The 72,089-nt window shown below is 44.3% G+C and overlaps 1 protein-coding gene across 3 annotated transcripts; it reads left to right on the forward strand.

The window, feature by feature from the left end:
- The first annotated feature begins 18,667 nt into the window (after window positions 1–18,667).
- LOC139227843 (cysteine and glycine-rich protein 1-like) lies at window positions 18,668–45,544 on the forward strand. Of its 3 annotated transcripts, none has more exons than XM_070858919.1 (6): window positions 18,668–18,774; window positions 28,175–28,287; window positions 38,625–38,793; window positions 41,554–41,683; window positions 42,741–42,834; window positions 44,756–45,544. In XM_070858919.1, the coding sequence occupies exons 2-6, from the start codon at window positions 28,176–28,178 to the stop codon at window positions 44,830–44,832; spliced, it is 582 nt and encodes a 193-aa protein (XP_070715020.1). In that variant the 5' UTR covers window positions 18,668–18,774; window position 28,175; the 3' UTR covers window positions 44,833–45,544. The 3 variants fall into 3 exon arrangements, with proteins under 3 accessions (XP_070715020.1, XP_070715022.1, XP_070715021.1); XM_070858921.1 differs by having other exon boundaries at window positions 18,680–18,820; XM_070858920.1 differs by lacking the exon at window positions 18,668–18,774 and adding an exon at window positions 22,060–22,176.
- The last annotated feature ends 26,545 nt before the right edge of the window (window positions 45,545–72,089 follow it).

A 72,089-nucleotide genomic window follows, 5' to 3' on the forward strand; every position in this document is an offset into this window, starting at 1 on the left:
CAACTGCAAGTCTAGACATTACTTTGGTGTATTATTTGACTAACATACAGACATTAACTTAGTTGTTTAAAATGGGATAATGTATCTGCTAAAAAAGCAGTCATAGGAACGTCTGACAAGGCAGTAAAGGGGTGAAATTGCCCTGTGCCCCAATTAGGGGCGGTAACTTCCTCGGGGCGGTACATCCTGCACCTGGCGGGGATGTCCCACCCCGGCCGCGGAATTGGCCTTACCACCCCTCAGAGGAAGTGGAACGCAATCTCGCGTGGGCAGTCTTGGTGCTCTAATGCAGACAATGGTTGATGCCATCGAGTCACAGACTCCTCTCATGCAGTCTCAGCTCGAGACCACATGTGCTCTGACTGCTGGATCCACACTGTAAACTGGGGATCTCACGGTGTCGCAGCAGTTCACTAATCTTTGCTCCAGCGGATTGGTGGGGATGCTGATGTGCTGCCCTGGGGGAGTTGCAGTGGATCAGTTGAGCAGGAACCTGCTGTCCTCTCTCAGGATGAAAGCATTTCTGATCCCACCACTGCCATTCCGCCATTGCACTTGTCATTGCCTGGCCCCCAGCCAGCCCAAACTGCCGCCGTCCAACCTGAGGTGATGCAGTGTATAGCTGGGCCTTCTAGGTCCAGAGCTGGTCGAGGGCACCCTGCAAGGCCATCTGTAGTCTCTGGCCCCGACACACAACAGCCTTCCACCAGCCCTGCTACTGCCACAGGGGACACACTGCAGAGGAGTTGTAGAAGAGTTAAGCCATAGAGCGGAAATAAGGAAATGCACAAGGGTGATTCATAAATATATTTCTTTTTTATAATACTGTTAAGTGTTATTACATAAATTTTAATTGGAATGTTTCATCTTTGCTAGTGTCTCTCATTTCAGTTTTGGGGCTTTGGTATGGAAGGAAAAATCGAAAGTTGATTGGGACGTCCAGAGGAACCGGGAGGTGGGATGGAATTCACGGGAACCGAAGTCTGAATCCCGATTATTTTTCTGGCTCCTCTGTTGCTGGTGTTGCTGCTCCTTCTGCTCCTCCTCCTCCTCGTCCTCCTCAAGCTGCTCCTATTCCTTCTCCTCGTCGTCCTCCTCCTCCTCTTTATCCTCTTCTAGCTTCTCCTATTCCTCTTCATCCTCATCCTCCTCCTCTCCCTGAAGTGGTGGAGTAATGCTTGGTGGCAATGGCTACGCTCTCATGAGCGACAGGTTGTGCAGCATGCAGCAGATGGCGAGGAATAGGGACACTCGCTCAGCCGAGTACTGGAGGACTCTTCCTGAGCGGTCAAGGCAACTGAACCATTGCTTCAGTGCTCTGATGGTCTGCTCAATGATGTTCGTGGTGGCGGCATGGCTCTCATTATATGAAAATGATAGGAAAGGAGGTTGGAGCTGGGCATATTTGCAAAGAACATATCTAATATATTTGGATTAGAGGTAATATATTTGGATTTTACCTAAAGACCTTCGATAAAGTAATGCATAGAAAATTCATGATTAAGGTCAGACCATGTGGAGTCAGGTGACAAGTAGCAGAATGGATAGCACACGGGCTACAAAACATAAAACAGAGAATAATCATTCAGACTGGCAAAAGGCAGGAAGTGATGTGTCACAATGATCAGTGATGGGACCACTGTTGTTCACCATTTACATTATTGATTTGGACTCGAGAATCGGAAGTATGATTTCAAAATTTGTAATGCATCAAATACAAGAAGACATTGGCCCAGAAATTCCTCTGGAGGTCTTCCCGCAGGCAATTGCCTCCCGACCGGAGAATTTTTATGAATTTACCTGATGATCTAGGAGGCGCCCTGGATTCCGGTGGGGAGGCCTTCTCTTCCCACGCTGTGAAGCGTGCTCCCATCCGGAGTGTTCCCACGCAGGAGATGCAGTCATGTGTGACTGCTCAGCCAATCAGGTACTGTATTTCACAGGTTCCCATTAATAGCAATGAGATGCGCGTATCTACGAGTTCTCAGTGTTATTAATGGGGGGAAAACCAAACACATACTAATAGAAAATAAAAAACAGACCACACATATTTAAAATTAATTGAAATTAAAGTTATTACTGCCTTATAAAAATAAAATATTTTTTAGATTTTTTGAAAAGTTCTTTTAATTATAATAATTTAAAAAAAAATAAACTTACCGTAGTGGGGAAGGTTTTTAAAAATACAATATGTTTTATAATTTTATTTTTAACATGTTTTAGTGTGTTTTAAAACACTTGCACCTGTAAAAGTAGGCTATGCGCCTACTTCTATCAGACGCAAGATTTTTGAGAGCATTTGCTGGGCAAGATATGGGTAAATAGTCCAATCTTGCCCATACAAATGTCCTCGCTCCCGATCTGGAGATGATCTCCAGCTTGACAGATCGGAAAAGCTGGTTTTCAGCGCATGCGCATTGCCCGCTGAAAACCGGCTTTTCTGATGCCTTCCCGGGTCCATAGAAACTTCATACGGGCCCGGGACATTGGAATTTCTGGGCCAATAATAAACTTGGAAAATGAGCATGTAATTGGCAAATTGATTTCAATATAGATAAATGTGAGGTGCTGCATTTTGGTAGGAAAAATAAGGAATCCACAAACTCCTTAGAAAGTAGTCTAAATGGGGTAGAGGATCAAGGGGATCTCAGAGTACACATTCACAAATCACTAAAAGTAGTGATGCAGGTTAATAAGGTCATAAAAAAAACAAAGCACTGGATTTCATTTCTTGAGGGATAGAATTGAATAGCAGAGAGGTTATATTAAATTTGTGTAGAATCCTTGGTTAGACCACACTTGGACGAATGTACACAGTTCTGATCTCCATATTATAAAAATAATATGGAGGCACTGGAGAAGGTACAATAAGTATTTACATGGATGATACCAGAACTGAGAGGGTATACCTATTAGGATAGATTGAATATGCTGGGGCTGTTTTACCTAGAAAAAAGAAGGCTGAGGGATGAGCTGAAAGAGGCCTTCAAGATTATGAAAGGGTTGATAGTGTAAATTAGAGAAGATGTTTGGTGAGACCAGAATTCAGGATCATAAATATAAGATAGTCACCAACAACACGAACAAATCCAACAGGATTCAAGGTGAGTGAATGCATCTTCAAAAGCCATCTCCTACCAACTGCATCACGAGCCTCACACACTGCTCAATGCATGACTCCCCCCTCTCCCCAGTCACCAACCGAACAACAATCTGTATCAATCACGAAGAACATCCCACATTCCTAGTCTCACATTACCCCCTTGGAGGAGACGATGCAGGCCATTCTTGGCAGGCTCTTTATACATGGGGTTTCCCTGGCAAGGTGATGACTCCACACCGCTAGGGTTGAAGTTGGCCGTGGGGACATTGCACTGACGTCACCACACCGCCTTTTTTTTTGCAGGGTGCTAATACCAACAGCGCTACAGAGGCAACCAAAATGGAGGACGCCACAGGACCTGCACTAAGAGGTGGCTGCCGCTTTTTCACATTTTTTGCCGGTAACTGGTGGTGTTAAACCCCGAATTTTTAGCCCTGGAACTCGCTAGCACAAGGAATAGTTGAGACGACTAGCATAGCATAGACGTATTTAAGGGAAAGCTAGATAAACATGAGGGAAGAAAGGAATAGAAGGTTATGCTGATAGGATGTGGAGCATAAATACCGTCATAAACCTGTTGGGCCAAATGGCCTGTTTCTGTGCTGTAGATTCTATGTCATTCTATCAGTTATGGGGGCATTTTTAAGAAGGGATTGATGACACTGGTTTGAAAGAGAAAGAGACTTTACCTGAGGAACTAGAAACATTAACAATGTTAGCTAGCATGGGAGTCGGAGGATGGCTACCCTTTAAAGTACAATTATAAAATCGGGTTTTCTGATTATGGGATAAATGAAATGAGATTGAGTTGTCCCAATGGATAGGCTCGCCCCTGACTGCAGCATAGATGGCTGGTATGGCGAACATTTTTATAGGAGTTCTTCCCCCTAATTTGAATAGACTACAGGAACAGTAAAAACCTGGCCAAAGAATGTGATGTATAACACACCTGATTGGGGATCAGGAAGTCCACTGAGACAGCAACTAGACAATAAAGAGGAATTTGTGGTTAGATTGAAATTGATCAGGGTGGCACAATGGAGATGAGGGCAGTACTAAGATCAAGTATGGCATAAACTAAGTTAAGAACTCGCACGCCCTCTGGGAGCAACTATTGCAAACTTTGTGCACAATCATTGTCCTTTTGTATAGAAACATAGAATCATAGAATGGCTACAGCACAGAAGGTGGCCATTCGGCCCGTCGAGCCCGTGCCGGCTCCCTACAAGAGTACTTCAGCCGGTCCCAGTCCCCCGTCCTTTCCCCGTAGTCCTGCAGATTATTTTCCTTCAGGTACTTATCCAATTCCTTTAGTAAAAGCCGCGATTAAATCTGCCTCCACCGTCCTTTCAAGTAATGCATTCCAGATCCGAACCATTCAGATAAAAGATAATTTGTTGCTTTTGACAACTAGGAACTGGATTGAACTACTCAAACTCATTTTGTGTAGGTTTCTTTCAACCTACAGATAATTTTGTCCGACCAGTTGACACTTGATTTGAACCCATGTCCTAGAAGTGAAAGGCTTGTGTCTAACCTGCTGCACCATCTCTTTAAAATTTTAGGGGCTGATAATGCAATACTGCAGTCTGTGTTTGAACAGCACACCAGACAGTCAGTGACCATGTGAAATGGGTGCTTCATACTTTCTTTCATTGTACCAAAACTGGATGTTATACTTTTCTTACAGGTGTTTAACCATTTCCCCTTTCGAACTTAGTCTCTGAACATTATTTTTGAATTTTGATTAATGATTTTACCATTTTTACTGAGTTGTTTGACTTTTGGTGGCTGCAGAACAGCAAGCAGATGTTCAGACTTCCAGCCAATGCCCTCTTGTGCTGTTGGGAGTTGTCTCAGTGGGGTCAGCACTCAGCATCCACAGATGTGGAGGTTAGCCCAGGTATCATAAATCCATCTCCTCCCTCTGAGTATTTCTTCTCCCAAAAGTATAGCCTGGATAAAGACCATTAATGCAATTGATGATATTTCTGTGACCAGATACCAGCTGAATATTAATTCAATACAAATCCTTTCATTCCATGTAGGCCTTAGATATAATGAATATTGATACTCATGTGGATGCCATCTGCAATGCCTTGTACATGAGGGAAGCCTACCAGCCAGTGCAAGTTCTGTGACCCATCCATCTGCCTTTGTTCTGCTTTTGGTTTATTTTTCTTTACGACTCTAGATATTTTTTAGCATCTGTGTTGCAGACTACTCTTGTATATGAGCAGTAGCTCAATATTCCAATGTTTTCAGTTTCTTGGAGGTAACATTTGGAGCATGTCCAGGTAACAAACAGAGAAACCTTTTCTGATTAGTTCAGCAATGTTGTGTCTTCACGGGATCGTCTGTGTCTTCAAAAAGCAGCAGAATAACCCTGCACTAGACTTTGTCTTAAGCTTAATAGCCAAACAAGCTTATTAAACAGTTACAGAACCAGAAAACAGTGGCAGTAACACATTTTATTTGATTGTCGTTCAGTTCAGCTAGTTTTCCATTGTAACAGAAAATAAGAAATAATTCCCGGCTGGTATGCTAAACTATGATATAACTAATTTTCATGCAATGAATCTTTTTCCTGTCCTTGGCCACTAATTCACTTCAAAGGCTGCAGACAGTTTCACTGATTTAAAAAGGACAGGCCAATAAATACCTTCAAAAAAGTCACCAGGACCCAGTGAATTTAAAGAACTGTCTGAAAAGCCCAGTCATATTACTTTCCTCAGACTCTGGCTCTGACTCATTCCCCACGGAGTCCAGCTGAAATTTCTCCAATTTCGATTGGCTCATGATCAGCAATATCTCTGTGATATCCAATGCCTCTCAGATCACTGCTCTCATTTCTTTATGCAATCCATCCTTTCTGCCATGTGTCACCATAGTTGAAAGGTTATAACAGAATATTAATCTATCGTCCTCTTTCGGGTGCTGTAGAGAATTTCCATTTTCTATTAGTTTTATTATTTTGGATATCTTGATGTTTATCTATTTGCTTATCGTTCGTGGTGTACTGTCATCATGGAATTGGAAATAAAAGTTCATAGAAGCAATATTAATCACGAAAATATATTGGCCTAGATTTTGCTGCCAAAATATCAACAAGTTTAATGGTGCTTGCTTTTATTAATGTGTAACTCATCCATAAACGAGGCAAGGAAGAGATACCCCATGAATTGTGAATCGCCACAAGCTGCTGGACAATTTATGGCACTTCGCTGTTAGCGTCATAAAAATAGTAGCTCGCCCTCAACTTCCCCATGAGTTTCATGAAATTGCTGCATTTGTGCATTGTCTATTAACCTCACCACTGGAAGTTAGGGCTGCTATCACAAGATCCTCATGAATAAGGAAAACTAATTGTTTCATGTCCCTCCAGAAACCCTTACAGTCCTCCCATTGTAACATCTAATTGTTTCTTAAATGATTCCAGGGTTTTCGCCTCCACTAATGTATCTGGAAGTTGACTCCAAGTGTTGATCACAAGCTTTGTTTAACTCATGCTTTAATTTCTGTGCTGCCTCCTACGATTTGATTTCTCTTTTTAGTTTGTTATCATCTGCAAATTTTATCATTTTGCGTTGACAGTCTGAATTTAAGTCATTGATATAAATTTGAAACAGTAACGATCCCGACACTGAGCCCTGGAGCAACAAATGCTTCACCCCACCTCACTGCAACAGAACTTTTCAAATCGTTGTTTACTAAGCTTCCGTTAATTTCCCAACTTTTACACTGAATCCCAAAGCTTTTAAAATAACTAGTAGCCTTTTGTGTGGAACTTTATGAAATGCCTTTTGGGAGTTTACCAAGGTCCACTTATTGGGCCCAAGTTTCGGCTGTTCCGCAGAATGGCACACCTCCGAGAGGCCCGCCTATTTTGTAGAATTAAAAGTGCGGCAAAAACTTACCTCGCAATTCTCAGTGTTAGCAGGCCTGTTTATCAGTCAGCGTGGCGCAGCACAAGCATCTGGGGGCAGAGCTACAGCCCTGCACTGAAAAGAGTGCCGGCAGCTGCGCGCATGCGCAGTGGAGTCTGCGCGCATGCACAGTGGAGTCTGCGCGTGTGCGCAGTAGCTCCTGGCCCTCCCAGCGCATCCTGTCTCCGGGCGACCCTATCCCTGATCGAAGGGACATCACGATGTTCACCGCCCTTATCCCAGGCCGCGTGGCCTGCCTGTCTCATCGTCCCTCGCCTCGCCTCATCGCCACTGCCCTTACCTGAAGGCCTACTCCCCGATGGGGCAGCCTGACCAGCTCTTCGCAGGCCCCACCTCACCAACTCCTTGGCAGTGGGGCCTGCCCGACCAGCAGTTCTTCGGTAGCGGGGCCCACCCGAACTCCTCCCCGGTGGCGGGCCCCGCCCAAACTCCTCCCCGGTGGCGGGCCCTGCCCAAACACCTCCTCGCCGGCGGGGCCCACCCGACCAGCAGCTCTTTGGTGGCGGGGCCCGCCTGAACACCTCCTCGGCGGCGCGGCCCGCCCGACTAGCAGCTCTTCGGCAGGCAGGGCTGCGTGTGCTGTTGGAGGGCTCCCGGTGCTCCCGAGTGGATAGGTGCTGCAGTAGGTGCGTAGAAACTTTAATTTTTTTATTTATTGATTGATTTAAAAAATTTTTTTTTAGATTTATTGATTTATTGATTTATTGGTTGATTTATTGATTTATTTATCATTTATTATTGATGATGACTCTTTATTGCTAAAAGTGAAGTGTTTAGTGCTTTGGAAAATCCCATAACTTCCCTCTAACTTCCCTCCCCCCACCCAACCCACCCCCCACCCAAATCTCTGGCTACCTGCGCCTAATTCTAAAGTGTACACAAGGTTTTTCTGAGCATACAAAAGTCGACACTTACTCCGTTCTAAGTTAGTTTGGAGTAACTTTTCGCTGCCTAAACTTGCAAAACAGGCATAAGTGGCTGGTAATGCCCCCTTTTGAAAAAAAAACTGAACTAAAACGAAACTAAACTAACTCACTAGAACTGGAGCAAACTAAATGCCGAGAATTGTGATTTCTAAGATACTCCAAACTAAACTAGTTGCTCAAAAAAATAGGAGCAACTCTAGCCGAAACTTGGGCCCAATCACTATTTTTAAAGTAAAATATTCCATTTCTGAATTATTTTGATGCTGTTTCCAGCACAGCACAAATCCTCTCTGTAGCAATGTAGCTGAAAAAGTATTATTAGCTGCAATGCAGTAGAAGAGAGAAAGAGGGAATATAGTAGCCAAATTGTCAATTGCTAAATTAATGTTACCACCATAAAGTGTAGTGGTAACACTACTTAACAGTTATATTAATGTAAATAATTGTTTACACTTAAATGGAGCACAGCTGTAGAAAGGGTTAAATTGGTAATCTGATGTGCAACAACACAATCACCAGGGAAACCAGTTTTAAACACAAAGAGAATAGCTAGCAATACATGCTTAACATAAGGGAGGGGAAAATGCTTTGAATATTGTGACATAAATCACAAATTACACAGAGATTCTATTGAAAAATGAAATTGTGAAGGAGTATGTAATGTATTCACACTGACAATATAAATGTGCCTTATGACTTGTTTGAGCCAAGTATAAAGGTCAAGCCTACCAGCTCATTACATTTGAAGACTCACGGGCCAAAGTATGTAATGTTGACCTTTATAATACTGTAAATGATAAGCTCCATGTTCAAAATGATATAGGTAATCCAGATTGAAATCAATTGATTTTAATCTATGAAAGTGAACTAATTTGTATTATCCACTACCAATGAAAACTCTTGTTTATCATATTTAAAATTTCTCTCCTGACATTCTGGGATGTAATTAATTTTGTTTGCTCAAGAAGCAATGTAAAGGCTAGGCATACCAAGTTTGAAAAGAGTACAGGAAAGGATGAGATGAATTATTATCAATTGGCCGAGGCCAAGCGTAGGTTTTAAAAGCCTAAAGGTTGTAACAGGAAGGAAAGACTGAGGGAGGTAAGGAGTTCCACGGTTTTGAGGTACTTGGGAAGAAATGAGTCAACTGTAGAATTGGTTTTGATTTCAAAACAGTGAAAATGAAAAGAGAAGGATTGCCATGTGGGATGGTGTTTCCAGAACTTAGAAGCAGCAAGAGGGGAACATTCCTAAAAGCACTGACTACACTAGAATCGATAAAATAGCAAATGGCAAGGAATACTGTGACAGAGAATTGGATGTAGAGATGAGACAGATTGCTTATCAGATGGCAGCATTTCTTTGTATCCTGTCCAAGCGTGAGGGAAAGGTACGAGAAGAACTTCTCTAACTTTGAGAGCATTATTCATTATTCTTGGGAGGAGTTGGCTTTATAGGTGTTGATAGTTGTCAATGGGTAAAATAGTAGTGTTGGGCATGTAAAAGGAAACCAAGCTTCCTGGGTCAGTTGAGCAAAGAAACATTGTTGGTGCTAAGACAAAGAAAATGCTAAAACCATTGGCAAAGTTCGAGCCAAGTGGGAAACTAAAAATGTTTTTCTTTCAATCAAGGTAAGATATGTCAGTGTTGGAAAATGGAACACTTTCTGATCCGGGGCATTCAATGTTAGCATTGAGCACTCAGTTATTGTATCATTGGAAGGAAACTCCTGTGGCTTTTCCTTTCTGCACACCACCCAGACACCGCTAACACCCAGGTGGCAAAGACAAAAATCGACCCCATAGTGTTTAGTTTGTGGACCTTAATGTAGGAATATTACACCCCTATGTAGCTGTCTTAATGCATCCCGAATTCTTAGGCCACACTCTGTGACCTGCTGGTACAAGGTGCGCTCTGGGGAGAGTGGATCAGGGGAGAAGGAGAATTCCTGATCATTTGTAATTAATACAGTATTTCATGTCTGTTAGATGTATCAATGTCATAAATGTCTTGTTCAGTAGCCCAGTCTGCATGTGTAGTATGGAAAATGTAAATTTTGAAAATTAACATTCCAGAATCTGACGAGCATTAAAAATTAGAGAAACTGTATTTTCAGTGGTGGTCGACTTGTTTACTTCACTGGCAGAGCTCTGTTCTTATCCTTCCTCTTTAGACAGTTATAGTAATCTACTTTAAATGAACTGTTCTTTTCAGATTGTACAGCCAAGCTTATTGTTCATTTACAGACTTTGATGTCCCTGGTATAAGGAACACCTTCTCCAGTTATCTTACGCAATGTGTTTTGCTTTCTGAAGTTGTTAAAATGTTGTTTTGAGAACAAGCATAAATAATTTACTGTTGATGACTTTAGTGGAGGAACACTTAAATAATTTGTATGGCTATTTTAATAGAATTTTAACACATCCACTAAAAACACAGACAAAGAAATGTTATTCCAATGTGTTAATCTGCTAATATTGCAGGCATTAATTTATAGCCTATAACCTGTTTTAATTAATAAAATGTTTGGCAAATAAATGTAGTACCTTTTCCCTAAAATATGGTTTGTGAGTAAGAACAAGTTTGGTCAAAACTAAGTTCCGCCCATGTACCGTCGAAAGGAGCGCTAAGATCCAGACGGTACTTTTGGTGGAAGTTTGGTGGAAAAATGTGAAAAAAACAACCGACGGAAAAAAATGGGCTTTACACGCCAATTTTTGGCGGCAGCGGGCGATAGGTTGGATTCTGGTCGGCAAATGCGATCCTCGGCAAAGTTACATTGAGAATAAGGGAGGAGGGAAACGGGAAAAAAAATTTCAACAAACGAAAAAAAATCTATCACAAATCCTTCAGAGGACTCTATCCAACAAAATCGCTCCAAAAGAAATGAAGAAAACCAATGCACTAACCTTTTTTTGCTGTCTTCATAATTACCATTCAGGTAAGATCTGCCTCCACGTGGCGGTCTCTTCTGCTGCTGGAGCAGAGGACCGCCCGGACCAATGTGGGGAGCGAGCAGGTGGGAGGATTTTTGTCGGCGTTACATGCCGGCGCATGCCAGCGGATGCTCCCCAGCGATCTTCTCTCCCCGCCGGCATGAGGACCTCACCAAATTCACTCGGAGGGGAGAGCGCCCAAAAAACAGGGAGACCACCGAGAGAACTCGGCGGTAGCCAGCGGTAAGTTCACCAAATTCGAGCTCATAAGAACAAAGGAAATTGGAGCAGGAGTAGGCCATTCGGCCCCTCGAGCCTACTCCGCCCTTCAATGAGATCATGGCTGATCTTCTACCTCAACTCCACTTGCCTGCACTATCCCCATATCCCTTGATTGCCTTAATATCAAAAGATTTATCGATCTCTGTCTTGAATATACTCAACAATTTGGGGGTTTGAAAGTGATTTTTATTTTGTCACTGCTCCCATGGAATAGATCACACTAATTAACAAAAGCCTAACCCTGGCATAGGTATGTACAACTCCATCCCCTGGGTTTCAGCTCCATTAACAAAGGTAGAGAATATTCCGGTGGGGGAGGGAAAGTCAGGCACTCCTTCTGCCTATGCCAGTTACGTTTTAGTAGCAAGCCTAGGGGGTGCATCTAGCGACATTCCTGTGCTACCTTTGCAATCACATCAAATTCACACCAGATATGCCCAATATTACCTATAGCTGCTGAGAGTAGATACTGATATCATTGGGCAGTAAATCCATCAGTCCAGATTTAGGGCCACTAATGCCCTGTTTCTGCCTATCGGAACGATGTAAAAATCAAACAAATAATAAAACTGGCAGCTTCAGGTGTGCATTCATGAGTCCTGAATTTGATGATAGCCACCAAAGGTTGGGGCCATGGTCTTCTCCTTTATTGTAATAGGACCCCTGTGAATATCTTCATGCTGCTGTGCCATGGCTGCAGGATCTCAAGCAGCAGTTTGTTTGGGTGTCCACTCAGTATGCCTCAGAGGGAGCTGGTGAGTGGACAGCATCATTGTGCCAAGTGGTCGATGGAGGAACAGAGAATGAGCATGAAGAATGATGGTCTAGGAATAGGAGAGTCTTGGATCGGCTGGCTTCTCCTTATTCTTGGAAGCATGGAGTATTTGTGTATTCAGGGAAGGGGTGATTCTTGTGGCAGGGTAAACTGTTGTCTGTGGCTCAGCGAGGGGCCAGGCTAATTTATTCAGCAGCTGTCAAGAGGGATTATAGCTGTATCACCTAATTTATATCTAGATAACCCATATTACAAGAGGGTGCAGAGTGACACTATACTGAATACAGCCTTCATCACGAAGTGTAAAAGAGAAGCAACAAAACCATTTTCAATTCAAAAAGCCAAAGATAAAGTCAATTGGCAATAGCAGCTGGCCCCTTAAGACTGATTTGCTCATGCAATCAGTAGCACCAGGTTTTTCTGGAAGCATTTAGTCCCTGACTGCACGTCGTTGTTATTAGAAGACATTTGAGTGCCGAGCTCTCTGATATTTATCCATTTACGTTTTTGCACCCTCATCAGGTGTAGTCAAATTTAGACACCAGAAAAGCTATGGAAGAAGATAGTCACAAGAACAAATTGGTAAAAAATGATTAACAAACTCCTTTCCTCTGCATGCATTGCACCCAATTTTGGCACTATTTGGAAGCTGGGTAGAGCAAAATCATCCCTGTGATGTTTACCAGAGTGTTGCATGGGTGAAATGTTTCCATCTCTGTAACATTGCCCCAGCTCAACAGCAGCTGAACCCTGCATCCATGCCTTTGTTACCTCTATACTTGACTATTCCAACACACTCCTGGCTGGTCTGCCACATTCTACCCTACGTAAACTAGTCGTGATCCAAAACTCGACTACCGGTGTCCTAATTTGCATTCATCAATCACCCCTGTGTTCGCTGATCAATGTTAGCTCCCAGGTAAGCAATGCCTCAATTTTAAAATTCTCATCTTTGTTTGCAAATCCCTCCATGGCCTTGCCCCTCTCTATCTCTGTAATCTTCAGCCCTGTAAACCCCGAGATGTCTGCCCTCCTCTAATTATGCCCTCTTGAGCACCGCTGATTATAATTGCTCAACCATTGGTGGCCATGCCTTCTGTTGCCTAGGCTCTAAGCTCTGGAATTCCCTGCCTAAACCTCTCTGCCTCTTTACCTCTCTTTCCTTCTTCAAGATGCTCCTTAAAACCTACCTCTTTGACCAAGCTTTTGGGCACTTGCTCTAATTTCTTCTTATGAGGCTCAGTATCAAATGTTTTGTCTCATAATAACTCCTGTGAGGCGCCTTGGGACGTTTCACTACATTAAAGGCGCTATAGAAATACAAGTTGTTGTTGTTGTTGTTGTTAATAGACATTGCTGACTAGCCACATGTGTGGCTATGGTGACACCATTGAGCCACATGCACTAATTTTAGTCAGAAACACCTTGCGTATACTCACACAATACAATAAAGTATACTTCACATGTACATTTACTTAACAAACATTTACCACCATTCAGTAATCAAGGAGGTGAAGCTCTCACAAGGATCAAAAAACACTCACACACTATGCTTTTTGTCTTACATCTTACTAACAAAGTTTAAATTCCACATGTTTACACTTTACAAATATGAATATTGAGATCACATGCCCAATGACAGTGTATATTACACAATTTTATTTACTAATCAGAAATGCAAATTGCCACATCTGGATTCCCAATTAGCCACATATGGCTAGTGACTAATATATTGGGCAACGCTGCTCTATAGCTAGCATTACAATGTTAAGTTACCAAAAGTAATTTAATGAACGATACAAGAAAATAAATGTTAGAGAATAAGTTTGTTAGCAAAGATTTATGGTTAAGAGAACACTGTCCTGACCTTTTCACATGAAGCATAATAAAAGCATTAGTAAACCATCTGGAGGCAACAAAAAAACAAGTAATAATGTTTGAAAATTGCAGTCGAGTATACATTGCTGGATGGGAATAAAAGAGCATCCTAACCTTTTACTATGTTTGATCACCATTGAAGCCAAATTTCAAATGTACTAACTGTCACTTTCCTGGCCCACAGATTCATTTCACTGAATATGTTAAAGCATCATCTCACATATTAAAACTTTCACTTTGATAAGCACCAGTTGTCCAGTAATGTAAACAACAACAACTTACATCAAATAGCACCTCTAATGTAGAACTATGTCCCAAAGCACTTCCCAGAGGCATAATCAAAAAACAGATGCCGAGCCAAGGAAGAAAGTATTATTTGGGAAAGATTTGAGTTTTAAGGAAAGCCTTAAAGGAGGAGAGAGAGGTGGAGAGATTTACAAAGGGATTTCCAGACCTTGGGGCCTGTGTGGCTGAGTGCACAAACACTGGTGGTGGGCAGGGGGTGAGGTTATACAAGGCCAGAGTCAAAGAACTGAGAGTGGCGGGGGGAGTGGGGGGTTTAGTGCTGGAGGAGTGTAAAGAGATAGGGAGAGGTAAGGCCATCAGGGAATCTAAACATGAGAATAACAATTTTTAATTTGAGTTGATGAGGGATTGGGAGCCAATGTAGATCAGCGAGGACAGGGATGATTGCCGTGTGGATTTTCCAGGAGGACAGAAGACAGATAACAAAGTTTTGGATGAGCTGAAGTTTATGGAAAGTAAAGGTTGGGAGACTGGTCAGAAGAGTATTGGAAGTGCCAAATGGATAGATGAGGGATTAACGGCAGATGGGCGGAAGTAGCTACGAAGGTGAGTGCTGTTACGTAAGTGGGAGAAGGTGGTTTTTGTGCTGTTGATGATATGGGATAAGGAGCTCTGCTCAGGATCAAACAGGCAGCAAGGTTTCAAATAACCTGGTTCATCCACAAACTGACTGGGAGGGGCGTTGTAATCAGTAACAAGGGTACTGAGTTTGTGGCAATGACAAGAGGGGATGAATTTGCCCCATGCCCCGATTGGGGCCGATAAACTTCCTGGTCCGGGACTTGTAGCGCCTGCGCAGAGGTCCCACCCCCGGCGCTGAATTGGGCTTATTGCCTCTCAAAGGAAGTGGAGCTCAATCTCCTGCAGCCCATTTCCTTAGGGGGCGGTAACCGGGGTGCTACTGGGGCATGGAGTCGAGCGCTACACAAATGCTGACGTGCTTCAACACTTTTCCCCTTCGTTTAAAGGGGAGGGGCTCTGCACACACTGCACGGCCTCTGATGGACTCCACTGAGCCACAAGGGCAACGTGCGACCAAGCCATGAGCCTGGCACCCAAAATGGAATGCGAGGCTGTAGATGGCAGCCACTCTAGCTTCCTGAGAGTCGGCCAACAAAAAAAAAAGAGGGTGGCCTAGGGTGCTGGCGCCCTCCCGTTTAGGTACGCCCTGAGAGCGGATGTCAGCCAGCTTCGCGACCTACAAAGTTGGCGTTGATATCTGATCATGCCAACCTCATGACATTTTCCCCGCAAGGTGGTGTGGTTGGTGCGGGGCGATGAGGAGTTGCTGCCATGGCAGCACCTCCGCAAATTCCCAGGCAAATTTCCGGGAGGCAGTAGCGCCCCCAACTCCAGGTGAAAACTGTCTTGCGCCTCCCGGAGGCGCTAATGGCACGATAATAAGGGGCAATTTCACCCCCATAGTTTTGGTCTTCCCAATGTTTTATGCAGAAATTGCAGCTCATCCAAGACTGGAAGTCAAACAAGGAGTCTGACAACACAGAGGCAGTGAAGCGGTCAGGAGAGATGGTGGAGAAGTAGAGTTAGGTGTCATTAACATACATGTGGAAGCTAACACCATGTCTGCAGATAATGTCACCAAGGGACAACATATAGATGAGGAGATTCTTTCTTTTCATTCTAAGGAACTGCAGGAACGATGAGCATCAATTTAGAAGATGACAATATGTTCAAGGGTTTGGAGAGGAAAGGAACGTTGGAGAACGGGTGGTAACGCAGGTGAGGGTGGATGTTTTGAGGTGATGGGTGATAATGATAGCTTTGACAGGGATGGGGGCAGTACATGAGGAAAGGGAACAATGTCAGCTAGCATGGTAGCTAGAAAGAGAATTTGAGTGGTCAGAAGTTTATTAGGCAAAAGGATGAAAGGAGCAGGAGCATGGATGAGATGAGCTCAAAGAGGGCATTAGGGAAGATGGTATGAAAGCTAGAGAGAGATGCAGGTTCAGAACTAGGCCAGAGGGGAGCCTGGGGAGAGATTTAGCTTGAAAGAAAAAGTAGAAGTAGCTGAATGTGTGGTCACAATCTTGCTATCCACCACAATCTCAGCAATACCCCAGCCCTGCACGAGGTAGAAAAGGCCATCCATCAGCTCAAGAACAACAAGGCATCGGGAGCGGATGGAATCCCCGCTGAGGCACTAAAATATGGCGGAGAGGCACTTTTGGCACGAATGCATGACCTCATCTCTCTCATTTGGAAGGAGGAGAGCATGCTGGCAAATCTCAGAAATGCAGTAATCGTGAGCATCTTTAAAAAAGAGGAAAGGTTCGACTGTGGCAACTACAGAGGAATCTCCCTGTTATCAGCCACTGGGAAAGTCATCGTTAGAATCCTCCTCAACCGCCTTCTCCCTGTGGCTGAGGAGCTCATCCTGGAGTCACAGTGCGGATTCTGTCTACTACGGGATACAACGGACATGATCTTTATGGCGCGACAAATGCAGGGAACAGCAGCAACCCCTGTACATGACCTTCTTTGACTTTACAAAGGCCTTTGATACTGTTAACCGTGAGGGACTATGGAGCGTCCTCCTCCGTTTCTGCTGCCCCCAAAAGTTTGTCATCATCCTCCGCCTGCTCCATGGCGACATGCAAACCATGATCCTGACCAACAGATCCACCACAGATCCAATCCACGTCCGGACCGGGGTCAAGCAGGGCTGCATCATCGCGCCAACCTTCTTCTCGATCTTCTTCACTGCAATGTTCCACCTCACACTCAACAAGCACCCCCTGGAGTGGAACTAAACTACAGAACCAGTGGGAACCTGTTCAACCTTCGTCAACTCCAGGCCAGATCCAAGAGCGCCAACCTCTGTTGTCGCATTACAGTACACGGACGAGGCTGAACTCCAAGTTATCATCAACATCTTCACCAAGGCATGCGAAAGCATGGTCCTTACGCTAAACATCCATAAGACAAAGGTCGTCCACCAACCTGACCCCGCCGTACAGCACTGCACCCCCAGTCATCAAGATCCATAGTGCGGCAATGGACAATGTAGACCACTTTCCAGAACTCAGGAGCCTATTATCAGCAAGGGCAGACATCGATGGCGAGGTTCAACACCGCCTCCAGTGCGCTAGCACAGTCTTTGGCCACCTGAGGAAGAGAGTTTTCAAAGATCAGGCCCTCAAATCTGGCACCAAGCTTATGGTCTACAGGGCTGTAGTGATACCCACCCTCCTGTATGGCTCAGAGACTTGGACCATATACAGTAGACACCTCAAATCGCTGGAGAAATACCACCAATGATTTCTCTACAAGATCCTGCAAATCCCTTGGGTGGACAGACACACCAATGTTAGTGTTCTCGATCAGGCCAAAATCTCCAGCGTCGAAGCACTGACCACATTCTACCAGCTCTGTTGGGCGGGCCACATTGTTCGCATGCCCGACACAAGACTCCCAAAGCAAGCGCTCTACTCAGAATTCCTACATGGCAAGTGAGCCTCAGCTGGGCAGAGGAAACATTTCAAGGAGACCCTCAAAGCCTCCTTGATAAAGTGCAACATCTCCACCGACACCTGGGAGCCCCTGGCCAAAGACCGCCCTAAGTGGAGGAAGAGCATCCTGGAAGGCGCTGAGCACCTCGAGTCTTGTCACCGAGAGCATGCAGAAATCAAGCGCAGACAGCGGAAAGAGCGTGCGGCAAACCAGAATCCCCACCCATCCTTTCCTCCAAAGACTGCCGCACCTGTGACAGAGACTGTAATTCCAGAATTGGACTATTCAGTCACCTGAGAACTCACTTTTGGAGTAGAAGCAAGTCTTCCACGATTTCGAAGGACCACCTATGATGATGACGTAAAAGTTCACGAAGCACCTGCACTTGTTTTTGGAGGTGAGGATGCAGGGGCAGGGAAGAGGGGATCAAGAGGATGGTGAATTCAGAGCAGGGAAGAGAGTGTGATTGAGAATGAAATCATAGATTTCTGAGGAATTGCTCAGTGCAGAGATGAAGGAGGACTGGCGGGAGAATATCTCGGAAAAACATTGGTTGGACTTGGGTGGGTTGGGGGTGGGGCTGATGCGCAAGAATTTTAAATGATAGGTGAGAGGGCTGGAACAGGGTGAGGTGCTCATAGAAGGGAAAAGTGCCCGAGGAATAGGATGTAAAATCTATTGGGTCTGTCAACAAGTTTGATTTGAGACAGATAATAAATGTATTTTTTAAAAAGCATAATTTTTGTGTGAAAGATACCTGTCCTCACTTATCACAACCTGATTTTGAAGGAATCACAAAAGTCATGGCAAATACTTCTTGTCGTAACAAAATAAACACATTGCTTTTTTTATTCTCCCTCGCCAAACAAAATAGAAGGGTTGGCAAGAGTTTCCTACACCCTTTTAATGAACAGTTACAATTAAAAATATTTGTAAATGTTTAAACTAAGGCTTTAAAAACTGAGGAAAAAAATGTTCTGGCGTGAAAACTTCAGACAGTGATAACGTCATCGTTGGTGCTGAGTGCAAAGGGACGAGGCGTTGTCTTTGGCCACGGTTCCGCCTTAAATTCAGTGCTCAATGCACAGCAGCATTTTCACGGAGCGAGCGAGAGACTGAGTACAGTGAGCAGTTCCAGTTACAACAGCAGGTAAACTTCGAAAGTGGCACACGAGTTGTTTATTGCAAATGTATTGGTAAGATTATGTTCATTTCAGGTGCAAACGGCAGGTGTCTGGAGAGTGGGTTGCGACGTGTTTTCTTTCTCAAAGCCACAAGCGAAAGTTTCCAATGACCAGTTTTCCGGGCGTTTTCTTCACCAGAATTACGTTCAAAGTGATGGGCAGTCGGGCTGCTGCGTGCGGGACTTGTCAGTTTTAGTCCAGTTTCCATATAAGGTAAAACTCACGATACGGAGTTCGAGGTGGCTTTATGCAAACTTGTTTCCACTGGAGGGGAGCAAACCAACTTTTTTGTTAAGAGGTAACAGGAAACTTAATGGTATGGTTGGAACTGGGCTGCCCCCTAACCATGTGAGTTGTTTGTAACGACAGTAACGAAACGGCTGTATTAGAATCGCGTGTCAAAGTTGAAGTGGGTTTGGTGTGGGATTTTTGTGGTTATAGTTATGGCAGTAAATGGAATGTCCCTTTTTATGTACTTTCCTTTTAACTTTATTAAACAACACATACAGGATTTAAAAACATCCCTGCTGTTGCAAAGCCCTGATATTAAGGAGCTTGTGAAAACAAAAGCACTTTATGGATCCAAAGTATAATCGCTCAGTAATTTTCTAACTTTTTTGCAGTTAGAAAAATATAAACTAGAGCTCACTAGATGACTGAAGAAATGGAGATTAAAATGAAACAGAAAAAGGAGGTTTATGATAAATGTCGGGTTCATAATGCAATAGAGAAGCAAGCAGCATGCAGAGAACTGAAAAAGGAACTAAGTGGGGCAAAGAGAGTGTACGAGAAAAGATCAGCAGGTAACATAAAAAGGAACACAGAAGTATTTTGTAAACAGATAGTCAAAGAAAGGGTGGGGCCAATTATGGGCCATAAAGGAAATCTTGTGGAGGCTGAGGGCATGGCTGAGGTAAATGAGTACTTTGCATCAGTCTTCAGTAAAGAGATGCATCCAATGTCACCAGTAAAGTGGATGGGATAAAGCAATTGAAAAGGAGATAAAGAGGAGGTACTTAAACAGCTGGCAGCATTCAGTAGAAAGTCAGCCAGGCCAGATGGGATGCATCCTGTATTGCTGAGGGAAGTAAGGGTGGAGACCACAGTGGCTTTGGCCATGATGTTTTAATTCTCCTTGGATATGGGAGTGGTGCCAGATAACTGGAGGATTGCAAATGTTATATCCCTGTTCCAAAAAAGGATAAATCAGTAACTACTGGCCAGTCAGCCCAATATCGGTAGTGAGGAAACTTCTAGTGATGATAATTCAGGGCAAAATTAATTGTCATTTGGAAGAATAAGAATTAATAAAACAGCCAATGTGGATTTGTTAAAGGCAAATGCTGTCAGTGAAATAATGGAGAGGGATGATGAAAATAGAGCAGTTGATGTGTATATGGATTTTTTTTTTCAAGGTGTTTGATAAAGTGCCATGTAATAGACCTGTCAGCAAAATTTGAAGCACCTGGGATTAATGTGCAGTGTGGAAATGGAATTGGCTAGGAAAGAGAAAGCTGAGAGTAGTGATGAATGGTTGTTTATTAGACTGGAGGAAGTATACAGTGGTATCCCCAGGGGTCATTATTAGGATCATTGCTCTTTTTGCCATATATCTATTAATGACTTGGACTTGGGTATAGGGGGTAGAATTTTAAAGCTTGGAAATGTAGTAAACAGTGATGAGGATGGTGGTAGACTTCAGGAACACAGACAGACTGGTGCAATGGGTAGATACATGGCAGATGCAGGAACAGAGACCTTGGGGTTTCACGTACACCAAACTTGAAGGTAGCAGGACATTTGAGAAGGCTGTTAAAAACATGAGATCCCTGGGTGTATAATTAGAGGCATAGAGGCCAAAATTGCCCCCTTTTTTTTGAGCTGGTAGCAGGGTGGGAATGTGTTCCATCCAGTTGGAGCAGACTCTGACGATTGGACATTGCCCTCTTTATTTTTTTTGAGGTGGAGAAGGTATCCACCTGCTCCTGTGCGAACAGCGGTAATGACGTAATTAGAATTAGTGCATTGCCTGGTCCCTGCCCGGAAGGAAGATTGCCATCAAATAATCGCTTGACTGCTTGTCTGTGCCCCTGATAGCTTTGCATGGCGAGAAGCTGCCAGTGGCTGGTCGATGCGTCCGCCCTTAAAGGGGAGGGTGTACTGCCGGGGTCCCCATTTTATTTTAATTGTCGGCCGACTTGGCAATCGGCCCGACAATGGCAGCCACGGGCTCAGCTGGGCTGCCAACAGACAGCCTGGCACCTGTTCCTGGATGCTGGGCCACTAGCTGGGCCGAAGCCCTCCGTGGTGGCCCAGTGGGTGCCAAGTAGGCCTCACAGCATCCTTCCCCTTTAAGTCAAGGGGATGGATGTTGCTAAGCATCAGCGCGACGCGGCACATCAGTATCGAGCTGAGGTGCTCAGCACTACGTTGATGACCCCTTCCGCCCCGCTCCCGACTTGCTTCCACCCCTCTGTCACCCCAAACACTGCCCCAATGATTTGAGAAGCGGGCAATTCCCCTCTATTCCCCATCCCATCAATTTTGGGGCTGTAATTCACCAGATAATTCTAATTATCGGAGGGCAGTTTCAGAAATAGAAAAGAATTAAGTCTGCTGTAGAAGCCTTGAGCTGCATTTGGTATACTTTTTGTGAAATATTTTGTAGCTAAATATTTACTCATTTATAGGAATATCTATCGTGTGGTAAATAAAGTGGCTGCTTCTTTCTTCCCCTGCTGCCACCGCACACTGCTCCCTTACTGAAGACACTAATGCCTATTGGGGTGTGCAGTTTGTCATTGTCATTACTCCTCTGATAGCTCCCCCTCTCTATCCATGTGTTGTCAGGCTATTGGTCCTTTGGAAGACCTTGCAGTTGAACTTGACCCTGTCCTTGCATTGTATCCACACACATGCACAACTGGTGTCATTGGCTAGTGATCAGGATGGGGGACTTGGGCTGCTTTTTTTCCCACCACACGCAACCTAATTTCCTAATCCAGGGCAGTGTATTGCCCACTGCTATGCTGGCACAGAGCAGGAATTAAATCTTCCACATCTGTATAACTCAATAATGCACCATATTAGGGAGTCAAATCAATGGTAATTACAATGATTTTTACATGTGTCGATGCTTCTGTCCTCCAACTTGTAGATTCTTGCCCAATGCCAAATGATTCTTTGGGTTAGGGTCCCAGTGGCAGTATGGTTTGTGAACCCAGTAACTTTCATCTTTTTCTGGGTTAACTTTATCCCAGTCCTTTGTGGCCACACTCCTCCCTCAAGACCACTGAGGATGGAACAAAGGAAAAGTTTTGGCTGGTGAATTTCTTCCATTCTGTCAGAATTGTGAGAGCAGGTTGGAGGTCAGCTATCCATTTTCTTAATTAAGAAATTATGTGCAGAGATGATGATGATGGTGGTGGTGGGAAGGAATGGAGAGAATGCATCACAGTATGAACTTGTCCTACTATAAAACTATAAGCACAACACAGCTGTAATTTGCCTTTAAACTCCAGTGGTAGCTTCAAACGATATCACTGTGTCTTTTGAAATAAGAATCTACTCACTCATGAATACTGAGGCAGTCCTAACTGCTCAGTCAATTATTTTCATCTTGAAATTAAGTTTTTTTTTTTGTTTTAAATGGAGAGGAATAAAAGCTTTCTTTTTTTTTTAAAACAAATTTCATGTTCAAGTGAAGCCCTTTGTTCTTTTTAAATTGCACCTCCTACACTGAAGCATTCCAATTCATGTTGTTATTACGTCACATAAAGCAGATTGAATATAGGTGGGGGTGACTGAAAAATTCCAGTGTCTTCTATTAAGAGGCAACATTCCACGTCATTCTCATTGTCTCGTCTGACTAACTATATACTATAATTAACTTGTAGCTGAATCGCAGCAATTTGTCCGATATTAATTGTGTAGTTTAAGGGAAACCATGCTGCCCTTGTGGACTAACCCTAGGAATCTTTGGGTATTTTGCTTGGGGTAACCAAGTACAAAGTATTTCTAAATGAAGCTGCTTGCTTTGACTGTGCAGACATTCCTCTTTAACATTTTTTGAATTATGGTGTCATAACTTTAAAATGCTGTGTAGCTTTACTTTTTAAAAAAATTTACAAACTTGCTATTTTACTGGTACAAATTTAAGACACAATGTGCTGGTTTATTGCTGTTAAACTGTATCCTGCTGCCACCACCTAAAACATATTAGTAAAATGTTCTGGTAAAAGATTAACTGACTTGTTGACTCTTTTACTAGATGTTAAACTTTACCACCTTGTTGGACTATGGTTACAGTCAGCACCTGTATTGACCTGAATTTGATTCTTTCTTAATGCAAGGTTAAGGAGCCCAGCTGCAATTCTATTTTGGTTTTGGTGCCTTGGACTAAGGCAGGAAATCAGCAAGGGCTCCCTGTCCGGAATTATATCCAATGACTCGGGACTAAAAAATATGGATCCGGCAAGGGCAGATTGACTTCCAAGATCTCGTAACTTGCATATACAAAGGGCTGCTAGCAGCCACAGAACTGCATTCCAGTAAGAAATACACTAGTTAGGTGAGGAGGGGGAAATGGGCCTTACAAACATGCTTTTTCTTTAAAGGAGTCAGCAGATCCTTGGGTCATATTTAATTTTGACTCTTTGAAGATGATGCATTTGTTGTACTGGAGGCAAAGACGTGTGAGACCTCCCCCTTTTTTAAATAGCAGAACATCAATTAGCAGTTTCATGTTTGTATGTACTCTCATATATTAAAGCAGTTGATCAAAATGTGCCAGTACTTGGTGGAGGAATAGATGATGCCTCAAGCGGCAGCTTCTGTTTTATAAACACTTCACAGATTCAATTTCTAATGGGCAGGTAATAAAGTGCTCACCTGGGTTTTGGATCCATTCTCTTCAATGTAAAATGGTGTGTTAAGTGTTGGTGTCTTTTAAGTGGATAGGGAACCTGAGGACTGTTTATTGTACAGTAGGTACTTTTCATCCAGACTAAGTTAATCTGATTTCTGCAATCTTGTTTAGTTTGAGATTGTATTTCTAATTAAAAAATGTTTTAATATAAAATCCCAATTGGAAAGTTGAGAAATTGCAGTAGACTCCTAATATTGCTGTGCCTTGTCATGGGTTATTTAAAAAACAACCTTGATAAAATGTATTGTCTGTATTCAACCTTCATTACAGTATACATTTTGTTTTTACAGAAAGTATGTATTGAGCAGAACACAATGAGGCCACATAATTTATGAAGTAGTTTTTCTGCAACTTTTGTGTGGGGGGGAGAAATGAGATGGCCAGGTGACTGGCCTGCTTCCACTAATGTAGACAAAGAATTAAGTCAATTCCATAATTAACAGGAAGGTTCTAAAGGCCTTCGAGAGAACGCAGAAAAAATAAACAAGAATGGTTCCAGGGATGAGGGACTTCAGTTACGTGGATAGACTGGAAAAGCTGGGGTTGTTCTCAGAGCAGAGAAGATGAGAGGAGATTTGATAAAGGTGCTCAAAATCATGAGGGGTCTGGACAGAGTAGATGGAAAGAAACTGTACCTGTTGGGAGAAGGGTTGAGAACCAGATTTAAGGTGATTGGCAGAAGAACCATGGACGATTTACGAGGAAAAATGTTTGTATGCAGCGAGTGGTTAAGATCTGGAATGAACTGCCTGAAAGGGTGGTGGAGGCAGACTCAATTGTGGCTTTCAAAAGGGAATTGGATAAGTACCTGAAGGAAAACACTTGCTGGGCTTTGAGGAAAGGGCAGCGGAGTGAGATGAGCTGAAGTCCTCCTGCAGAGATCCGGCATAGGCTTGACGGGACAAATGGCCTCCTTCTGTGCTATACCCATTCCATGATTCTATACAGAGACTTTGGCCCATATATTGACTGGAAGGATGTGGGGAAGCCCGGTAGCAGTTGAAGAACCCAGTAAGGCCGGGGTTGTGGCGGCCCTGTTGATCTTAACGGCAGGGCCTCATTTAAATAATTCTGTACAGGCTGTTGCCCGACAGCCTGCCTGGTGCGTGGGAGCGGAAATTTAGCGGCAGCAGGCTGGGGCCTCATGGTGGGGGATTTGGGGTCGGGGGGAGTGGGGGTAAAATCGAGGCCTATAAGTACAGTTTATTCTCGACAGCCCACCTACCATGTTTGTCAAGGACTCTCTATATTTGCAAAGTAAATCCAGCAAAACTATACAATACCCTCTAGCTTCTTTCCCCTGATTCAGTGCATGACTTGATGTACTTCTGTGGTATATAAAGACCGCAAGGCCCCAGGTTTGACCACTGCAGAGTGCGAAAGTATTCAGTGAGATGAGGTTAAAATATGTGGCCATTTATATAAGGTCTGTGGAAGGAACAGATTTGTTGGGGGGAATATATTTTTAGTTTTTAATAAATGTGCATTTAGGAGAGCTAATACTTGTCCACTGAAAATTGATCTGTTCTTACATGTTTAAGATGAATTCAATTGACCTATAGATAAGGCCACCGTACCATTAAAGGGACTTGTTGCTGATGCAGAAGCAATGTAAAAACAACAGCTCAACATTTTTTTTTGTCGCAAATTACACTGAGGTACCTTTTTTTAATTAAGAAAATCCAGTATATCTTTTAGCTTTGGGCTGCACACAAAGATAATTGCACGTCATGCACGAGTAACTGTAATGTTCAAGTTGAACTCGTCCTCCATAAGGGGAAACTCGCCGGTGTTTATAACCAAAGCACAATTGGCAATGGTGCAGGGTGTTGACATTGTTTGCCCTGCACTTGACCTGGTAAGTTAATGATTTATGGTGGCTCAAATAATTGAGCAAAAAGTAGGGAATTAGTCATACCAAGTCACTGTCATTTGCATAATATCGGAACCCTGATTTTAACCTAACTAGTTTGGCAGGAACAGAGAGTTTACATCACACACCTGTTTTACACCCCATCTGATTTTACTCTTCTTTGACGTCAGTGGTGCAAAATCGGGCAGGATGTAAAACTGGCATCTGACTCTAGTCCGCCCCGTTTTAAGTTGGGGCAGAATGAAAAGCCAAATCCTTTTGGGTGTTTTTTTTTTCTTTTTTCTTTACAGTGGAAAGATTGATCTCAGTCGCATCCCTTCATGTCATTATGACGCTCTGCTCTAATTTGTATTACATTGGAGCCCTGATTCTGAAAATGCTAACCAACATGGCTATTGTTTGTGTCCTGTGCTTTATTGTCTAATTGGCAAATTGGGTTCAGTTGGAAATGGTTTATCTGTTCTAGTTTTGTTCTGTTTTTCTATCCCTATTCAAAGTTACAAGTATCACAGAAGATGAAATGAGAATACTCTTCAGGCCAAACATTCAGCTTGCATTCTTGTTATAACAAGCTTTGGAGCTGCAATTAGACATTTGGGTTTTAAACACTTTCAGTCATATGTACTAACTGTCTCTCCTTCAAAAATTGCATCAAAGGCTGTGAATCGCATACCCTCTTTTTTTTTAATGGAGTTGACTTCATTTTTCCCTTTTGAGAATCAGATCAAAGTATTTGTGTAATACCATTAAAATGCTTTTGCCTGAAGCAACTTCTGTTCAGACATGATTGCGTCAGTCTTGCCTTGCATTGCATGTTGCGTCATCTGTTTTGTGAATCTTTCAACAATTCTAGAGTAGCGCAGGATATTTTTTTCCAATGCTTGGAGTTGAGATTTGTATTTTATTGAAGTTTGGGTTGTTGCTGCGAAATTGATCAGGTCCCATATTTAAAGCTATAGTTCTCTTGCCCCACCCTCAACAATTTGCAGCTGAATGAACTATTGCCTGCAAAGGCAACTGTTTGTTTAATGTGGTTTATTCTTTATGACTTTTAAAAAAATTTTTATTAACCATATTGTAAAATAACACATTTATTTGAGTCTTCAAGTTAAGATCATTAGTGCCCTGTGGATAACCACATGAACCATTTCCCCATTCCAAGAAAGAGTTGCTCCCAGTCTTGCAAACATTGGATGAAGAGTGTTTACTCATCCTTATTTGGCAACACTAAAATCCCTAAAAAGTAATAAAGCTATTTGATAAATGTACAACTCTGACAAAGTGGAACTGGTCCCAGAACTCGAGTTCTCTGTGGATGACCTGGTTCATTAACTTAAGCATTGCTCTTATTTTAAACTTTAAATCGTATCTCCATTCATGCAGCTTTCATTGTGCAATATGTAAGGGCAAGTTTTGCACCAGAGAAAGCAATCGCCTCAGAAAATGTTCTTTAGTACCTCGCACATCTGTGAGCTTGGCAAATGGGTCAGAATTAGCTTTAAATATCAGTGCCTTTAAATGCGCTCACCGTTATTAAAGTGCAAATCATCCAGCAACATGTGGCGAAGAGATACCCAGTGAGTTGCAAATCACCACAAGATGCTGGATGATTTGCACTGCTCTGCCATTAGCTGATAAACAGTTGCTTGCCATCCACCTTCCCAAGAGGTTCAAGAAATTGTTGCCTTTGTATGCTAATTACCAATTAAACTTGCTGCAGCAAGTTAGGGCTAGTACGTAACAGTGTAAGGAACCTTTTTTAATATTTATGTTCCTGCAATACCACTCAACTGCTCTGGATCAGATAGGGAGCAGTTGAATCTGTGGAGTCTCATTCTTTTCGGTAGTAAATTGCTCTTAGTGATTTAAAAAAATATATATACATAATTTAAAAAAAAAATGTTCTTGGTTTTCCTTAATCCAATCTTTACTGTACCTAATTTGATGATTCACCCTATTTTCTTTCTCAATCCTTAAATCTCATTGGTTAATCTAGAGTGTTGGTCCTGTTCACTAAGGTCCCAGATACCCTGTTGCCCTTGCGGTTCTGCTATCAGATCGCACTGCCAGAAATTTGCAGTGCAAACATTTTTCAAGCTGAAAGTTGAGGGCAAATCTTAACACATGGGGCATGCCATGAGATGCCCCGCTCCATCAAATTCTGAGTCAATGTATTGTCCAACTCTTTTTTGACTGAGGGAAGTAATCATAGTCAAATCTGATCTCATCCAAACCCAAGACCAACACGCTTACACTTTACAGTAAGGAGTGACGGGATTACCAATTCCCCCTCCCACCAACTACTGTAGTTACCCTCCCCCATAGTTTTGGCTTAAAGCAGCTAACTCAACACCAACCTTCCTGGCATGGACGATGCAGTATTACACCGTGAGGTGCAATTTACTCACTAAACTATTTAAGCAACAAATCCATCCTTTAATTTTTTTTTAAACGGAATAGTGCAGTAGCCGATAAATACATTTTGTTTTTAACTGAGCTTCAAATGTTGCACATGTCCAATGTCTTGTTAAGATGTTCAAGAAGAGTTGTTTGTTTTTTCTTGTAGAATGCCAAACTTTGGTGGTGGAAATAAATGTGGCGTCTGCCAGAAGATTGTATATTTTGCTGAGGAGGTGCAATGTGATGGGAAATACTTTCACAAGTCCTGTTTCTGCTGCAGTGAGTATTTTACGGAATTTGAACTATTTCTACTGTATTGATAACCAATTGTTAAATGGTAGGTTCTTGCGAATCCCTAATGAAAGGTTGACTATGTTGGAAGTGTTTCCATTCTCCTTTTATTACAGAATAAGATTTTGAGCAGCAATAATCAATTATCTTCTCGTGGTCGCTCGGTCGCGCTCCTTTCTTTCTTCCCCCCCCCCCCCCCCCCCCCCCCAGGGGTCTATATGGATGGACCACACCTAGGCCGTGACTTTTTTTCTTTCCCCTGTCCCCCCGAAACTCATTGCAGTCTTGTGCCTAGTGCAGCAGCCTTCCGATCGCCACCTCCCCCACCCAGGCTTCTCTTCCAGCCAAACCTGTGTCCGGGCACGGGGCTGATTTTAACGGCCAATGCTACGACCCTCCAGTCCTGCTTGAAGACGTTCAGAATTAAAACTTCAGAAATCCAAGAAACTTCCATGTACTAAATTGAAGGGTACAAAAATTTGAACTTTATTATGGATATTCTTGACTCTTTCCCAAAACTTCGATGAAAAACAATGGTGTCTTTCAGTGCCGATTTCTCAATGTGCACTGCTTTCTGTTAACTCACCAGAAGGTCTTTCAGGGGTGGCCAGATACACTGACCGAGGATTAAACATTTGGGGGCAAACTGCAAAAAATGAAGAGAACTGGCACAGACATGAGGGAAACTAACCTAGAAAAATCATAACCAAAACAGTTGCGCTGGCGCAAATTCCAGGGGGAAACTTTGAATTAAATACCTACACCAGAAAAAACAGCATAAATGACCCTGGAAAATTGAGCCCACTGAAACCTCAAGTCAGTATTTGCAAGTGAGACTAAAAGCAGCAAAAATACAACCATTTAAATCCATGTTAATGAGTGGAAAGAGATTAGGCTTAAAGATTGAGGTGAGTCATTGGTTTGAAATGAGAATTTCAGATCTGCATATAAATGTAGACACACTGTGTTGCACATCAGCAGTGCAGTAATTCTCTACCTCAGATCTGCCTGTTTGTTGTTCCTCCTCCCTGTAAGTTTATCATTTTAAATCCCCCCCCCCCCCCCCCCCCCACATAGGCCATGACTGATGTCTGATGCTGTAACTCCCAAGAGCGGTCACAAGAAATGCTGCAGATTACCAGTGTATTCAAGCCAAGAAAATCAAATGGTAGCTTAGGTGGTGGGAGGGCTGAAATAGTATTTACGCTTTCTCTCTCTCTCTCTCTCTCTCTCTCTCTCTCTCTCTCTCTCTCTCTCTCTCTCTCTCTCTCTCTCTCTCTCTCTCTCTCTCTCTCTCCCCCACCCCCACGATCCTCTCATCCTTTGCCTAGATAGTGATGATATTGTGTCTAGTAATTAAACATTTTCCAGACAGATTTCTAAAATATAACCAATTAAAGGTTTGGCCTTAATTGAACGGTTAAAGGCATTAACCAATATATTATAAAATGGAGTAATTGGGGATCTGTGGTATCAAACCAAGTATGAACGGAGCATGGTGACTCCCAGCTGCTATTGGGAAACTTGCAAGATGTTCACCCGGACTTAATATTTTGTGGTACAGAGATTAGTAATGCAGAGAGCCAGTTCCTTCCAAGCACGAAGAGGAGGACAGGAAATTGATATGCGCTGTTCAGCCAGTTAGTTGCGATGCGGCAAAAACAACAGCGCCTCATAACATCAGTAGATCAGAATGCTTTGGTGAGCAATATATCAGTTTACACCACAATTCCTCCATCATCATCATAGGCAGTCCCTCAGAATCGAGGAAGACTTGATTCCACTCCTGAAGTGAGTTCTTTAGCTGAACAGTCCAATACGAGAGCCACAGTCTCTGTCACAGGTGGGACAGACAGTCATTGAGGGAGTCTGGTTTGCCGCACGCTCTTTCCGCTGTCTGCGCTTGATTTCTGCATGCTCTTGGCGTTGAGACGCAAGGTGCTCAGTGCCCTCTCGGATGCGCTTCCTCTACCTAGGGTGGTCTTGGGCCAGGGACTCCCAGGTGTCAGTGGGGATGTTGCACTTTATCATCAGGGAGGCTTTGAGGGTGGTGTTGTAGTGTTTCGGCTGCCCACCTTTGGTTCGTTTGCCGTGAAGGAGCTCCACATAGGCCACATAGTCCGTGTCTGGCATGCGGACTATGTGACCTGCCCAGCGGAGTTGATCGAGTGTTCAATGCTGGCCTGAATGAGGACGCTGATGTAGGTGCGAAACAATTCCTATTAAGTGATCAGGACACTACCAAATATGGGAAAAATGCTGGAGTAGATATTTCTTAAAAAAAAAGATAAATGAATGGGGTGAACTTTATGCTCATCAAGCCAAAAGATGGCAATGATGGGTAATGGCATATTTTTCCCCAGTTGCTCTGGTGACCATAGATCAAACATAAACATAGTGGTTTCCTCATGTTACCCCAACAGCATGGGTTAACCAAATAAAAAAACAGGACTACACCCTACTCTGCCATTTCTAATGAGATACAGTAGAAATTGTGTCCGGAGTCCAAGAACCAAAAGTAATGGTCCCAGCATGAAATTAGTGCTGGGAAAAGAGCTCCTGGGGTGCCAATGCGTGGCGGGAGAAGCAAGGCTGGACCTCTGGAGGCTCAAGGGCCTGGTGGGAGCACACCCGTTCCTCCTGACCCACATGTTTTAAGGTATCAATGGGTCATTAACATGGGGGGGGGGGGGGGGGGGAGAGAAGGAAAGAGAAAGGAGAAAGGAGAATAATTCAGGCATGCCAGTGCCACTAATGGTTTTGAGTGCAGGATCAATCTACAAAATGAGAGAAAATTCACTAATTAAATATATAGGAGACATTGCAGACTACTATATTACCAGCAAGTTCTGTCTATTAAAGTTTGAGGTGCACAAAATACTGGGGGGGAGTGGGAGGAAAGGAGACCGACCGAGACTTTCCTGCCATTTTGAGCTTCTTGCAAAGGTAACATTTAACGATGGGGGCAATACTGACTATGACATACCCACATCATCATCATAGGCAGTCCCTCAGAATTGAGGAAGACTTGCTTCCGCTCTTAGACTGTTCAGTCACCTAAGGACTCCTGCTAATACGGGAACCACAGTCCCTGTCACAGGTGGGACAGACAGTGGTTGAGGGTAAGGGAGGGTGGGATAGGTTTGCCGCACGCTCCTTCTGCTGCCTGCGCTTGATTTCTGCATGCTCTCGGCGATGAGACTCGAGGTGCTCAGCGCTCTCCCGGATGCACTTCCTCCACTTAGGGCGGTCTTTGGCCAGGGACTCTCAGGTGTCGGTGGGGATGTTGCACTTTATCAGGGAGGCTTTGAGGGTGTCCTTGTAACGTTTCCTCTGCCCACCTTTGGCTCGCTTGCCATGAAGGAGTTCCGAGTAGAGCGCTTGCTTTGGGAGTCTGGACGGGTATGGAGTGAAAGCAGGAAAGGGGTATTGAGGGAATGATCAGCCATGATTTTATTGAATGGTGGTGCAGGCTCGAAGGGCCAAATGGCCTACTCCTGCACCTATTTTCTATGTTCCTGCATCATGGTGCTACGTAGGAGACAATTGATTCGATGTCATTGCATGAGGCACATCAGAGCCCGTAGGGTGCTGGGCAGGAGGCCTTGCCCACGTCTGGTATATCGAGTCAGGTGTTCGTACTTGCAGCTGAGTAATGCAGACTGTGTCAAAAGGCTGCGTTTCCGCAAAGAGGTTGTAACTGAGATCTGTGTTGGTGAAAGCAGACCTACAACCTAGAAGCATCAGGAGGACTGCTTTCAGTTGAAGTGACGGTTACAGCTGCACATTCATTCTATGCCTTTGGATCATTTCAAGGTACAACAGGGGATGTATGCGCCATTTCTCAACATGCAACACATGTCTGCATTTTCCAGGTTTGCTGGCTGTCCAATGTACAGGGCTGCATTGATTGTACATGTCACCTCGAGCACCTTTTTTGGAGGATTCAGAGATGTACAGGAACAGAAAAGGCTGTCACTCCATCGATGTACAGGTCGTGTGTGATGACCTGCATCGCATCATGGCAATCGATGCAAGATACCCTGGGAGCACCCATGATGCAGTCATCCTATGCAAGAGCGTTATATCTGCCATGTTTCAACAGCAGACAGAAGGGCAGGGCTGGCTACTGGGAGACAAAGGGTATGTCCTCGCCACCTGGCTCGTGACGCCCCTAAGCGTAACCCAGACAGAAGCTGAGTGGGGATACAACATGTCGCACATTGTGACGCGCAGCATCATGGAGAGGACCATTGGCATCTTGAAACTGCATTTCCGATGCCTGAACCAGTCCGGAGGCTACTTGCTATACTCCGCTGAGATTGTCGTTCAGTTCACTGTTATGTGCTGGCAGGCTGCAATGTGGAGGGCCTGGCTTGGGGTTTTTCAGAGGCTGGTGGTGTGGGGATTGGAGTGGGAGTGGCAGTTGATTCTGTCAATGGCACAGGGTCTGGGTGTGTTCCCTTATTGCAGCAGCTAACTCCAACATGCTGCCCCTCATGTGCCCAACGACCAGCAACATTCCCTCCCTCATGTTCAGTGATAGTGTCTGTGCCATCTCTGACATTCCCTCCCTGATGTTCATTGTCAGCGCATCAGCTACCTGTGACATTCCCTCACTCATGGTCCCAGACATCGTTCCCATTCCTCGTGAGATTGTTGTTACTACTTCTGACAGTCCCGCTACCTCATTACCCACCCCACTGATGGTGTCCAGGAGTGAGCACGTAAGGTCACTGCTCTCCCCACTCATTGCCATCATCTGAACCATATCTGTTCGATCCTGCACCTCAGGAGAGTGCAGTCGAGCTCTCCTTCCCCCTCCTCCCCACGGGTGTGGCTCACATCCCACCACTAGGACCCGCAGCCTCAGAAGGTGGGGCTCTGGCTTGCATCGCTGCACCCTGCTGGAATCCCCAGCCTCGGACAGTGGGAAACTATGGAATGTCCCATCAACACTCAAACCACTAGTCAGGGAAGGGGCTAGCAACTCGAAGGGTGGCACCTGCACTTCCCAAATGTGTACAAGAGATGGGGCTTCATCCATCCCCTCACACCCATGCTCTTGGTTTGGAAGATGTTCTCCTCAGACTCATCCTCGTCTAAATAGTCTTCTGCATCGTCAGGGGTGGTGTCAAGTGCTGCAAAATATAACACAGACAAATGGTTAGCAGCAGAGGAGGGGGCAGGGTGGGTGGCATGAGTAGGCTCTCACAGCGCAGGCAGCAGGCTGATTTTGAAGGACCATGATAATTGATAGCACATTGCATCAACCAAAGCGAAGCTGACAGACATCCCCAGGAACCGAAGCATGGCTAGCCATGCAGCACTTAACATTTAGCTAAGCCATACTGTAGAATTTGCAGGACTTGCCCCCTCCCTCGAGTGTGGGCCCAGCTTGTGCAGTATTGATTGCTTTTTTCCAGGCAGGACCCATCCAAGCAGTAACCCTCTCTTCCAAGGGTGTCAGTGGGTGAAGATATGTTGGGCCTCCTCCTGTTCGAGTTCTTATTTGTTGTGTGCCACTTTCCTCTGCAAAGATGAAAATATAACTTTTTAGAGAGGGTGTCTTTCTACTGGATGGGACATATCCAGCTCGTCACATTGCAATTGCATTGAATAAATGAAAATATTACTTGCACTAACTACTTGACCAAGGTCCTGCCATTTTTTACACTGGCCTCCAGATCTCATGGTCACCATTGCGCAGTAATCTTCTGCAACTTGGTTCCAGCATTTCTTTTCTTTGGGTGGAACTTTTATGTGACGTGGTGTCCAGCTCCTGCCATCTGATCTCAATCACAGTAACTAGTGCCTCCACTTCTTCCTGCAAGAAATTCTTGGTCGTTGCGTTGCACTGCATTGCATCTTCTATTGTTGTAATTCCAATTTTTTTTTCTCCATCCAATGCTCTTACACAGCACTCGATGTTGTCTCACACCCAACTGGCTCTTTAAAAATGGTCGATTGCCAACCCGGCGCTGTACTGCGCATGCATATCCATTGGGGAAAAAAACACACTTTTTTCCCCCGGGCATGTGCAGTAAGTGTGGCATTGTTTTTTTTTCGGCGCAGACAGCAGATTCCACCCTCTGAGGCAACGGGACATGCTGCATGGTGATAAATTTAAATTACACATCGGGAAACTTTGGCAACATATTTCGGGCTTCGAAAAACATGGTAACTCTGGCAATACACTAGAGAAAGGGCTTGGGCAAAATTGAGCTCAGTGTACTGTATAAGCCCATATATTTATTTATTTGAAACTGCCCTAATGTTTCACAAGTATTAAATGGCATTGTTTGATTTCTTTTTGTGATCTAGCATCATCACTGCCAAGATTTTGTATGCAATTTTTAAATGTTAAGTATGTTATGGGGTCGTTTTTAACTGAGGGATTGCTGCATGGTTGTAGATCTGTCTTCGGATGAGACGTTAAACCGAGGTCCTGTCTGCCTTCACAGGTGGACATAAAAAAATCCCGTGGCACTAATTCGAAGGAGTTTCCCTCCCCCGCCCCCCCCCCCCCCCCCCCGCCTGGAGTGTCCTGGCCAGTAGTTATCCTTTTAAACACAGCAACCTGGCTAGAACAGGCTGCCCAGGAGAACCCTCCAGAGAAGCATCCAGCAGCTCTTCTGTCAGATGCCAGCTGCCATGTGACCAGGGTTACCACCATCCCATGGCTCTTGCACAGCATGAAGAGCCAACCACTTGACACAACCTAGCCCTTGGGTTGCCAGGAACTCTACTTTCACCCTTAACAATCAATCCTGACAACTGCTGAGCAAAATGAAGACTGGTATTCACTACTATATGCATTAGCAGGTTAAGTCCTGGAAATTCCCATCCTTGGAGACAGTGGCTAACTGACAGCCACGTGTAAATGAGGCCAGTGGTGACGAGCTGGCAGCTTGTGGAATGGCTCCAGAATCATAAGGAAGCTTGAGGGAAGCCATTTAAAGATGTGCATGCTCCAGAAACCGCTTCCCTGCCAGGCTCCTGGCTGTAGAATTTCCATCGCTATTCCAGGATGGCCCAAACCCTGGAAATGACAAGGAAATTTACTCCGATAGTGTTCTTTGTTTGTTTTAGATTGTATTGTTCTAGCAATCCAAGTGAAGACACTCTTCCCAGTCACACTGCTGATGGGCATTTAATTTTTTCATGAACCTCCAGCTTCACTCTTTGCCTAGTTCCAGGTTCACTCTTTTGGTTTCCCAAAACCAAATGCATAAAATTGCACTTGTCTACATTTGCCACACATGGCCCAATCCCCTAACTTTGGTAAATTGCACTGCAAATTATTGATTTTGATCTAAATTCCCAACCCATTCGCATATTTTTATGCGAACTTCTGACTGGTTCCATTAATGGCCTCATCCAAATCATCATTCATAAGGTGATGAACCGCAACCATCCCAATACAGAGCCCTACAAGACCCCACTTGTGGGCTCCATGCAGATTAACTCCCATTCATAATGGCTCTCTGGCTACATGATTACAGCCAGTTACCTGTCAACCATAATGGTTAACTGCCAATGCCATATGATGTAATTTCTTCCAATAACAGCAGTTATCAAAGATTTCCTGGAAATGAAGCTATATAACATCTGCTAGACTGTCACCATCCACTAATTTGGTCATTTCCTCAATTATGAATTTCCAGTTCCACATTCTGTCAATTATGTTAAGGTATTAATGGGCTACAATGCATACATGTCTTTGGGTGCAATTTCGATTAATTGCACATTTTACACTACTCTTAAACCTAACCCAAGCCTCCGCTGGCACAAACCTTAAACTAGCCTCTAATGTTAACCTATGTCTCGGACTCTGGAAATTCAATGAAGTGCCTGCGATTTTTAACTAGCATGCCATTAGTTGCTAGCTACAAACTCCGGCAGTTGAATCAGTTTAGCAAAATCTGTTCCACCACATTTACTGAATTGAAGGAACAACATTTGCTAGCCATCGTGGATTGGTTCATGTACCAAATGTGGCTACTTAATAGCACCACAGTACTAAATGTATATCTGACTGAAATAGGAGATATTGTTAGCAACTAAAGACTTCGACAACTTTTCTATGGCTACCAAATTGTTATTTATGATCATTAATTGTTCAAGTCAGGCAAATAAATACTTCTGTTTATTACCCATGTAGCAGCTTTGCTTGGTGAGGATGGAATGTGGCTTTCATGAGGTAGGGCAGACACTTGGCCACTGTAGGAACCCAAATAACCATGAACACATTTGTAAAGTTAAATATTGTTGAAACAAACTGAGTGTAAATTTAAATATTGAGACAAGAGCATGGCATTTCCCATTAAATGCAGAGTACTTTCTTTCCTGCATATCCAGCTGTTGGGAACCCTTCCAACTGATGCTTTCAGTGTTAAAGCCTTTGCCAAGTTAATGTCTAAGACTAACCATAATTGGTAACAATTCAGCCTGTCTCACTGCCATGTATGGATTGAAAGGTGAGCCAAGATAATTGAATGCTTCAGGGAGCAAAGGCTGTCTGGGTTGAATATTCTAGATTTTTCACATAAGCAGCTCATTAAAAAGGATGGGTTTTTGGAAGGCACGACGGCGAAACTAATCTAGTTCCAAATTATAGTTTATCCCCTCCTTCAGTAATATTTCCTTCATTTACTAGTAATGTTTGTAGGAGCATGGTATTTGAACGCTATCACTGCCTAATTTAATTTTGCATGAAGGATGAGAACTACATTCCAGCTGATGCTGTCCGCTCCATTTTGTTATCCATTGAAATTGCCCTTTCAGGGGAAAATGAAAATTAATTGAACGGAACTTCAAGCTGGTTTTTTTTCTTTTTCAAAATATTTCTCTCGTGACTCAACTTTGGCATTTAAAGAATTTGTGGAGAAAAGGGGCTGGACTCCATGCAGTCCTCGATGCGTGTGTAAAGATGAATTTTGTCTGAATAACTGCATTATTATTTTTGCAGACATGAAAGTCAATAGCTCAGAGCTCCAATATAAATGTGCTAATGAGTACTAAAAGCTTAGTTTGCTCACCATATTCCTCTAAATGTATAATACCATTCAAGTAGCTGTATAATGAAGTCATTTTTTTGCAAATGTGCTGTCTGCATTTAACTAAATTAGGAAATAAATTAACTGCATTGGAGGCATCTCTCCACTGAAGTTTTAACATTTTTGTTTAAGCACTAGAACATTGCCTCTGGAATGTAGGATGAAGATTTTGAGCAGTGGTGCAGTTCTTTTTGTTTTTTTTGTAGTGTAAATGTTTTTTTAAAACATAAACATGAAACTTTCCAAATATCTACTGCACTGGCAGAGACTTGTGGTTTACAGCCAAAACACATTTGAACAGCAAGGTCTGAACCATACAAGTTCGTCCAAAAATGTCACTTTATTAATCAAGGTTATTGGAGGTTGAAATAAGCTTGTGAAATAATATCTACTTCCTGTCTGGGTTTTGCTGCTAGTGTATCTTTTTAAAGTTACTGGCCCCTATAGGGGTGGTGAGAGGCAATGTGATTGTGTCAGTGCACAAAGTCCTAAGCTATGACCGGGATAATGGCATTTTATGCTTGCCAACTAAAAGGGATAAATCTGATGGCGTCCGTGACAAAAATGGGCTTTAACTTTGACTCGAAACAGAATATATTACAGACAGTATGACAAAATAAATTTGGCATAAAATAAGGCTTGTATCAATATTGGGGAAAGGGGCTGGTTGGTGCCAAATTCTCGATCACTGGTAGATCTATAATTTGGAACTTGTAGATTATAAGCTTGCTATGATATTGTAGGGTTTCAAAGATGCTCTTTACATGAGAATCCCTGCACCCTATATGCTTTCGTGCTTGAACTGCAATTTTAGTCGTGACCAAGATTAAAAGGCATTCGAGAGTGATCCTTAAATTTAGCACGTGTTCACTACGGAAAACATTACCTAACATTAAAATAAAGCCCAAAATATGCCCTGATATATTTTTTTTCTGATGAACCTGAAAATCTAAGACAATAGAAATATCCTGTTCATATGTAAAATGAAGTACCTTTTTTTTTGGAAGGGGTAGGGGTATATTCTAGTGAGTGGTGGTCATTTCATTCATACTGGTACTATTGGGGGAAAAATGGCAGATGATTTAATAGTGGGATTCCTCTCTTTGGAAATATATAGTGGCATACCATAACATAGTGCTGTGTGTGCAAACTTGTTTTTGGATTTGTCATTGACCAGATATTTAGCCTTGCTCACTTCTAGGCTGTATTATGTATACCGTGTGCTGAAAGACACCATCTGTTAATACTCGCCTTGTTTGTTTTCAGTGGCCTGTAAGAAGAACCTTGACAGCACTACACTTACTGTGCATGGAGATGAAATCTACTGCAAATCATGCTATGGAAAAAAGTATGGACCCAAAGGCTATGGTTATGGCCAAGGCTCAGGCACTCTGAGCATGGACACTGGAGCAAGTTTGGGAATAAAAGCTGTGCAGTAAGTCTCTTTATCCAATCACTCAGGAACTGTTCAGGTTAAATAAAACTATTTATTAACCCAAGTAGGCAATAGTCCTTGCCTGTAATATGTTTTATGATTAATAACTGGTACTCAGAAGATTGCATTTAAAAGGAACTAACCCACAGTAGTTTCCCCTGTTGTCAGCTCTTTGTCACATTTGTATTGCTGCCTCCTTTTTTTAATACTCTTTATTTTAAAAAAAATTCCAGTCTAAATTTAATTAACTGTCATTCAATTCTTGATTTTAAAAAAAGGTCACCAGGAATATTTTTACAAGTGAGTTGGGAGATAAGAGTGAAACAGCTGAGACTCCTCCGTAATTGGATGGCGAGACGAACGGACTGAAAAAAAATGGCTTTACTGCTGTGCTTCAGTTTCACTTGAACACCAAGCAACATATGTTTCAGAGGGGCAGAAGTTAATAACGTGTGCTGAGGTCTATTTTGATTCCTTTTAGACCAGGTTTGATTCAAAAGAAGTTTCACCTCAGTGGCGGGGAATTTTGAATTATACCTGAAGTAGGCGGAATGGCTGTGCTGCTTGTCTGAAGCCAGCACTAGGAGGCCTGACCCATTTTTGAGTTTGGGCCACATTTGAATGCTGTCCGTGAGATGCAGGCCCTAAACGGGCACCCTGCTGCAGCTCTCTAGTTGTGTGAGGGGGAACAGCGGCCAGCTCCTAGGCTGAGCCAGTTGGCAGGTCAGGCCTAGGGAAGCAGGTCACAGAGGGGGCGAGTATGCGCTGGCAGCAGGCCACAGTGCCTTTTGTGAGCACTCCTGCTCTTCCTGGCTCCACAAATTCTCTCAAATATGTGTGGAGTGTTTTATTTGCAGCAAAATTGCAAACAGTGTCATAGAATTGATGTAGGATCCTGAAACAGGCATCAGATAGGCCTTGGGTGTCACCTCTCTCTCTTTCTTTTTTCTTTTCTTTTTTCTTTTCTTTTTTCTTTTCTTTTTTCTTTTCTTTTTTCCTTTTTCTTTTTCTTTTCTTTTTTCTTTTCTTTTTTCTTTTCCTTTCTTTTTTCCTTTCTTTTTTCCTTTCTTTTTTCCTTCCTTTTCCTTCCTTTTCCTTCCTTTTCCTTCCTTTTCCTTCCTTTTCCTTCCTTTTCCTTCCTTTTCCTTCCTTTTCCTTCCTTTTCCTTCCTTTTCCTTCCTTTTCCTTCCTTTTTCCTTTTTTTTTCTCTCTCTCTCTCTCTCTCTCTCTCTCTCTCTCTCTCTCTCTCTCTCTCTCTCTCTCTTTTTTCCTCTCCTGATAAATGGGCAGTTTGCACTTGACTATTCTTCCAATGAGTGCCCAACCAGAGCTGGGTTATTGGACACTCTAGAAGTCATCCTTTCAGTAACTACTAGTGTGATATTGATTTTAGCCTTGGAGCTGGCTTCCTACTAACTTAGGTAATCAATCATGGCAATTGCTTTGAGTGTGGAAAAACTAGTGCAAGAAAGATGTTCACTAACAGTACAGGGATTCTAGATAATACAATTATTGTATGAATATTGTCTCCAGAATGAAATGCACTTTTATTAGGATTTACAGTAAAATGGAGAAGTTAATTCTGGGACAGAGCAATTTGACCAAATCCATATAGTTTACATCATCTTCATTATCACTTCTGCTCTTGGATGAATAAGATGCTGCCATTGTTTAGCCTCACCGTCCTCTCTAAGCTTGGCATACTTTGAGTGCATCAGGTTAGTATCTTGTACGTGTGTATATGTGTCTTTTAGGTAAATCAGGATTTTCTTTTGTTTGGTTGCATCCTTTAACATTCAAGGAAATAATTGAGTTCAGCTTAACAGGGATTGAGGGTGACCTGATTTGGGTCTATTGTGCCCAGTGATGAAGCCTGCTATGGATGCTATGCAGAGAGAGAAAGAGCATCCCAATTGGGGGAATGGAAGGAAGTTTTCTGTCATCGTTTGGGATTCATGTGGGTTAATTTGATTTTATAGACACTTTTTTTGGTTGTGATGTGAAGAAACGTCTCTTTCCAGCTTTTTGAGCACTGCAGGTATGAGTTCTACCCAGAATTATCAGGCTAGGCAATTATCAGAATCGTGGTGCCACTGGAAATCTCTTTCTTTTCTTTCTTACCCTTCCATGTCCACAGCCAATACCGCCATGTATTGAGATTTGTGATCTGCATTAATCCAGTCTAAGTATGCACATCCAATATAAAGTTGTACAGAGAAAGAAAGAGAATTGCATTTATCTAGCATCTTTCGCAACCACTGGACGTCTCTCAAATGCTTTACAGCCAATGAAGTACTTTTGGAGTGTAGTCACTGTTGTAATATGGGAAATGCGGCAGCCAATTTGCGCATAGCAATGTGATAATGACCAGATAATCTGTTTTTGTTATGTTAATTGAGGGATAAATATTGGCCAGGACACTGAAATAGTGCCATGGCATCTTTTACATCCACCTGAGAAACCGTCATCTGCTCTAACGTCTCATCTCAAAGATGGCACCGTACTGGAGAGTCAGCCTGGATTCTTCTGCTCAACCCACAACCTTCTGCCCAGTGGCGAGTGTGCTACCCACTGAGCCACAGCTGACACTGAACATCTATATAGATGATTAGACTACATAAGCCCCGACAACTCTTGGTCTAGCACTTGGATATCTATTTTGGAATTACATGGATGGGTAGTTAATTGTTTAGTCTGGTTTAATTGTAGATATTGTCTACTGAAACTTCCAATTTTCAGTTTAAAACTTTGCATTTACAGAACTGCACCTCATTGTCCAACCACCAATGTCAATGACTCCAAATTTGCTCAGAAATTTGCCAGTTCAGAAAAGTGCCCTAGGTGTGGACAGTCTGTTTATGCTGCTGAGAAGATTATTGGAGCTGGCAAGGTAATAGAACTCTCAAAAATAACAGAAATTGGTATCTTTTTTTTCTGCAGACATTTTTGTAATTGTTTATACAGTTGAGGGAATGAGACAGAATAACTTAAAAAAAAAATCTAATTTATTATTCTCCTGTTAAACATTAGGTTTTTTTGCTCAAAAGTTTCAAATGGTCCAACTATTCAAAATTAAGGAGTTTAAACAAAGTGACACGAGGTGATTTTTGCACAATTTTAATTTGAAATAAGCAATTTCAGATTGAGCTTGAAGGGCGAACTTTAACTGTCGGAAATCAGGTTGTTGATCTCTTCAGCGATCCCACTGTCTTATATTTCTGAGCAGACTGCACTTGAAGCAGATCTGGGCCCGAAGATGTCATCGGGCCCTGACTGCCATTTGATCTATGGCTTGAGAGGGGAAAACATTTGTGGTTTTCCCACCAGGTGAAGACCATGGAAGGAGGATCTGGGGATAGAACAGGCCCAAAAAGGTTAATTTTAAAAAATTTGCCTTTTTCCCCAACGTCCCCTCTGCCAGTCCAATTCTTGTTCTTGGGTTAACGTCGGGGCTTGAGAGTATATTAAGACCTGTCTCCTTCAAGCCCTACAGCTAAAGTTAATCACCACCTTTTGATTTGAACATGGAATGGTGCAAGAAAATCAATTTAATGTTATTTTAAAGATTATTTTTCCTCTTTAACCTTGCGGTAATTTAAAATTAAAATGCACTCCCATAAACTGAAGTTGTTTGCCCAGTAAGCATTTTACTAAATCTCCCTGTTCAAGCTATGGCGTAAACAATAAATGTGGTAGGTATCCAGTAGGACATGGCTTATGATGAACCTAGTGTAGTAACCGATGGAACAGGAAAACCTGATATATGCCACTGGTAGCATTTCCGTGGTGCGAATGTAATTTAGTCAATAAATCTCATCATAAAGCCTATGCTTTAAATTTTAAGAAGGTTGTATGGATCTTGGATTTGTATCCAGGATTATGGTTCTAATGATGGATTTATTATTGGTACCATTCTGTGTAATTCTCATTGTCTTTGTCTGTTTTAGTCCTGGCACAAGGCGTGCTTCCGCTGTGCTAAATGTGGAAAAGGTCTGGAGTCCACAACATTGGCTGACAAGGATGGCGAGATCTATTGCAAAGGTTGGCTTCTGTTTTAATTCTCAGCTCCGGCTCCAGAATTGTTGTCTTTGGAGAATTCTGCATATAGAAATAATTAAATATTCCAAACATTATCAGTCCATTGCGGGAATGATTTTGTTTTTTTAAAACTGCAAGGAGTAATTCCCAAACTGTGCTGAGTTAGCCAATTTCAGTTGGCAATACCTTCAGCTGGTGGGTGGCTGCTGGTGCTTGTAGAAACACGGCTCCTCATGATTCTCATATTCCTCCCCATCCCCCTGGGGCTTATTTTGACTTCTGTTTCCTGTTGTTTAATAATAACTTTTATTTATATAGCACCTTTAATGCAGTAAAACATCCCAAGGCGCTTCACAACAGTGTTACAAGACAAAACAGATAAATTTGACACCGAGCCACAAAAGAAGAAGCAATTAAGGCAGATGACCAAAAGCTTGTTTTAAGGAGTATCTTAAAGGAGGAAAGAGAGGTTTAGGGAGGAAGTTCCGGAGCTTGGGGTCCAAACAGCAGAAGGCACGGCCACTGATGGTTGAGCAGTTATAATGAGGGATGATCAAGAGGCCAGAATTCGGAGTGCAGACGTCGAGGCCGAAAAAGATTAGAGATAGGGAGAGGCAAGGCCATAGTGATTTGTAAACCGGGATGAGAATTTTGAAATTGAGGCGATGTATAACCAAGAGCCAATGTAGGCTAGAAAGCACAAGGATGATGGGTGGAGATTGCCTCAAAATGGGGTTGGTCATCTTGCCGCCCTGTTAAGACCAATGCAAAGACATTTTGAATGGGGCTTACCACTGGGCGGCTGCTATCTTGGTCGTAGGCCCGTTTAATATGCAAATCTGGTTCCTAGGACACTCTAACCAATTCTTGCAGTGTGAAAATTTACTGCCATGTTTGCCTATGTAATCATGGCTGTACTTATAAAAGTAATTTGAAGTGCTTTTCAACCTATAAAAAGACCTGAAGATAGGGTACAGTGCTATACAAATGCAAGTTTATTTTTTTCTAAATGTGCTGTTCTCTCTCTTTGCATATAATGCAAGTAGGCACACAGTTTGTTTGGATGGACAGAACTCTTGTTCTGAGCTAATATATAGGGGGGGATTTTAACCAAAAAAACAGGTAGGTTGGGGACATGGGGGTAGTTAAAGTATTAAAAATCCCCTCCCCTGATCTCTTTGCCACTCCTCTTACGCTCCCTGCTCTGCGGCCTACTGCTGCAGGCCTACCTGCCAGGAGCCAGCTAGCCCCTCAATCTGGCTGGCTGCGGGTGGGAAACGGGCTCCCTCTTCAAATCAGGCCCTACAGTTAGTCGGCAAGGCCTGTGGAAAACCGTTCTCTGGGGTTTCCCGACCCCTCTGAGCCCCCACACCCCAACCCGCCTTCCCCATTAAAGCTCAGCTCTGAGTGCCCCATTGGATTCTCTTCCTGTTGGAGTCTTTTAACAGAATACGGATCTAAAAGTTAAAAAATATATAAATTGCTCTGTCCTAGTATCAAAGTTACAGTAATAATCCACATACACTTAGTCTTTGCAGTAGTGTACATTTCCTTGTATTTGGAAGATGGATAAAATGAGTATTGGCTTGAATTTTCTCAATTGGTGTGTGATCTCCTGTAACTCACCTAATGGCCATTCGTCATGAGTGAACTTCGACCATGATCGGGCTGTCAGCAGGGCAGGAGGCACAGACAAGCTGCTTGAACATCTTATTGCCTCCTGAACCCGTTTATATTATTTACTTCAACGGCCCTCTTATTTCACAAGTCTGTGACCTTTTTGAGGTAAAAAATATTCCACTTGACCTCCCTTACTCCAGACTTAACTTGAGCTCCTGGTATTGGGGCCACTTCGCCTGAATATGTTTTTTATTTGTTTTATTTTAAAGTTTACCGAATTTCAATCCTTTCTTTTCTTCCATAGCTTGTTACAGTAAAAACTTTGGACCTAAAGGATTTGGCTTTGGCCAAGGAGCTGGTGCACTTGCCAACACCCAGTAAAGAGTAGTGCAAGTCTGCATCTGAAGCAAACCAGGCTTAATACCGACAATGTATTTGTTGAATTCCTGATGTTCCATTAGTAGCAGTTCAGATTACAACACTACGTTTGATATATAAACAACACATGATTTCTAGAATGTCTGTATTGCTTGGCACAAGCTACTTCATGTACTATATTTTTTAAGTCACTGGCTAGTGTTTTAAGGTTAATATAATAACACAAGTGGAAATGAATGAAGATGGATGATCCAACATGGTCCCAAATGTAATTTTAGTGCACTGCATTCACTAGTGGTGATTAATTGCACAGACATGGGATTTGCAAGAGCTTGGCAGTTACATTTCTCTTTACTCAGTATTTCTATTTCACTAAATCAAAATTTCAATTTGTAATAAATAGTTTGTTTTTCTTGTGCTGCATGTTTATTGTAGAACTACAATGCCATATGCTCCATTGATGTAGGCAACCCTTCTAGAGTACTGTTGGAGGCTTGTTTGCAGGCAAGTTTCAATCTGCTTCAGATGTGATGTCACTAATTTGAATAGTTGCAATGAAGAAGTTGAATCCGGCCTGTTACTAATGTTTGTGTCTCCAAATAATGTAAAAGTGTGTCACTGTATAAAACAAGTAACCATTTGAATGCTGAGGTTTACTTAAATTTAGTGAATCACTGCACAGTGTTAAACTAATAGTTTTTTAATGAAACTGAACCCCCAGTGACTGAAGTAAATATAGTCAGCCATGTTTCAGATGGTTGTTTAATGACCTAAGCTCGTACTGACACTAACAATAAGTGAACAATTTCATTGCTACAAATGTATCACTTTCAGAGGAATCCACCCAACTTTTAAAAATGAGATCCTGAATAATACATTGGGTTAAATTCCCATGTTTCACCTGGGAAATTTAGTATAAATCCGGCCCCAAATAAATAGGACTGTGGATTTCTTGTTTGTGGACTGCAGCATAAAAAGCTTTGCAAATTAAAACTCAATCGTAGCTCATTTCCTGCAGCATAAGTATGAAAAAAAAAATGGGTGGCCTATATATGTTTCTTTCTGTAAGCAACTTATTTGCTAATTGATTATTCTGTTATGCTTTTTATTGGCCATGATATTTAATCTTTTTCCATGTTGCATGAAAGCTGTGGTTTCTAAGATTCCTGAGGTTTATTAAAAGCCAACTGGCCCCCCTTCCACAAAACATAATCTTGATTTTTTTTTTTCTGTTACGTGTCTTGGTGAGTTTTTATTTGAAGGCCAATGGCCCTTTTGGGTTATACAAACATTTGCATGTGCTAGATTTACAGGGAGTACTTGGGCTACTTTGTGCCTCGTGCTAATGGGACAGAAATGAGTTTACGACCCAGTGAGGCAAGAACAGCGCCTCCCCCTAAATTCAGCGTGAGTTTTGTGGCGGTGGTAACACGTAACGCCCCGCTGCACCTGGCGATACTGAAGACACCCACCATGCACAGCGCCCCAGAACAAAAATTGGCCCTCGCGTCCCCTCCGCCCCCCCCCCCCCCCCCCTGCAGTTGAGCGTCTGGCACTGATGACGACAGTTTCAGCGGTCGGGTTTCAGTTGGCTGGAGGAACGCAATTTGAAGGCGCCAGCATCCGGTTAACTTTTAGTCGGACAATAATGTCTCTTTTTAGTTTTACGCAGACAGATAGGCATTTTGAGCGTTTTTTTAATTTAAAAAAAAAAAATTTTTTTTTTTTTTTTTTTTTGCAGTTGAAGGCATGTAAGTGGTTTTTCTTAAGTGTTTTCGATGCACCCCTATGTTACAATAGTTCTAGACCTGGGAGTGATTACTGTACTGAACAGATGAGTGAGTCACTGACACATACCTCGGTCTCAACTGGTTATGCTTTATTTAAAGCTACTTCAACATAGTAAAACAAGTAAATACAGTAATGATGTAGTACAATCCAATACACTGGCATATCTAAACAGCCCCTATCGCAAAGTACCCAACATCTAAACTCTCTGTTTGGATCCACAGTGTATGCCCCTATGGTCCTTGCAGCAAAACCTCCCCCCCTAAAACATTTCCATGGTGTAGTTGGGAGAACGCATGCCTTCTCACACAGTGGCTGTGATCTTAAAGATGCGTGGGCAGGGCTGATGCTCACCAATTTGTTGGCTTACTCGCTGCTTCTCCTGGTGAAAACGTGTCTCTTCTCTCCGTCCCACAAGGAGTGCTCGGCTCTTGTAGAGTTGAAGCACACGAGAGAGAGATATAGAGAGCTGTGGGCACACGGCCCCTTTTATATCCCCACACTGTTTGCCTTTCCTTGCCCAATAAAATTTTTCCTTGTTTTGAGGCTTCCTGTTTATTGGGCTAGAAGAAGCCACACAAAGTTTTCCTTGGTTCGAGGCTTCCTGTTTTGAGTCCAGTGATGGGTCTTTGCTTCCGACTGGTCTGGGTCATTCTACTGTTCTGGTTTCCCCTTCCACCCCCTACCGGGGTTATCTCATCCAGGGAATGACTTGATCACTGATCAGTTCATCTGATCTAACTGATGAGTTCACATTGCTTAACAATGGACCCTCCATTTGCCAATTACCTGTGGCGAGTTGCCTTATCCTGGCCATTGTCTTCCCAGACCACCCTAGCCCATCATTTCAAGTCCAATATGGAAAAGTACCTGGGCCCCTTCTGCAAACAGACTTCCAGTTTTTCCAGTAGTGAGGAAAATATTAAAATGCAATGCCCAGATAATATCCAACAATTCTTGGGGACAGAAGTATTGTGGCTCAAAGATTCATGACTTTTATTGAGAGTAGATTTGAAAGACTCATTTATATTATTCCATGGGGCTGTGCTAGCACTAGGCCTCCTGCCTGGGGCAGAGCAAAACTGCAAAATGTGGCCATAGGGAGGCGAGCCAACAGGGCTCTCAATAGGATATTACATGCCCAGGGTATTGCGGTAGCAGTTCTTCTGCAACAATTTCACTGAGGACAGTGTGTTCGAAGGCTGTGTATAGTAAGGGTGTGGTCATAGCGCTCTACCACCTCCTGCACCGAGACTTCGAACCAGGGTGAGGACGGCTCTCTGTGACAATCGAGGTCACCATTGCACTCAATTTCTACGCCAGTGGATCCTTCCAATGTGCAACAGGAGACATCTCCCAGTTTGCCGTCCATTGCTGCATCTGCGAAGTCACAGATGCTCTGTACAGAAGGAGAGACTATATTTTCTTCCGCATCACCAGACAAGCAGCACGAGCATACATGTGGCTTTACCAGGATAGAGGGTATCCCTATGGTGCAGGGTGCCATGAACTGCATCCATGTCGCTCTGCGTGCACTGCATAACAATCCTGAAGTATTTCGCAAAGGCTACCACTCATTTAATGTGCAGTTGGTGTGCGACCACACATGCCAAATCCTCACCCTCAATGCCCGCTATCTTAACAGCAGCCACAATGCATTCATTCTGCGCCAGACCACTGTGCCAGCTCTCTTCCAGCCACCACACCAAGCTCACAGCTGGCTGCTTGGAGACAAGGGCTATCCGCTCGCCACCTGGCTCATGACTCCCCTCAACACTCCTGCCCAGCACTCATATGAGAACCATGTCGCCACCGGGACCATTGGCGTGCTCAAGCAACAGTTCCGCTGCCTTGACCGCTCGGGGGGGAGAGGGCTCCAGTACTTGGCTGAGCAGGTGTCCCTTTTCTTCATCGTCTGCTGCATGCTGCACAACTTCGCCATCATTGCCACCAGGCGTAGATGCACCACCTCAGGAGGAGGGGCAGTAACAGCAGTGACAGCGGGGCCAGGCACTCAATCGACCTCATCGGACTTCGGTTCCAATGAATTTGAGACAAATTCCCGGTTACTCTGCACATCCCCATCATTACATCATTTTCTCATTCCATACCACAACCCCATAACTGAAATGAGAGACAGCACCAAATATGCAACTTTTCAATTTAAAATTTTATCCCAAAACTTTGACCACATATATAAACATTTTAAATGTACTATTCACCTTCTGAGAAACCTTATAGCCCCTCACATTGCCTTTACTCTTCCTACATAGTGTCTCCCCAGTGGCTGCAGCACGGCTGGTTGAAGGCTGCTGTGTGTCAGGGACAGAGACTACAGATGGCCTTGCAGGATGCCCTCGACCAGCTCTGGGCCTGGAAGGCCCGGCTGTAGACTGCACCACCTCAGGCTGGGCAGCAGCAGTCTGGGTTGGCTTTATGACAGGCAGGGAGGGACAAATGGAATGGCTGAGTGGCAATGATGGGATCAGGAATGCTGTCATCCTGAGAGGGGACAGCAGGTTCCTGCTCCACTGATCCCACTGCCACTCCCCCGGGCAGCACCTCTGCATCCCTACCAATCTGCTGGAGTATAAATTGGTGGCCTGCTGCGACACCGTGAGATCCCCGATCAACTCTTGTGGACCCAATGACGATGGCAGCAGTCAGAGCTTGCGTGGCATCCAGCTGAGACTGCATGCCAGCAGTCTGAGCTTCAATGCCAGCAACCATTGTCTGCATTCCAGCACTAAGACATTGCATTGCTTCTGCTTGTGCTATAATGGAAAGTGCCACATCGCCCATCACATGCGTCATGAGATCTGAATCCGCACGGTCTCTCTGGGAGTCCACCATCGTCTGCAGACTGGAAATGATGTGCTCCATGGTGCGCGCAGAGCTCTCTGCAAGGTTGGAGGCAGACTCCTCCATGCTCCTTACATTGCCAAGAGGCTCTCGGACACCCTTGCCACTGCACCTTTCATCTCTGAGTGCATGGCTACCACGCTCCTTGTGAATGCCTCCCCATCGAGGTCCTCATTTGAGTCCTGTGCAGCAGAACTCATGTGCGAACTCTCAGTCTGGGGAGCTGGCCCCTGAGGTACCCTTTCCCCTTTACCTTGCTGCAACCTACTCATCCCTGGTGCATCGCCCAGTGCGGATCCCTCTACGAAGCTTGCCTCTAATGAACGCGTAGTGCCAGTCTCTGAGGTGGTGCCTGCGGGTGAAAGATAGTTATTCAGAGTTTGGGTCCTCCTCTTCTTCGTCACTATCATTGGGGGGCTCAGGGACAGGCTTATCATCTGCTGTCTGATTATCTGAAAGCATAAAGGCACAAGACTCACGTTAAGTTTAGGGCAGGGGCGCAGGAATGGAGCAAGGAATGCAGACAGTATCAAGAGCTGGAAAGTGATAAAGCCTTCTGATGTGAAGGGGAAGTGGGATGAGTAAAGGAGAGGGGATGAAGATACAGTTGTTACCCCCAATGGGGTCGATGTCGCCGAAAGCCACAGCGCCCACCCACTGCTGCCCAATAAGTGGCAGAACTCGCTCCAGGTCTGACAGCTGCTGCAGCTGAGGTTCACCCCACCTGTCCTCTGCCACTCCCTCCTTTTGTGTGCCATCTTAGCCTGCAAAGAAACAAATGTGTGCGAGTCAGAGTCCAGCTATGTGTCTCTGAGATATACCTGCTGTCATTGAATAGCCATGAATGTAGGCAAGGTGTGAGATGTAGATGTGAGTTTGAGTAGGTGCAGATGTTTGGTGAGGGAGTGGTGCTTTGCGCAGTGTGCACAGACAAAGGTTGTAGGACCTGTTGAAGCATGTACTCACCTTGACCATCCGACTGAAGTCGTTGAATTTTTTACGTCACTGTATCAGGCTGCATTACAGTACACTACTAGCTGAGATCTCCTGTGCCACTTCCCTCCACATTTCTCTGAAGATCTCGGGCAATGGCCCCCTTCCACTTGCCGGGAACAGCGCTTCTCTCCTCTGATCCATCACTAATGCCTCTAATGCGATGTCATTGAACCGATGTAAAATTAAAAAAATTAGTGTCCTAAATCCAAATTTTTCCCCCACAGTATCAGCATGTGGAGAAGAAAGGACAACACTCTCTTCAACGTTGACTGCTACATATAGGATGCAGGTTGAATAAAACCTAACAAACTAGTCTAAGGACAGTAATAGTTCACAAGGTTTTGCAACCAAAATCTTATGCCCCTTGAGGGAAGAGAAACTTTCTAGTGCTAATAATAAACATATGGCCTAGACAAATAGCTTTCATTGAAGGATTTGCATAATTTGTCTATTGCTCGATGTAGCATGGTGGGTGTTTTTTTCAGCAGAAGCCTTTGCAAAACAAATACAAGTTTAAAACTCTGGATTTGCTGACTCGAGTTGAAGTAGCTCAGTGGAATAACACATACTTTGCATGTAAAATGTCCCAGGTTTAATCTCCACACACTTCCTTCTCTCAGCCCCACCTTCCTCTGCTCGGTGTTTGCACACAATGCTGTTGGTGAGATCAGCTGTTCAATATGTGGGATCCAGCCCTTGTCCCACCACTCCAGGCCACTGGACTAACTTTGTACGATTGTACATTTTTGTCAAGAAAGTATTGTCTACCTTTTTATACTCTTTCCCCCAACATAATGATGCATATAGAATTCATTGAAGTAGAAATTTGTCATGGGCAGTACCATAAAATGGAGGGTATCGAATCTGCTGCCTGTTATACTCCCCGGCCGATATTCCGTTCCATTGACTTCAGGAATACTGAATATCAAATGGGGCATATAATGGCCATTTTACACTACAGTCCAAGACGTGCCTTTTTTTGCTCGATGCACTGAACATCCTTGGCACTAATATAAACATTTATTTGCAATGTCTTTTAACCATAAAAAAAACATTCTACCTTCAAGCAGGAATTATTCTTAAAATCTTGGCTTCCTGTGCTAAGTACAACATGACCCACCGCCATATGTAGCTAGTCATAAGAGACTGTGATAACTAATCTCATATTGTTAATTTACTTTTACACTGTGTCTCTCACCATCTGTAGCAGATTTTAAGTAATAAATAAATCATCTAGTACTTTGGATTCTGCATTGCAAATCACAAACCACAAACGTTCCTCTGGATTCTATTACAATGCTTTTACAAAGATTTTACAAAATAATGGGAGAACTAGAGCAAGTTTCATAAGTTCACTTTCGATGTTGTTACATCAAAGAACTAGAGGAATTGCAACACATTTTTTCCCACTAAGCTTCCCCAACCCAGCTGAATATACAAGTTTGATGTGGTTAGCATAACAAGTGCCGTGACGAGTGCTTTAGTTTAATATGGTTCTTGAAATAGAAGACTAGTAATGACTTAATTGTGGCTATGATCTTATTCAATGTTTTAAATCCACTTACTATACTAATTGGCTTTGTGCTGTCATTAATAAAAATGCAGCTTGGCAAATACCGAACTGCCGTTCACAATACATAAACAGTACAGTCAATATGTTCTCAAATGTGAAAAAGATACAGTAAAACTGAATATGAGTAAAGTTACATCCATTTTCTTTACACTGTATACAATTGTAAAGATCCATTTATAGTGCTGCTAAAGAGGGATCTCCATGATGTTATCTTGTCTCTCAAATGATCATCGATGAATGACTGAGTATCCCTGTTCATACCCTTCTGTTTCCTCCCTCCTATTCTCACTTTCCTACTTGACTCTTTGTTGCCTTTGTGCAAACATACACAAGCATCATTGGGAAACCATCTCAGTAGCACAGCTCAAACACTCCATTTCAACATTTCACCCTTTGAGTCACGATTCACAGAACAGAAATGAGGCAACTTCCAGAGCAATGCCTTGATGCATATCAAGTCTAATTTGTAGAGTTATAAATCATTCCAATTAGGTCTTTATAAGAAGATTTCAAATTGAAGTAACATTTCAGAGTAATAAGTGCCCAAAGCATATGCTGAAGTTTTCTATTCTAACTTCCTGTGCAGCTCAGTATTATGTTTCATAACAGGAAACCCGTAGCCTATAGGCTTCTGTTAAGATCAATATCAACAGGAATTCCTGCCATTAAACACAAGACAAATTCAATGGCTTTGAAAATGACTGTGACCATTAGAAGTACAGTATCAATTTTCCTAAATTGTTTCAAAGAAATGACTAGCCCTGCTTTAAAAAATTCTGATTATATCTCAGTTACACCTATTTCCATGTTCAAAATTCATTAGAAATGTTCACAATGCTTTTAGAGATAAAAATGAACCAGTTATATTATACACGTATTTGGTGACAAACATAAATGTAATTATAATGCACGATGGAAGTTGGCGATAATTTATATTCTAGAAATTCCCTCTTGTGCTTATGCACTTGGGAGAATTTCTTGAGGTTTTATGCATGTGTGTAAGTTTTCTGCTTGCAAATCGCAGGGATTCCTGCGGGGAATAGAAGACTTTTCACTTTTTGCACCCAATGTCAGCAATTAATATTAGTAAAAAAAAGTACTGGAGAAATTAATGGAACTGAAAGCCGATAAATCCCCTGAAAAAGGTGGCTATTGCTTGTCATCTTCTAAAATTCCATAGATTCTAGAACGGTTCCCGCACATTGGAAGGTAGCTAATGTAACCCCGCTATTTATGAAAGGAGGGAGAGATAAAACAGGGAACTACAGACCAGTTAGCCTGACATCAGTCATAGGAAAATGCTAGAATCTGTTATTAAGGACGTGGTAGCAGGGCACTTAGAAAATAATAATTGGATTGGGCAGAGTCAACACGGATTTATGAAAGGGAAATCGTGTTTGACAAATCTGTTAGAGTTTTTTGAGGTTGCAACTAGTAGAATAGATAAGGGGGAACCAGTGGATGTGATGTATTTGTATTTTCAGAAGGCTTTCATTAAGGTGCCACACAAGTGATTATTAAACAAAATTAGGGCTCATGAGATTATTGGTAATATACTAGCATGGATTGAGGATTGGCTAACGGTCAGAAAACAGAGGGTAGAAATAAATGGGTCATTTTTTTGGGTTAGCAGGTTGTAACTTGGGCTTGGGCCCTAACTATTCACAATTTGTATCAATGATTTGGATGAGGGGACCAAATGGAATATATCCAAGTTTGCTGATGATACAAAGCTAGGTGGGAATGTAACATATGAGGAGGGTGCAAAGAAGCTTGAAGGGGATAAAGACAGGCTAAATGGATGGGCAAGAACATGGCAAATATGGAAAAATGTGAAGTTATCCACTTTGGTAGGAAAAATAGAAAAGCAGAGTATTTTTTAAATGATGAGAGATTGGGAAATATTGGTGTTCAGAGAATCACTGAAATTTAACATGCAGGTATAGCAAAAATTAAGAAAGCAAATGGTATGTTGGCCTTTATTACAAGAGGATTTGAGTATAAGAGTAAAGACATTGCAATTATACAGGGTCCTGGTGAGACCACACCTGGCGTATTGTGTACAGTTTTGGTCTTCTTACCGAAGGAAGGATATACTTGCCATAGAGCGAGTGCCATGAAGGTTCACCAGATTGATTCCTGGGATGGGGGGATTGTCCTATGAGGAAAGATTGAGCAGACTAGGCCTATATTCTCTACAGTTTAGAAGAATGAGTGGTGATCTCATTGAAACATACAAAATTCTTACAGGGCTAAACAGGATAGATGCAGGGATGATGTTTCCTCTGGCTGGGGAGTCAAGAACCAGGGGATCACAGTCTCAGAATAAGGGGTCGGCCGTTTAGGACTGAGATGAAGAGAAACTTCTTCACTCAGAGGGTGATGAATCTTCGGAATTCTATACCCTAGAGGGCTGTGGAGACTCGGGGCTAGAATTTCCTCTCCGATCGCCGATTTAACGGACAGTTATCGCCCGTTTCGTGAAGTAGCGCCATGTACCGCCCATTTCACCTCCCGATTATCGCCGATGGTAATTTCGGCAATGCTGCAAAGCGCCCACCCACATCGGACTCCCAGAAATCGCAGAAAATTCCCTGCCAGCACTAATTTCAACTAAAGTTAATTTTAAGGCCCGCTACCACCCGTTATCGCTGCGGTCAGAACCGCCCATTTCTGAAGTACTTATGTGACTTGGGCTCAGCTTTATGCCTCCCTCCATTTTCTTTTCAGCTTTACAGTGGGCCAGAAGATCGATGTTAATGAAGAAAACCTTTGCTGGAGTATAGTACAACAGGCACCAACTACCCACTAGTACATCACCCCAATGGCAATTTTAATTGGTGTTCCTGATGTGTAATTTAGTCGCATTGCAATTTGTAATAAACAATTTTAGGTTTTCCAGCAAACCTTCCCTTTGAGTGCTTGGATGCTGATGCATTAAGGCCAGAACTTCAGTGTGTGAGTCCAGTTAATATAAGCAGGCTTTTCAATTGGAGTGACATCTTGGCCATGCTTGATCCTTTCATTGCTCAATAAAGTCAGGAGTCAGAACCATGGCTGATTTACTACACCTTCCGCCCTCCCGCAAGCACCCCCCTGCACCCCAGCCAAGGAGCACTAAGGCCATTGTAGCATCCACACTGCCATTAGAGTCAGGAGTCAGAACCATGGCTGATTTACTGCACCTTCTGCCCTCCCGCAACCCCTCAACACCACCCCAACACCACCTCCCCTCCCTCGCCACATCTTGATAGCTGCCGTGAATTCAGAGACACACTGAACTCAGACGTTCCCAATCAAAACATTATTTAAAAAATAAACCCAATTGGATTGCAGATGTTTCGCATCTGTTTGAATAGAGTAAATGACCAGTACCTGTGTAACATGCAGAGGGACTGATTTTGTGAGTGGTAGGTAATGTATTTTGTAAAATATATAACACTACTCAAGAAGAAGCGATTGGAGGTATGCCCACTGAGCTATTCATTGTTGAACATGAATTATTTCCGGGAAATGTTGTCCCCCTCCCCTCCCTTTACTGATGCTGGCTGTCGCGGGGCACGCAATGGGGCCTCATCCAAGTCACTGTGTATACAGAACATACCGGGGGGGAGAAGGGAGTCAGTCACTGGTTTAGAGCAACCTGAGGGGGCGGGGGTGGGGGGGGAAGAAGGGTGTCAGTCATTGGGTGTACAAGGGGACCTGAGGGGTTGGGGGAGGAGGGGTTTGAAAGGGTGTCAGTCGCTTGGTGTACATCCAAGTAACCATTCTTCACGTGGCTTGACAGCGTGGTTGTGGGGCTATTCAACTGTAGAAGGCATGACAACTGTAATGTATGCACCTGTGCGAATGCTCACAGGTTGGTAGAGCTGTTGCATTGTGAGTGGCTTACCCAGTTACGTAATGTTCACAAGACTCAAGAAAACCCCAGCCAGTTGGGTCTAGGTCATCCATGATGAAGTATGCGTTTACAAGGGACACTGTCAATCACACATAAAAAGTTGTCCTTCCTAAAAGTTGTCAAATGGGATATATTTTCCCCTTCCCAGAAGTGAGTGAAACACAGTAGAAGAATAGTTTAGTTTCATAACATTTTATATAAAACTTGTAATTTGTATTAAAGTTGAACAATGTAATAAAATAACATATTTTATGAATACAAATTTTCACAACAAAAAACTTTATCAACAAACAGCAACAACAACAACATCAACAACACTGAAAAGACCCTGCACCCTCCCACAATTCTACCTGCGGCCACCTTTCCCAACCCCTTTCCTCCCCAATCCCCCCCGACCCTTGGCCCTGACCCCCTCCTCCCGCTAACAATACCCCTAGCCCTGCCCACGTCGGGACCAGTACGTTGTGGACTTCGAGCATGACTGCTGAGGGGGTGGAAGAGAATGGCAGCGCTATGTTTGGGGGTTCTGGAGAAGATGGAGGTGCTAAGGACCCATCTTCAAAGTTGGAAGAAATTGGTTCCTCCCAACGATCAGGTGCTGTCACCATTGGTGGTATGGCACCTTGGGGTGCTTTGCCATATCCCACGACCATCAATTGCCACATAACGTTGGCATTGGTGGTCTGGGTGTTCTTTCTCACCATGGCAATCAGCTTCGCCATGTCCTCCGATTTACGGGCTGCTAAAGCTGCAATGTTTTTGGACAACCCAGCAATGGCCTGGAGGAGCTCTCGAATTAAGTCAATGCTCATCCTGGGCAGTCCCACCATGTCCAGGCTAACATCTGCCTGTCGTGCAGCATTATCACTTTGGCGGATCAGCTGCCGCGGATTCACCACGGGGGTCGGTGTACGCTGTTGCAGTCCGCTTGGTCCCGCTTCCTCAGGCTGGAATCCAAGAAAGTTGGATTCCGACGATGAACTGGTGGCCGCAGGTAGAAAGGACCCTTGATGTTCCCCCATCCCTCCATCCTCATGCACCACCACCATTACAACACTTTGAGGAGTGTTCTCCTCCATCTCCTCCACCACCATCTCTTCATTTGGTCTTCCCTGCAATGACTCCTCTCTGGGAGGGGCAGGCGGCTCCACCTCTGCAACTGTAAAAACATAACATTAATGGTTGGTGACAGGGGAGAGGAGGGGTCAGAGGTAACATCAGAGCAATTCACTTTGCGCAGGCTTATGTGGAGTACAAACATTTTTTACTGAGAATCATTACATGAAAGTATCATAAGCAAAGTATAGAGGAAGTATATGACATAACAAAACTTCAATCCCAAACAGTTTGGTTTCCAAGTGGCACAGTGTGATCAACCAAAAAAATCATGTCACAACTAACAACATTTCTTGCTCCCAGCATTACATTACATTCTACATTATATTGCCATAAGATTGAATTACATGACCGCAGTACATCCAGGGATTATGCAGACTTACCCTCTGGAAGAACTGGTTTGGCACCAACACACATGGCAGTGTGATCATATGCTCCCATCAGGGCTGCAGCATGTTCCTCGAGGTCCGTCAGAGAAATAATCTTCGGCGCACTACCACCCGTTTTGCGGAGCTCCGTCCTATTGCTGGCTAGTTTTTTCTGCAAAAGTGCCAAAAACTGTGTGAACTAATTTGACAGCTGCTAATACTGAATACACACATGCATACATACACAATATATTGGTACACATCCCCAATTAACCGACTCCCAGTCTTTTCATAATTGAATGCACGATTTAAGTTTTGTTAGCATGCAAATGTTGCATGATGAACACATGCAAATACAGAGGACTACACAATGAGATCAATGCTAGGAAATGAAAATGATGCCAAGCTTTACAACATAATAAAACTTAAGAGTCAATCGTCAAAGCCTGATAAAAGTTAACACTTACTCTTGCAGACCCAACAATGTCATTCCACCGTTTGCAGCACTTGTTCAGCCCCCCAATCATGGGCACGACGGAAGACACCGCCTCAGCGATCTCTCGCCATAACTGCTGATACACGAACGGTGACGGTTTCCCTCTTGCATCCTGTATTAACTGATTCCAAGGAGCCTCCACTTCATCCACCAATGACTCCTGGGCTTCCTCCAAGAAACGAGTGGCCCTTTTCTTCCCAGCTAATGCCCTCTCGACTTCCATGGCTTGATTTTGTTGATTATATATATATATATATATATATTTATATGAATTTATTTTTTTTAAAGATTTTAAGATCTATTATTATTATAATTATTAATGGTAATATTATTAATGATGTTATTTTATATTATATTAATTGTAAATATACTGAATATAATTAATGTACTCCTCAAAACACCACACAAATCCTCTCACAGCTCCTCTCTCACTGACCTCAACCAGCCTCAGCAGCTTCAAGGTGTCCAGTGCTATCCTACTCTTCTCTGCGCATGTGCAGGCTCACCCTTGACCCCAAAATCGCTGGAAAATGACCACGCATGCGCAGAGAAGGTTTTCCGGACGAGTAGTCCGGGGAGTCGGAGAGGCGAGAGTCCAGGGAGCAGCGTCGGCAGAGGCCTAGAAAAGGCCCACACTCGAGGAGTCCGGGAAGACGGAGAGGCGGGAGTCCAGGGAGCAGCGTCAGCAGAGGCCTAGAAAAGGCCCACACTCGAGGAGTCCGGGGAGACAGAGAGGCGGGAGTCCAGGGAGCAGCGTCGGCAGAGGCCTAGAAAAGGCCCACACTCGAGGAGTCCGGGGAGTCGGGGAGGCGGGAGTCCAGGGAGCAGCATCGGCAGAGGCCTATAAAAGGCCCACACTCGAGGAGTCCGGGGAGTCGGGGAGGCCAGCCGGTGCAGCTGCAGCAGGGAGGCAAAAAGAGGTAGAAAGAAATCAAAAGGTGACGTCACAGCCAAGGGGGTAAGTGTTTGGCTAGTGATTGCTAAGTAGTTTTACTTTTTCTTTTCTATTTCAGTAAATAACCTTTTAGCCTTGTTGTTGCCAAATTAAGTTTATCTAGGGGTTAAGTCATTGCAGGAGAGCTCAGACACGTGTTAGGCTCCTGCACTATGTGTGAAGTCAGGGACGCTTCCGGTGTCCCTGACGACTACGTGTGCGGGAAGTATATCCGGCTGCAGCTCCTGACGGACCACATTGCGGCACTGGAGCTGCGGGTGGATTCACCCTGGAGCATGCACGATGCTGAGAATGACGTGAATAGCATGTTTAGTGAGTTGGCCTTACTGCAGGTAAGGGGTACACAGCCAGATAGGGAATGGATGACCAACAGGAAGAGCAGTGCAAGGAAGGTAGTGCAGGGGTCCCCTGCGGTCATCCCCCTGTAAAATAGATACACCGTTTGGGTACTGTTGAGGGGGATGACTCACCAAGGTAGGGCAGCAGCAGCCAAGTTCATGGCACCATAGGTGGCTCTGCTGCACAGGAGGGCAGGAAAAAGAGTGGGAGAGCTATAGTGATAGGGGATTCAATTGTAAGGGGAATAGATAGACATTTCTGCAGCCGCAACCGAGATTCCAGGATGGTATGTTGCCTCCCTGGTGCAAGGGTCAAGGATGTCTCGGAGCAGGTGCAGGGCATTCTCAAAAGGGAGGGTGAACAGCCAGTTGTCATGGTGCATATAGGTACCAACGATATAGGTAAAAAAAAGGGATGAGATCCTACAAGACGAATTTAGGGAGCTAGGAGCTAAATTAAAAAGTAGGCCTCAAAAGTAGTAATCTCAGGATTGCTACCAGTGCCACGTACTAGTCAGAGTAGGAATCACAGGATAGCTCAGATGAATACGTGGCTTGAGGAGTGGTGCAGCAGGGAGGGATTCAAATTCCTGGGACATTGGAAGTGGTTTTGGGGGAGGTGGGACCAGGACAAACCGGACGGTCTGCACCTGGGCAGCACCGGATCCAATGTCCTAGGGGGAGTGTTTGCTAGTGCTGTTGGGAAGGAGTTAAACTACTACAGCAGGGGGATGGGAACCTATGCAGGGAGACAGAGGGAAGTAGAATGGGGGCAGAAGCAAAAGATAGAAAGAAGTAAAGTAAAAGTGGAGGGCAAAGAAACCGAAGGCAAAAAGCAAAAAGGGCCACATTACAGCAAAATTCTAAAGGGGCAAAGGGTGTTAAAAAGACAAGCCTGAAGGCTCTGTGCCTCAATGTGAGGAGTATTCGGAATAAGGTGGACGAATTAACTGCGCAGAGAGCAATTAATGGATATGATGTAATTGGCATCACGGAGACATGGCTCCAGGGTGACCAACGCTGGGAACTCAACATCCAGGGGTATTCAACATTTAGGAAGGATAGACAGAAAGGAAAAGGAGACGGGGTGACATTGCTGGTTAAAGAGTAAGAAAGGACATTAGCTTGGATGATGTGGAATCAGTATGGGTGGAGCTGCGGAATACCAAAGGGCAGAACACGCCAGTGGGAGTTGTGTACAAACCACCAAACAGTAATAGTAAGGTTGGGGACAGCATCAAATAAGAAATAAGGGATGCATACAATAAAGGTACAGCAGTTATCATAGGTGACTTTAAACTACATATTGATTGGGCTAACCAAACTAGTAGCTATGCGGTGGAGGAGGATTTCCTGGAGTGTATTAGGAATTGTTTTCTCGACCAATATGTTGAGGAACCAACCAGGGAGCTGGCCATCCTAGATTGGGTGATGTGTAATGAGGAAGGACTAATTAGCAATCTTGTTGTGCGCGACCCCTTGGGGAAGAGTGCCATAACATGGTAGAATTCTTTATTAGGATGGAGAGTGACACAGTTAATTCAGAAACTAGGGTCCTGAACTTAAGGAAAGGCAACTTCAATGGTTTGAGGCATGAATTGGCTGGAATAGACTGGCAAATGATACTTAAAGGGTTGACACTGGATAGGCAACGGCAAACATTTAAGATCACATGGATGAACTTCAGCAATTGTACATCACTGTCTGGAGTAAAAATAAAACGAGGAAGGTGGCTCAACCGTGGCTAACAAGGGAAATTAAGGATCGTGTTAAATCCAAGGAAGAGGCATATAAATTGGGCAGAAAAAGCAGCAAACCTGAGGACTGGGAGAAATTTAGAATTCAGCAGAGGAGGACAAAGGGTTTAATTAAGAGGGGGAAAATAGAGTACGAGAAGAAGCTTTCTGGGAACATAAAAACTGACTGCAAAAGCTTCTATAGATACGTGAGAGAAAAAGATTAGTGAAGACAAACGTAGGTCCCTTGCAGTCGGATTCAGGTGAATTTATAATGGGGAACAAAGAAATGGCAGACCAATTGAACAAATACTTTGGTTCTGTCATCACAAAGGAAGTCACAAATAACCTTCTGAAAGTACTAGGGGACCGAGGGTCGAGAGAGAAGAAGGAACTGAAAGATATCCTTATTAGGCGGGAAATTGTGTTATGGAAATTGATGGGATTGAAGGCCGATAAATCCCTGGGGCCTGATAGTCTGCATCCCAGAGTACTTAAGGAAGTGGCCCTAGAAATAGTGGATGCATTGGTGATCATTTTCCAACAGTCTATCGACTCGGGATCAGTTCCTATGGACTGGAGGGTAGTTAATGTAACACCACTTTTTAAAAAGGGAGAGAGAAAGCGGGTAATTATAGACCGGTTAGCCTGACATCAGTGGTGGGAAAAATGTTGGAATCAATTATTAAGGATGAAATAGCAGCGCATTTGAAAAGCAGTGACAGGATCGGTCCAAGTCAGCATGGATTTATGAAGGGGAAATCATGCTTGACAAATCTTCTGGAATTTTTTGAGGATGTAACTAGTAGAGTGGACAAGGGAGAACCAGTGGATGTGTTGTATTTGGACTTTCAAAAGGCTTTTGACAAGGTCCCACACAAGAGATTGGTATGCAAAATCAAAAGCACATGTTATTGGAGGTAATATACTGACGTAGATAGAGAACTGGTTGGCAGACAAGAAGTAGAGAGTCGGGATAAACAGGTCCTTTTCAGAATGGCAGGCAGTGACTAGTGGAGTGCCGCAGGGCTCAGTACTGGGACCCCAACTCTTTACAATATACATCAATGATTTGGATGAAGGAATTGAGTGTAATATCTCCAAGTTTGCAGATGACACTAAACTGGGTGGCGGTGTGAGTTGTGAGGAGGACGCTAAGAGGCTGCAGGGTGACTTGGACAGGTTAGGTGAGTGGGCAAATGCATGGCAGATGCAGTATAATGTGGATAAATGTGAGGTTATCTATTTTTGGGGCAAAAACACGAAGGCAGAATATTATCTGAATGGCGGCAGACTAGGAAAAGGAAGGTGCAACGAGACCTGGGTGTCATGGTTGATCAGTCATTGAAAGTTGGTATACAGGTGCAGCAGGCTGTAAAGAAGGCAAATGGTATGCTGGCCTTCATAGCTAGGGGATTTGAGTATAGGAGTAGGGAGGTCTTACTGCAGTTGTACAGACCTCACCTGGAATATTGTGTTCAATTTTGGTCTCCTAATCTGAGGAAGGACGTTCTTGCTATTGAGGGAGTGCAGAGAAGGTTCACCAGACTGATTCCCGGGATGGCCGGACTGACATATGAGGAGAGACTGGATCAACTGGGACTTTATACTTTGGAGTTTAGAAGGATGAGAGGGGATCTCATAGAAACATATAAAATTCTGACGGGACGAGACAGGTTAGATGCGGGTAGATTGTTCCAGATGTTGGGGAAGTCCAAAACCAGCGGACACAGTCTTTGGATAAGGGGTAGGCCATTTAGGACTGAGATGAGGAGAAACTTGTTTACTCAGAGAGTTGTTAACCTGCGGAATTCCCTGCTGCAGAGAGTTGTTGATGCCAGTTCATTGAATATATTCAAGAGAGAGTTAGATATTGCCCTGATGGCTAAGGGGATCAAGGAGTAGAGAAAGCAGGAAAGGGGTACTGAGGTGAATGATCTGCCATGATCTTATTGAATGGTGGTGCAGGCTCGAAGGGCCGAATGGCCGACTCCTGCACCTATTTTCTATGTTTCTATGCTTCTATGTTTTCTGCAGTGGTTCTGCTTCCCTTACTAGAACTAAGGAGATCGCCGACTCTTCTCCAGTTTTTGCTGCCCGCTCCAGTCCGCCATCGCTAGGCTTTGCCACCGCTGACATCGAGGGCAGAAAACCGCGGGAGTGCGCACCAGCGGTATTCCGACGGTTAAGAAGACCCAGCCGCGGAATACCACTCACGATCCGGCACCAGCGATCGGAGGGGAAATTCTAGTCATCAGTCTTTGAGTATATCTCAGACAGAGATCGATAGATTTCTGAATATTAAGGGAATAGAGGGATCTGGAGACTGTGCAGGAAAGCGGAGGCCTCAGCACCGATCCTTGCAGTACCCTACTAGTTCTGGAATGCTCTACCTGAAAAGGTGGTGGAAGCTGATTCCATAAATAATTTTAAAAGGGAGTCGGACAGGTACTTGGGGATGAGGAATTTGCAGGCTTATGGGCAAAAAGCAGGGGTGTGGGACTAAACACGACTGCTCTTTCAAAGAGCCAACACAGACAAGACGGACCGAATGGCCTCCTTCTGTGATCTTATGAAGCCCCATTTTTTAAAGTTTTCGTATTTGTATTTCCTCATGATAGCAGCATCCTAAAGAACCTGTGTTATACCTTCTCCAAACCACCGATATCCTTCCTATAGTGTGGATCCCAATACTGCGCACAGTACTCTAAGGTCTTATTAAGATTTTATATAGGCTCATCATTATCTCTTGGCTTTTATATTCTTACTATAACATCTAGAATTAGCTTTTTTTGTGGCCTTATCAACCTGAAGTGCTGCCTTTAATGTCCTGTGAACCACACCTCAAATCCCTCTGCTCTTCGACACTACAGGGGCTACTGCATTCAGTATAATTACTGCTCTATTTTTTTTTACCAGAATAAATCATTTCACACTGACACTGAACTCCAGCTCCCACTTTTTAACCCCATTTCCTGTCCAATTAACATTCCTTTGCCGCTTCCTTTTTCAGGGTTTCATACATCTCGGGGCCTGCTTCAGTCAAGAAAATAACCCGTTTCCTTTCTAAAACCACCCGGTTATGGTTTTCATCATCGGGGACATTGATGATACTATTCGCAGTGAAAAAACATTTCTAGCCGCTCCACATACACTATGAACGTCTCTCGGTCGTAATGGAACTCACCCAAGCACTCTATTATTCCCATAGGTGCGGCCATCTGGACTCTGACAGTTCAGCCAAGAGTGCTTGTAATTTACCTTTGATTTTTAGCTGTTCTGCAAAATAAAGAACCTCTCAACGTCTCTCTGTCGGTTGGCTGGATTATTTACCAACAAAAATTTCAGCTAGGATATTTGATTATCCTATCCTCGTTCACCAATGTGATATATTTTCTTACGACATCACTAACAAAAACTCTCGACAAGATGATGCCAACTGTCATCATGTGACTTTTCCACATGACACTTTTATTATATTTACATCAATAGTTGCATTACATCGGAGCAATAGTCCACTAGGGGGAGCTATATTAAAATCAGGTCTGTAGCAAAGACCTCCACAGCAGAGGCCTTGAGTAAAATCTGTACTTCCACCATGGATGTTCAGTCTGCTGCCTTGAAGGCCTAAACTGACTCTTCCAGCCTCTAATTGATTGGTCTGGACTACAAACAAGCATCTCAAGGGGCTTGACTGATTTAATTGATATCATTCAAGTAACTTTCCTACAGATCCGTGGGCAAGGGCATTATCATCATAGGCAGTCCCTCGAAATCGAGGAAGACTTGCTTCCAATCTAAAAGTGAGTTCTTAGGTGACTGAATAATCCAATATGGGAATTACAGTCTCTGTCACAGGTGGGACAGACAGTCGTTGAAGGGAAGGGTGGGTGGGAAGACTGGTTTGCTGTACGCTCCTTCCGCTGCCTGCGCTTGCTTTCTGCATGCACTCGACGACGAGACTCACGGTGCTCAGTGCCCTCCCGGATGTTCTTCCTCTACTTAGGGCGGTCTCTGGCCAGGGATTCCCAGCTGTTGGAGGGGTTGTTGCATTTTATCAAGGAGGCTTTGAGGATGTCCTTGAAATGTTTCCTCTGCCCACTGGGGCTCGCTTGCTGTGTAGGAATTCCGAGTAGAGCGCTTGCTTTGGGAGTCTTGTGCCCACCCAATGGAACTGGTCAAGTGTGGTCAGTGCTTCGATGCTGGGGATGTTGGCTTGATCGAGGATGCTAACGTTGGTGCGTCTGTCCTCCCAGGGGATTTGCAGGATCTTGCGGAGACATCGTTGGTAGTATTTCTCCAGCGATTTGAGCTGTCTATTATATATGGTCCACATGTCTGAGCCATACAGGAGGTGGGTAGCACTACAGCCCTGTAGACCATGAGTTTGGTGCCAGATTTGAGGTCCTGATGTTCGAACACTCTCTTCCTCAGGCGGCTGAAGGCTACGCTGGCACACTGGAAGTGGTGTTGAAAATCGTTGTCGATGTCTGCCCTTGCTGATAATAGGCTCCCGAGGTATGGAAAGTGGTCCACGTTGTCCAGGGCCAGGCCATGGATCTTGATAACTGGGGGCAGTGCCGTGTGACAGGGTCAGGTTGGTAGAGGACCTTTGTCTTACGGATGTTTAGTGTAAGGCCCATGCTTTTGTACGCTTCAGTGAAGATGTTGACTATGACTTGGCGTTCAGTCTCTGAATGTGCGCAGATGCAAGCGTCATCCGTATATTGTAGCTCGATGACAGAGGTTGGGACGGTCTTGGATCTGACCTGGAGACGACGGTTGAACAGGTTCCCACTGGTTCTGTAGCTTAGTTCCACTCCAGCGGGGAACTTGTTGAGTGTGAGGTGGAGTATTGCATCGAGGATGATCGAGAAGAGGGTTGGCGCGATGACGCAGCCCTGCTTGACCCCAGTCTGGACGTGGATTGGGTCTATGATGGATTTGTTGGTCAGGATCTCGGCTTGGATGTCGTCATGGAGCAGGCGAAGGATGGCGGCAAACCTTTGGGGTCAGCCGAAACAGAGGAGGATGCTCCATTGTCCTTCATGGTTCAAGGCCTTTGTAAGGTCAAAGAAGGCCATGTGCAAGTGTTGGTGTTGTTCCCTGCATTTCTCTTGCAGTTGTCACGCCATAAAGATCATGTCCGTTGTGGACGAAATCCGCACTGTGACTCCAGGAGGAGCTCCTCAGCCACAGGGAGAAGACGGTTGAAGAGGATTCTAGCAATGACTTTCCCAGTGGCTGATAACAGGGAGATTCCTCTGTAGTTGCCGCAGTCGGACTTGCCCCTTTTTTAAAGATGATCACGATTACTGCATCTCTGAGATCTCTCAGCATGCTCTCCTTCTTCCAGATGAGAGAGATGAGGTCATGCATTCATGCCGCCAATAATGCCGCTCCGCCATACTTTAGCGCTCAGCGGGGATTCCATCCACTCCCGTTGCCTTGTTGTTCTTGAGCTGGTGGATGGCATTTTCTATCTCGTGCAGGGTTGGGGTTTTGCTGAGATGGTGGCGGGTAGAATGCTGCGGGATGGAGTTGAGGACACTCGAGTCAAAGGCAGAGTCTCAGTTGAGGAGATCTTCGAAATGCTCCTTCCAGCAGGTCCTGACTGCCTCGGTGTCCTTGATGAGTGTCTCTCCATTCTTGACCAGCAGTGGAGTGGGGCCTTGGGTGCTTGGGCAGTAGGTGGACTTGACTGTGGTGAAGAATCCTCACACATCATGGCTGTTGGCCAGCTGCTGAATCTCCTGTGCTTTCTCCACCCACCATCTGTTCTTTAGGTCGCAGGTTTTTTGTTGGACCTCGGCCTTAATCCGTCTGTAATGCTGCTTTGCTGCTCCCATCTTGGGTTGTTGTTTAAGGCTCAGAAATGCCCTCTGCTTGCAATCTATTAGCTCTTGGATCTCCTGGTCATTCTCATCAAACCAGTCCTGGTGTTTCCTGGTTGAGTGACCGAGCGTCTCTTCACAGGCACTGGTTATGGTGGCCTAGAGGACAGACCAAGCACTGTGGGCCGTCAGGTTAGCAGTGAGGCACTGGCTGTATAGGGCTCTGTTAGCTGGGTGTTTGAGTGCCCCGGCATTGATTTTTCTGCGGCATTGCTTCTACTACCCTTGCCGCTTTGGGGCTATATTGATGTCAATGATGGATTGTGTCATGTATGTAACTACAATGTAACACCACTGCATTACTGTATACACTCAACCTGGATGCACACGTTGACCACAAGGGGTGAACTTGTGGGAGACACTCCTTACCTGATCACACAGTTATAAAAAGGGAGGTCCCATGCAGGGTCATCGTCTTTGGAGTCCTGTGAATAAAGAGTTAAGGTCACAGAGTGACCTTGTCCCCAGAATGTGCCTCGTGTGGTTTCATGCTGTAGAGTAAGGACTTTACATTGGCGATAAGAAACGGGAATTCACGGCCCACGAGAATGGCCACCGGTAGCACAGAGGAACAGTACTGTGTTGGGGGAAAACTGGGACGATTTTGTTGAGAGGCTTCAGCAAAGCTTCGTTATGAAAGAATGGCTGGCAAGATACAGCGGCCGACAAGCGAAGGGCTCATCTTTTGACCAGCTGCAGACCAAAGACTTACGCGCTCATAAAGGACTTACTAGCACCCGAAAAGCCGTCGGACAAAACCTTTGAAGAACTTAGCAAATTGATCAGGGAGCACCTCAAACCGGCGAGTAGCATGCATATGGCCCAACACAGATGCTACACCCACCGACGTCGTGAAGGACAGAGCATACCAGACTTTGTAGAGGACCTTCGGCATTTGGCCAGCGTCGGTAAGTTCACAGACACCTGCAGGGGGGAGATGTTAAGGGACTTCTTTATCGAGGGCATCGGTCATGTGGGAATTTTCCACAAATTAACTGAGACCAAGGATTTAACCTTGGAAGCGGCGGCGTTGATGGCTCAAACTTTCATGGCGGGGGGGGGGAAAGAGACGAAAATAATATATGCGCGCAATTCTGCCTCTAACGCGGCGATGGTTCAGGGAGTCAACATCATCAATGCGACTCAGAGCCCTGCAGGCAGGCAGGGGCAGTCCGACACTCGCCAGGCAGCAATAGACCCCAGAGTAGGACTTCAACAGAGACAATGGCAGGCTGAACAGACATTCACAGTGGACAATGCGGCCCGGGATGGGGTCATTGACACCCACTAATAGGGTACTTAAGAGCAGTCAAAGGGACAGTCAGCGCGGAATGCCTGGTCATAGTCCCTTTGTTCCCAACAATGGAAACTTTAACTCATGCTGGAAGTGTGCGGGAAAATACTCAGCCAGATCTTGCAGATTTCAACAGTTTGTCTGCAGGAACTGCAATCTCAGTGGCCACTTAGTTCAAATGTGCAGGAAGTCTGCAACCAGACTAATATATGAGGCGGATGGACCAGAAGTGGGTTCTTTGAGGCAGGATGACTTTTGGGGCAAATCGATGGACGCCGAGGTTCAGCGGGTCCATGTGGCGAATATTCACAGATCATACACCAAAACGCCACCAATGATGATGAGGGTTTTATTAAACGGTATCCCTGTATGCATGGAGCTGAACACTGGGGCCAGCCAGTCACTCATGGGAGTTCAGCAATTTGAGAAGCTATGGCCACTTAAAGCCAGTAGACCCAAATTGCATGTATTGAGACACAATTACGGACTTACACAAAATAAATCGTTCCGGTGCTAGGCAGTACAATGTTGGCTGTCACACACAATGGGTTAGTGAATCGGCTGCCGCTCTGGATTGTCCCGAGCAATGGTCCTGCACTGTTGGTGAGGAGCTGGTTAGCCGAGATGAACTGGAAATGGGGGGATGTTCACGCAATGTCATCTGTGGAGCGAAGTTTGTACTCACAAGTCCTACAACAATTTGATTCACTATTCCAACCTGGCGTCAGGACTTTTAAAGGCACAAAAGTAGTGACACACATCACCCCAGACGCCAGGCCAGTGCCCCACAAAGCCGGAGCGGTGCCGTATGTGATGCGGGAAAAGATCGAGAGCGAATTGGACCGGCTATTGAGAGAGGGCATCATCTCGCCTGTTGAATTCAGCGACTGGGTGAGCCCCATCATTCCCGTCCTAAAAGCGAATGGCTCTGTCAGGATCTGTGACGACAACAAGGCCACCATCAATCGGATGTCCCTACAAGATCAATACCCGCTCCCAAGTGCGGAGGACCTCTTCGGCAAGCTGTTCACCAAGTTGGACCTCATTTCAGTCTATATGACCGAGGAACTGGCCGACGAATCCAAACTACTGACCACCATCACCATGCACAAGGAACTGTTCATTTATAACAGGTGCCCTTTTGGCATTCGATCAGTGGCCGCGATTTTTCAATGAAACATAGAAAGCCTGCTTAAATCCATTCCTGGAATGATCGTATTCCAGGACGACATCCTCATCACAGGTCGAGACACCGAGGAACACCTCCACAACCTGGAGGAGGTGCTACGCCGACTGGACCGGGTAGGCCTGCGCATGAATCCCAAAAAATTAGTTTGCAGGTGTAGCAGGTAATCAGGAAGTCGAATGGAATGTTGGCTTTCATTGCGAGAGGGATGGAGTACAAAAGCAGGGAAGTCCTGCTGCAACTGTACAGGGTATTGGTGAGGCCGCATCTGGAGTACTGCGTGCAGTTTTGGTCACCTTACTTAAGGAAGGATATACTAGCCTTGGAGGAGGTACAGAGACGATTCACTAGGCTGATTCCGGAGATGAGGGGGTTACCTTATGATGATAGATTGAGTAGACTGGGTCTTTACTCGTTGGAGTTCAGAAGGATGAGGGGTGATCTTATAGAAACTTTTAAAATAATGAAAGGGATACACAAGATAGAGGCAGAGAGGTTGTTTCCACTGGTCAGGGAGACTAGAACTAGGGGGCACAGTCTCAAAATACGGGGGAGCCAATTTAAAACCGAGTTGAGAAGGAATTTCTTCTCCCAGAGGGTTGTGAATCTGTGGAATTCTCTGCCCAAGGAAGCAGTTGATGCTAGCTCATTGAATGTATTCAAATCACAGATAGATACATTTTTAACCAATAAGGGAATTAAAGGTTATGGGGAGCGGGCGGGTAAGTGGAGCTGAGTCCACGGCCAGATCAGCTATGATCTTTTTGAATGGCGGAGCAGGCTCGAGGGGCTAGATGGCCTACTCCTGTTCCTAATTCTTATGTTCTTATGTTCTTATGACTCAAGAAGTCTAAATGTGTGTTCTTAGCTCCTGAGGTTGAGTTTCTGGGTAGGAGGGTTGCTGCAGATGGGATTCGGCCCACCGAATCCAAAACAAAGGCGATTCGACAAGCACTCAGGCCCTGCAACACATCGGAGTTGCGTTCATTCCTGGGACTGTTGAACTATTTCGGGAACTTTCATTCCGAACTTGAGCACGTTGTTGGAGCCGCTACATGTGCTCCTGGTAAGGGTTGCGATTGGTTCTGGGGGGACTGTCAGGAATGGGCTTTTGATCAGGTGCGAAACCTACTTTATTCAAACAAGTTGTTGACCCTGTGTGACCCCTGTAAAAAATTGGTTCTGACATGTGATGCATCGTCCTATGGGGTTGGGTGCGTGTTGCAGCAGGGCAATGCTGAGGGTCAACTACAACCTGTGGCTTATGCCTCCAGGTCGCTCTTTCAAGCAGAACGGGGATATGGGATGGTCGAGAAGGAAGCGCTTGCATGTGTCTATGGTGTAAAAAAAATGCATCAGTACCTCTTTGGTAGGAAGTTTGAATTAGAGACGGACCACAAGCCATTAACCTCCCTGTTGTCAGACAGCAAGGTTGTCAATGCCAACGCATCAGCTCACATACAGCAATGGGCTCTCATGCTGGCTGCTTGTGACTACTCCATCCGGCACCGGCCTGGCACTGAAAATTGCGCTGACACGCTCAGCAGGCTTCCACTGGTCACCACTGAGGGGGCAGCAGAGCAAAGCGCCGAGGTGGTCATGGCTGTCGATGCCTTTGACAGCGCAGGCTCCCCCCTCACAGCCCGCCAGATCAAAATCTGGACAAACAGAGATCCCCTCCTATCCCTGATTAAGAAATGTGTCCTGACTGGGGATTGGGCGCCCGCACACGGAGCATGCCCTGAGGAGGTCAGACCGTTCACGGACGGATGGATGAGCTCTCCATCCAAGCCGACTGTCTACTATGGGGCAGCTGGGTAGTCATGCCCCAGAAGGGCAGGGAGGCATTCATCAGGGAACTCCACAACGAGTCACCCAGGCATTGTGCTGATGAAGGCCATTGCCCGGTCACACGTTTGGTGGCCTGGAATTGATTTAGACCTGGAACACTGTGTTCGCAGGTGCACGACGCATGCCCAGCTGGGTAATGCCCCCAGGCAGGCCCCGCTCAGCCCATGGCCCTGGCCCACCAGGCCATGGTCACGCATCCATGTTGACCTCGCGGGCCCGTTCATGGGTAAGATGTTCCTTATTGTGGTAGATGCGTACTCGAAATGGATCGAGTGCATCATTCTGAATTCATGCACATCATCCACCATCGTGGAAAGCCTACATGTGATCTTTGCAACCCATGGCTTGCCAGACATCTTGGTTAGTGATAATGGCCCATGTTTCACAAGCTACGAATTCCGAGAGTTTATGTCGGGCAATGGCATCAACCACGTCAGGACTGCGCCGTTCAAGCCGGCCTCCAATGGCCAGGCAGAACGTGCGGTCCAAATCATTAAGTACGGTATGCTCAGGATTCAAGGACCCTCCCTACAATGCCGCCTATTGCGTCTCCTGCTGGCCTATAGATCCCGACCGCACTCGCTCACTGGGATCCCGCCCGCAGAGCTACTAATGAAACGGACACTCAAAACTCAGTTGTCCCTCATTCACCCAGTCCTGACTGACATAGTTGAGGGCAAGCGCAAGTCACAAAACAAGTACCATTACCATAATTCGAGGGGGAGATGTATCGAAATAAATGATCTTGTATTCAATCACACCATGGGGCCCAAATGGCTTGAGGGCACTGTAATTGACAAAGAGGGGAATAGGGTAATCGTGGTAAAACTCAACAATGGTCAGATATGCCGTAAGTATCTGGACCAAGTAAAAAAAAGATTCAGCATCGACACAGAGGAACCTGAA

Source organism: Pristiophorus japonicus, chromosome 17 (genome assembly GCF_044704955.1).
Source record: "Pristiophorus japonicus isolate sPriJap1 chromosome 17, sPriJap1.hap1, whole genome shotgun sequence".
NCBI lineage: Eukaryota > Metazoa > Chordata > Chondrichthyes > Pristiophoridae > Pristiophorus > Pristiophorus japonicus.

Coding starts and splice junctions, on each gene's coding strand:
- LOC139227843 (XM_070858919.1), top strand. CDS start 28,176: ATGCCAAACTTTGGTGGTGGAAATAAATGTGGCGTCTGCCAGAAGATT. Junction 28,288..38,624: donor CAAGTCCTGTTTCTGCTGCA/GTGAGTATTTTA, acceptor GTTTGTTTTCAG/TGGCCTGTAAGAAGAACCTT. Junction 38,794..41,553: donor TTGGGAATAAAAGCTGTGCA/GTAAGTCTCTTT, acceptor TTGCATTTACAG/AACTGCACCTCATTGTCCAA.